General features: G+C 45.4%; 1 protein-coding gene across 1 annotated transcript; it reads right to left on the bottom strand.

Annotated features, from left to right (window-relative positions):
* Positions 1 to 50,881: 50,881 nt before the first annotated feature.
* LOC138515396 (protein rtoA-like) lies at positions 50,882 to 57,366 on the bottom strand. The gene is made up of 3 exons (XM_069630253.1): positions 57,251 to 57,366; positions 55,409 to 55,514; positions 50,882 to 51,613 (listed from the first exon to the last, which is right to left on the bottom strand). Exons 1-3 carry the CDS (start codon positions 57,364 to 57,366, stop codon positions 50,882 to 50,884), a joined length of 954 nt encoding a protein of 317 aa, XP_069486354.1.
* Between the last annotated feature and the right edge of the window lie 14,723 nt (positions 57,367 to 72,089).

Below are 72,089 nucleotides of genomic sequence, written 5' to 3'. Positions count from 1 at the left end.
TAGAGCAGTACTAGAGTTTGAGTAATTGTGGTGGGATATGTCCTAGAGCAGTACTAGAGTCTCAGTACTAGGGGGGGATATGTCCTAGAGCACTACTAGAGTCTGAGTACTAGGAGTGGGATATGTCCTGGAGCACTACTAGAGTCTGATTGCTAGGGGTGGGATATGTCTTAGAGCACTACTAGAGTCTGAGTACTAGGGGTGGGATATGTCCTAGAGCAGTACTAGAGTCTCAGAACTAGGATGGGATATGCCCGAGAGAAGTACTAGAGTCTTAGTACTAGGGGTGGGATATGTCTTAGAGCACTACTGGAGTCTTAGTACTAGGGGTGGGATATTCCCTAGAGCAGTACTAGAGTCTGAGTACTAGGGGTGGGATATGTCTTAGAGCACTACTTGTGTCTGAGTACTAGCAGACGGATATGTCATAGAGCACTATTAGAGTCGGAATACTAGGGGTGGGATATGTCCTGGAGCGCTACTAGACTCTTAGTACTAGGGTGGGATATTTCCTAGAGCAGTACTAGAGTCTGAGTTTTAGGATGGGATATGTCGTAGAGTACTACTAGGGTCTCAGTACTAGGGGTGGGATATGTCCTAGAGCACTACTAGAGTCTCAGCACTAGGGGTGGGATATGTCCTAGAGCACTACTAGAGTCTCAATACTAGGGGTGGGATATGTCCTAGAGCACTAATAGAGTCTCAGTACTAGGGGTGGGATATGTCCTAGAGCAGTACTAGAATCTGAATAGTAGGGGTGGGATATATCCTATAGCACTACTAGAGTCTCTGTACTAGGGGTGGGATATGTCCTAGAGCACTACTAGAGTCTGAATACTAGGGGTGGGATATGTCCTAGAGCACTACTAGAGTCTGAGTACTTGGGGTGGGATATGTCCTAGAGCAGTACTAGAGTCTGAATACTAGAGGTGGGATATGTCCTACAGCACTATTAGAGCCTCAGAACTAGGGGTGGGATATGTCCCAGAGCACTACTAGTGTCTGAGTACTAGAGGTGGGATATGTCCTAGAGCACTACTAGAGTCTCAGGACTAGGAGTGGGATATGTCCTAGAGAACTACTAGAGTCTGAGTACTAGGCGTGGGATATGTCCTAGAGAACTATTAGAGCCTGAGTACTAGGGGTGGGATATGTCCTAGAGAACTACTAGAGTCTCATACTAGGGGTGGGATAGGTCGTAGAGTACTACTAGAGTCTCAGTACTAGGGGTGGGATATGTCCTAGAGCAATACTAGAGTCTGAGTACTAGGGGCGGGATATGTCCTAGAGCAGTACTAGAGTCTGAATACTAGAGGTGGGATATGTCCTAGAGCAGTACTATAGTCTCAATACTAGGTGTGGGATATGTCCTAGAGCAGTAATAGAGTCTCAGGACTAGGGGTGGGATATGTCCTAGAGCAGTACTAGAGTCTGAATAGTAGGGGCGGGATATCTTCGAGAGCACTACTAGAGTCTAAGTAAAAGGGGTGGGATATGTCCTAGAGCACTACTAGAGTCTCAGTACTAGGGGTGGGATATGTCCTAGAGCAGTACTAGAGTCTGAATACTAGAGGTGGGATATGTCCTACAGCACTATTAGAGCCTCAGAACTAGGGGTGGGATATGTCCCAGAGCACTACTAGTGTCTGAGTACTAGAGGTGGGATATGTCCTAGAGCACTACTAGAGTCTCAGGACTAGGAGTGGGATATGTCCTAGAGAACTACTAGAGTCTGAGTACTAGGCGTGGGATATGTCCTAGAGCAATACTAGAGTCTCAGTACTAGGGGTGGGATATGTCCTAGAGCACTACTAGAGTCTCAATACTAGGGGTGGGATATGTCCTAGAGCACTAATATAGTCTCAGTACTAGGGGTGGGATATGTCCTAGAGCAGTACTAGAGTCTGAATAGTAGGGGCAGGATATTTCCTATAGCACTACTAGAGTCTCAGTACTAGGGGTGGGATATGTCCTAGAGCAGTACTAGAGTCTGAATAGTAGAGGTGGGATATGTCCTAGAGCACTACTAGACTCTCAGGACTAGGAGTGAGATATGTCCTAGAGAACTACTAGAGTCTGAGTACTAGGGGTGGGATATGTCCTAGAGAACTACTAGAGTCTCAGTACTAGGGGTGGGATATGTCGTATAGTACTACTAGAGTCTCAGTACTAGGGGTGGGATATGTCCTAGAGCAATACTAGAGTCTCAGTACTAGGGGTGGGATATGTCCTAGAGCACTACTAGAGTCTGAATAGTAGGGGCAGGATATTTCCTATAGCACTACTAGAGTCTCAGTACTAGTGGTGGGATATGTCCTAGAGCAGTACTAGAGTCTGAATACTAGGGGTGGGATATGTCCTAGAGCAGTACTAGAGTCTGAATACTAGAGGTGGGATATGTCCTAGAGCACTACTAGAGTCTGAGTACTAGAGTTGGGATATGTCCTAGAGCAGTACTAGAGTCTGAATACTAGATGTGGGATATGTCCTACTGCACTATTAGAGCCTCAGCACTAGGGGTGGGATAAGTCCTAGAGCACTACTAGAGTCTGAATACTAGCAGTGAGATATGTCCTACCGCACTACTAGAGTTTAGTACTAGGGGTGGGATATGTCCTAGAGCGCTACTATAGTCTCAATACTAGGTGTGGGATATGTCCTAGAGCAGTAATAGAGTCTCATTACTAGGGGTGGGATATGTCCTAGAGCAGTACTAGACTGAATAGTAGGGGCGGGATATCTTCTAGAGCACTACTAGAGTCTAAGTACTAGGGGTGAGATATGTCCTAGAGCACTACTAGTGTCTGAGTACTAGAGGTGGGATATGTCCTAGAGCACTACTAGAGTCTCAGTACTAGGGGTGGGATATGTCCTAGAGCACTACTAGAGTCTCAGTACTAGGGGTGGGATATGTTCTAGAGAAGTACTAGAGTTTGAACACTAGGGGTGGGGTATGTCCTAGAGCACTACTAGAGTATCCGTACTATGGGTGGGATATGTCCTAGAGCACTACTAGAGTCTCAGTACTAGGGGTGGAATATGTCCTAGAGCAGTACTAGAGTCTAAGTATTAGAGGTGGGATATGACCTACAGCACTACTAGTGTCTGAGTACTAGGGGTGGGATATGTCATAGAGCACTACTAGAGTCTGAATACTTGGGGTAGGATATGTCCTAAAGCGCTACTAGAGTCTTAGTACTAGGGGTGGGATATGTCTTAGAGCACTACTAGAGTCTGACACCCGAATCCCTTTGAACCATGGATTACTACACTCAATCATATGGTTAAAGTTGACTCCTTAATAGAAGATATCACTGTAGCCTATCAAGTTACCCTCCAAGATGCTGTCAACACACTAGCCCCCATCTTTAGTAAAAAATATGTTACTAGGGAACCTAACAGCTGGTTTACTCATGAGCTGCAAGACCTTAAAAGTGCCAAAACTATAGCACTTTATAGATGGAAATAATCTCAGTCGGAAGCCGACAAAGAAACCTATAATAGTCATGTTAGAGCTTATAAAAAAGCAGTGATTGCTGTAAAAAGAGCCTATCTGGATGATCACATTACTAAGGCTCAGTCCACACCTAAGGAACTTTTTAAAGTGTTTAAAGAATTGGAATCTAGAAAGAACATCACGCAGGATTCCATTGTTAAAGATGCTGGCTGGTGTAACCTAGTGCAGGAGGCCATGGATAATAAACTTAAGAACATTAATAAGGGTATTGCTGATGCCAGAGCCTCTCTATCCAACAAAGGTTTAAAGGATACTATTACCCCTGTTAGATGTTGGAAGGAAGATGAACTCTTCTCTTTTAAATCTATAACAGAAGAAGTACTAACAACTATTGTTCAAAACCTCAAACCTTCCAATTGTAAGGGAGATGTTTGTCCTTCCCTAGCTATTAAAGCGTGTGCCACCTCACTCATACCCATACTTTGTAAATTTGTCAATGCATCTTTTAGGGACTGTGAGGTTCCCACATGCATCAAGCACTCTTGGGTGACCCCCTTATTAAAAAAACCTGATCTCTCGCCCGATGACCCACTTAACTATTGCCCTATCCCTAACTCACCATTTCTTCTTAAGATTCTCGATAAAGTGGCTTATGTCCAACTATTGGCTCACTTAAGGAATGGCAACATCCTGAATAAGAGACAGTCTGGCTTTCGGGAAAAACATGGCACAGAGTCTGCTTTGTTGGATTTAAAATCTAGGCTCCTTAGACACATGGATCAAGGCGACCCCAGCATGCTGATGCTGTTGGACCTATCCGCCGCCTTCGACCTGGTAGACCATACGTTACTGGTCTCCAGGTTGAGGGAGGTGGCGGGTTTCTCGTTGTCGGTGGCGGATTGGGTCACCTCTTTATTGAAAAACCATTACTGGAGAGTGAGCAGCAACTTAGCTGATGCCAATATCAAGGAATTGACGCAAGGGGTTCCTCAGGGAGCCTGTCTCTCTCCGATTTTCTATAATCTCTTTACGGTTCCGTTTCTTGATTTCTTGGACATTAACAACATTGAGTTTACTTATTACGCCGAAGATACTCAGTGTATCATACCCATCTCTGGTGTCTTCTCCGATGACGAACTCAAAATCAACAGAATTTATCTGCTTATTCAAAGTTGGATGTGCTCCAATGGCCTGGCCCTTAACACAAGCAAGACAGAGCTTATGCTTGTGGGTACCGCCCCCCAAGATCCGTAAGCTTGAAGATCAATATTCCGAATTGGTTATTGAAGAATGTGTTATAGTGGTCAAGAAGAAAGTCAAGACTCTGGGCATTTATCTTAACTGTAATCTTAATATGAAAGCTCAGGTTGGTAGTCTGGTGGCTTCATCCTCCTGCTATATAAAATTGCTCTCACATGCTCGACCATTTCTTTCCCATACTAGTAGGGAAACCCTTGCCAGGGCATTGATTAGCTCCAGGCTAGATTATTGAAGCAGCCTGTTAATTGGTCTTTCTAATGGTGAGTTTAACAGACTGCAGGTTGTGCAGGATAATGCTGTTAGGGTTGTCATGGACAAGAAAAGGTCCGATCATATTTCCGAGGCGAGAAGGGAACTTCACTGGCTCCCTATTAGGGAACGTATCCTCTTTCGGCTCTGATCTATCTCTTTTAACTGCCTGAAACATTCAGACCCTAGTTATCTCAGTGAGGAACTACGACCTAAAGTGAGCAAACATAATCTCAGATCCAATAACCAATATCATCTTATGCTTTCGGTATATGAACGCTCGCAAACCAAAGGCTGGTGCCTTTTTCTCTGCAGCTCCCGTGGCTTGGAACAATTTGCCCTTGAAATTGAGATCAGAAAACTCCAATTGTGTATTTAGAAAAGGTTTGAAGACACATTTGTTTAAATAATCTACCTCTGGTTTACTAATTTCTTGATCTTTGTCTTACCCTTCTATTTGCTCAATCACTTCTCTCATCTGTTTGTCAGCACCCTTAAGCCTTCGGGTCAGTGGTTTCTGCGCTATATCAATGTTAAATAAATAATAAATGAGTACTAGGGGTGGGATATGTCTTAGAGCACTACTAGAGTCTCAATACTAGGGGTGGGATATGTCCTAGAGCAGTACTAGAGTCTGGTTTTAGGATGGGATATGTTGTAGCGCACTACTAGAGTATCAGTACTAGGGGTGGGATATGTCCTAGAAAACTACTATAGTCTCAGTACTAGGGGTGGGATATGTCCTAGAGCACTACTAGAGTCTCAGTTCTAGGGGTGGGATATGTCCTAGAGCACTACTAGAGTCTGAGTACTAGTGGTGGGATATGTCCTGGAGCGCTACTAGAGTCTGAGTACTTGGGGTGGGATATGTTCTAGAGCACTACTCGAGTCTGAGTATTAGGGGTAGGATATGTCCGAGAACACTACTAGAGTCTGAGTACTAGGGGTGGGATATGTCGTAGAGCGCTATAAGAGTCTGAGTACTAGGGGTGGGGTATGTCTTAGAGCACTACTAGAGTCTCAGTACTAGGGGTGGGATATGTCCTAGAGCACTACTAGAGTCTCTGCACTAGAGGTGGGATATGTCCTCGAGCACCACTAGAGTCTGAGTACTAGGGGTGGGATATTTCCTAGAACACTACTAGAGTCTGTGTACTAGGGGTGGGATATGTCCTAAAGCACTACTAGAATCTCAGTACTAGGGGGGATATGTGATACAGCACTACTAGAGTATCAGTACTAGGGGTGGGATATGTCCTAGAGCACTACTCGAGTCTGAGTATTAGGGGTAGGATATGTCCGAGAACACTACTAGAGTCTGAGTAGTAGGGGTGGGATATGTCCTAGAGCACACTGGAATCTGAGTATTAGGGGTGGGATATGTCCTAGAGCACTACTAGAATCAGAGTACTAGGGGTGGGATATATCCGAGAGCACTACTAGAGTCTGAGTACTAGTGGTGGGATATGTTCTCGAGCACTACAAGAGTCTGAGTACTTGGGGTGGGGTATGTCCTAGAGCACTACTAGAGTCTAAGCACTAGGGGTGGAAAATGTCTTGGAGCACTACTAGAGTCTGAATACTAGGGGGGGATATGTCGTAGAGCACTACTAGAGCCTCAGTACTAGGTGTGGGATATGTCCTAGAACACTACTAGAGTCTCAGTACTAGGGGTGGGATATGTCCTTGAGCACTACTAGAGTCTCAGTACCAGCGGTGGGATATGTGCTAGAGCACTACGAGAGTCTGAGTACTAGCAGTGGGATATGTCCTAGAGCAGTACTACGGTCTGAGTACTTGGGGTGGGATATGTCGTAGAGCACTACTAGGGTCTCAGTACTAGGAGTGGGATATGCCCTAGAGCACTACTAGAGTCTGAGTACTAGTGGTGGGATATGTCCTAGAGCAGTACTAGAGTTTGAGTACTTGGGGTGGGATATGTCCTAGAGCAGTACTAGAGTCTCAGTACTAGGGGGGGGGATATGTCCTAGAGCACTACTAGAGTCTGAGTACTAGGGGTGGGATATGTCCTGGAGCACTACTGGAGTCTGAGTACTAGGGGTGGGTTATGTCCTAGAGCCCTACTAGAGTCTGAATACTAGGGGTGGGATATGTCCTAGAGTACTACTAGAGTCTCAGTACTAGGGGGGATATGTCATACAGCACTACTAGAGTATCAGTACTAGGGGTGGGATATGTCCTAGAGTACTACTAGAGTCTGAGTACTTGGGGTGGGATATGTTCTAGAGCACTACTCGAGTCTGAGTATTAGGAGTAGGATATGTCCGAGAACACTACTAGAATCTGAGTACTAGGGGTGGGATATGTCCTAGAGCACACTGGAATCTGAGTACTAGGGGTGGGATATGTCCTAGAGCACTACTAGAGTCTGAGTACTAGTGGTGGGATATTTCCTGGAGCACTACTAGTGTCTGAGTACTAGTGGTGGGATATGTTCTCGAGCACTACTAGAGTCTGAGTACTTGGGGTGGGGTATGTCCTAGAGCACTACTAGAGTCTAAGCACTAGGGGTGGGATATGTCGTAGAGCACTACTAGAGCCTCAGTAATAGGTGTGGGATATGTCCTAGAGCACTACTAGAGTCTCAGTACTAGGGTGGGATATGTCCTTGAGCACTACTAGAGTCTCAATACCAGCGGTGGGACATGTGCTAGAGCACTACTAGAGTCTGAGTACTAGCGGTGGGATATGTCCTAGAGCAGTACTACAGTCTGAGTACTTGGAGTGGGATATGTCGTAGAGCACTATTAGAGTATCAGAACTAGGGGTGGGATATGTCCTAGAACACTACTAGGGTCTCAGTACTAGGAGTGGGATATGCCCTAGAGCACTACTAGAGTCTGAATACTTGGGGTGGGATATGTCCTAGAGCACTACTAGAGTCTGAGTACTAGTGGTGGGATATGTCCTAGAGCAGTACTAGAGTTTGAGTAATTGTGGTGGGATATGTCCTAGAGCAGTACTAGAGTCTCAGTACTAGGGGGGGATATGTCCTAGAGCACTACTAGAGTCTGAGTACTAGGAGTGGGATATGTCCTGGAGCACTACTAGAGTCTGATTGCTAGGGGTGGGATATGTCTTAGAGCACTACTAGAGTCTGAGTACTAGGGGTGGGATATGTCCTAGAGCAGTACTAGAGTCTCAGAACTAGGATGGGATATGCCCGAGAGAAGTACTAGAGTCTTAGTACTAGGGGTGGGATATGTCTTAGAGCACTACTGGAGTCTTAGTACTAGGGGTGGGATATTCCCTAGAGCAGTACTAGAGTCTGAGTACTAGGGGTGGGATATGTCTTAGAGCACTACTTGTGTCTGAGTACTAGCAGACGGATATGTCATAGAGCACTATTAGAGTCGGAATACTAGGGGTGGGATATGTCCTGGAGCGCTACTAGACTCTTAGTACTAGGGTGGGATATTTCCTAGAGCAGTACTAGAGTCTGAGTTTTAGGATGGGATATGTCGTAGAGTACTACTAGGGTCTCAGTACTAGGGGTGGGATATGTCCTAGAGCACTACTAGAGTCTCAGCACTAGGGGTGGGATATGTCCTAGAGCACTACTAGAGTCTCAATACTAGGGGTGGGATATGTCCTAGAGCACTAATAGAGTCTCAGTACTAGGGGTGGGATATGTCCTAGAGCAGTACTAGAATCTGAATAGTAGGGGTGGGATATATCCTATAGCACTACTAGAGTCTCTGTACTAGGGGTGGGATATGTCCTAGAGCACTACTAGAGTCTGAATACTAGGGGTGGGATATGTCCTAGAGCACTACTAGAGTCTGAGTACTTGGGGTGGGATATGTCCTAGAGCAGTACTAGAGTCTGAATACTAGAGGTGGGATATGTCCTACAGCACTATTAGAGCCTCAGAACTAGGGGTGGGATATGTCCCAGAGCACTACTAGTGTCTGAGTACTAGAGGTGGGATATGTCCTAGAGCACTACTAGAGTCTCAGGACTAGGAGTGGGATATGTCCTAGAGAACTACTAGAGTCTGAGTACTAGGCGTGGGATATGTCCTAGAGAACTATTAGAGCCTGAGTACTAGGGGTGGGATATGTCCTAGAGAACTACTAGAGTCTCATACTAGGGGTGGGATAGGTCGTAGAGTACTACTAGAGTCTCAGTACTAGGGGTGGGATATGTCCTAGAGCAATACTAGAGTCTGAGTACTAGGGGCGGGATATGTCCTAGAGCAGTACTAGAGTCTGAATACTAGAGGTGGGATATGTCCTAGAGCAGTACTATAGTCTCAATACTAGGTGTGGGATATGTCCTAGAGCAGTAATAGAGTCTCAGGACTAGGGGTGGGATATGTCCTAGAGCAGTACTAGAGTCTGAATAGTAGGGGCGGGATATCTTCGAGAGCACTACTAGAGTCTAAGTAAAAGGGGTGGGATATGTCCTAGAGCACTACTAGAGTCTCAGTACTAGGGGTGGGATATGTCCTAGAGCAGTACTAGAGTCTGAATACTAGAGGTGGGATATGTCCTACAGCACTATTAGAGCCTCAGAACTAGGGGTGGGATATGTCCCAGAGCACTACTAGTGTCTGAGTACTAGAGGTGGGATATGTCCTAGAGCACTACTAGAGTCTCAGGACTAGGAGTGGGATATGTCCTAGAGAACTACTAGAGTCTGAGTACTAGGCGTGGGATATGTCCTAGAGAACTATTAGAGCCTGAGTACTAGGGGTGGGATATGTCCTAGAGAACTACTAGAGTCTCATACTAGGGGTGGGATATGTCGTAGAGTACTACTAGAGTCTCAGTACTAGGGGCGGGATATGTCCTAGAGCAGTACTAGAGTCTGAATACTAGAGGTGGGATATGTCCTAGAGCAGTACTATAGTCTCAATACTAGGTGTGGGATATGTCCTAGAGCAGTAATAGAGTCTCAGGACTAGGGGTGGGATATGTCCTAGAGCAGTACTAGAGTCTGAATAGTAGGGGCGGGATATCTTCGAGAGCACTACTAGAGTCTAAGTAAAAGGGGTGGGATATGTCCTAGAGCACTACTAGAGTCTCAGTACTAGGGGTGGGATATGTCCTAGAGCACTACTAGTGTCTGAGTACTAGAGGTGGGATATGTCCTAGAGCACTACTAGAGTCTCAGTACTAGGGGTGGGATATGTCCTAGAGCACTACTAGAGTCTCAATACTAGGGGTGGGATATGTCCTAGAGCAGTATTAGAGTTTGAATACTAGGGGTGGGATATGTCCTAGAGCAGTACTAGAGTCTGAATAGTAGGGGTGGGATATTTCCTATAGCACTACTAGAGTCTCTGTACTAGGGGTGGGATATGTCCTAGAGCACTATTAGAGTCTGAATACTAGGGGTGGGATATGTCCTAGAGCACTACTAGTGTCTGAGTAATAAAGATGGGATATGTCCTAGAGCACTACTAGAGTCTCAGGACTAGGAGTGGGATATGTCCTAGAGAACTACTAGAGTCTCAATACTAGGGGTGGGATATGTCCTAGAGTAGTATTAGAGTTTGAATACTAGGGGTGGGATATGTCCTAGAGCAGTACTAGAGTCTGAATAGTAGGGGTGGGATATTTCCTATAGCACTACTAGAGTCTCTGTACTAGGGGTGGGATATGTCCTAGAGCACTATTAGAGTCTGAATACTAGGGGTGGGATATGTCCTAGAGCACTACTAGTGTCTGAGTAATAGAGATGGGATATGTCCTAGAGCACTACTAGAGTCTCAGGACTAGGAGTGGGATATGTCCTAGAGAACTACTAGAGTCTGAGTATTAGGGGTGGGATATGTCCTAGAGAACTACTAGAGTCTCAGTACTAGGGGTGGGATATGTCCTAGAGCAATACTAGAGTCTCAGTACTAGGGGTGGGTATGCCCTAGTGCACTACTAGAGTCTCAATACTAGGGGTGGGATATGTCCTAGAGCGCTAATAGAGTCTCAGTACTAGGGGTGGGATATGTCCTAGAGCAGTACTAGAGTCTGAATAGTAGGGGCAGGATATTTCCTATAGCACTACTAGAGTCTCAGTACTAGGGGTGGGATATGTCCTAGAGCACTACTAGAGTCTGAGTACTAGGGGTGGGATATGTCCTAGAGCAGTACTAGAGTCTGAATAGTAGGGGTGGGATATTTCCTATAGCACTACTAGAGTCTCTGTACTAGGGGTGGGATATGTCCTAGAGCACTACTAGAGTCTGAATACTAGGGGTGGGATATGTCCTAGAGCACTACTAGAGTCTCAGGACTAGGAGTGGGATATGTCCTAGAGAACTACTAGAGTCTGAGTACTAGGGGTGGAATATGTCCTAGAGAACTACCAGAGCCTGAGTACTAGGGGTAGGATATGTCGTAGAGTACTACTAGAGTCTCAGTACTAGGGGTGGGATATGTCCTAGAGCAATACTAGAGTCAATACTAGAGTCTCAGTACTAGGGGTGGGATATGCCCTAGAGCACTACTAGAGTCTCAATACTAGGGGTGGGATATGTCCTAGAGCGCTAATAGAGTCTCAGTACTAGGGGTGGGATATGCCCTAGAACACTACTAGAGTCTCAATACTAGGGGTGGGATATGTCCTAGAGCGCTAATAGAGTCTCAGTACTAGGGGTGGGATATGTCCTAGAGCACTACTAGAGTCTGAGTACTAGGGGTGGGATATGTCCTAGAGCAGTACTAGAGTCTGAATACTAGAGGTGGGATATGTCCTAGAGCAGTACTATAGTCTCAATACTAGGTGTGGGATATGTCCTAGAGCAGTAGTAGAGTCTCAGGACTAGGGGTGGGATATATCCTAGAGCAGTACTAGAGTCTGAATAGTAGGGGCGGGATATCTTCGAGAGCACTACTAGAGTCTAAGTAAAAGGGGTGGGATATGTCCTAGAGCACTACTAGAGTCTCAGTACTAGGGGTGGGATATGTCCTAGAGCACTACTAGTGTCTGAGTACTAGAGGTGGGATATGTCCTAGAGCACTACTAGAGTCTCAGTACTAGGGGTGGGATATGTCCTAGAGCACTACTAGAGTCTCAGTACTAGGGGTGGGATATGTCCTAGAGCAGTATTAGAGTTTGAATACTAGGGGTGGGATATGTCCTAGAACACTACTATGGTCTGAGTACTAGGGGTGGGATATGTCCTAGAGCAGTACTAGAGTCTGAATACTAGGGGTGGGATATGTCATAGAGCACTAATAGAGTCTCAGTACTAGGGGTGGGATATATCCTAGAGCAGTGCTAGAGTCTGAATAGTAGGGGCGGGATATTTCCTATAGCACTACTAGAGTCTCCGTACTAGGGGTGGGATATGTCCTAGAGCACTACTAGAGTCTGAATATTAGGGGTGGGATATGTCCTAGAGCACTACTAGAGTCTGAGTACTAGGGGTGGGATATGTCCTAGAGCAGTACTAGAGTCTGAATACTAGAGGTGGGATATGTCCTAGAGCACTACTAGAGTCTGAGTACTAGGGGTGGGATATGTCCTAGAGCAGTACTAGAGTCTGAATACTAGAGGTAGGATATGTCCTAGAGCAGTACTATAGTCTCAATACTAGGTGTGGGATATGTCCTAGAGCAGTAATAGAGTCTCAGTACTAGGGGTGGGATATGTCCTAGAGCAGTACTAGAGTCTGAATAGTAGGGGCAGGATATTTCCTATAGCACTACTAGAGTCTCAGTACTAGGGGTGGGATATGTCCTAGAGCACTACTAGAGTCTGAGTACTAGGGGTGGGATATGTCCTAGAGCAGTACTAGAGTCTGAATACTAGAGGTGGGATATGTCCTAGAGCAGTACTATAGTCTCAATACTAGGTGTGGGATATGTCCTAGAGCAGTAATAGAGTCTCAGGACTAGGGGTGGGATATGTCCTAGAGCACTACTAGTGTCTGAGTACTAGAGGTGGGATATGTCCTAGAGCACTACTAGAGTCTCAGTACTAGGGGTGGGATATGTCCTAGAGCACTACTAGAGTCTCAGTACTAGGGGTGGGATATATCTTAGAGCAGTATTAGAGTTTGAATACTAGGGTGGGATATGTCCTGGAACACTACTATGGTCTGAGTACTAGGGGTGGGATATGTCCTAGAGCACTAATAGAGTCTCAGTACTAGGGGTGGGATATGTCCTAGAGCAGTGCTAGAGTCTGAATAGTAGGGGCGGGATATTTCCTATAGCACTACTAGAGTCTCCGTACTAGGGGTGGGATATGTCCTAGATCACTACTAGAGTCTGAATATTAGGGGTGGGATATGTCCTAGAGCACTACTAGAGTCTGAGTACTAGGGGTGGGATATGTCCTAGAGCAGTACTAGAGTCTGAATACTAGAGGTGGGATATGTCCTACAGCACTATTAGAGCCTCAGCACTAGGGGTGGGATATGTCCTAGAGCACTACTAGTGTCTGAGTACTAGAGGTGGGATATGTCCTAGAGCACTACTAGAGTCTCAGGACTAGGAGATGAGATATGTCCTAGAGAACTACTAGAGTCTGAGTACTAGGGGTGGGATATGTCCTAGAGAACTACTAGAGTCTCAGTACTAGGGGTGGGATATGTTGTATAGTACTACTAGAGTCTCAGTACTAGGGGTGGGATATGTCCCAGAGCAATACTAGAGTCTCAGTACTAGGGGTGGGATATGTCCTAGAGCACTACTAGAGTCTCAATACTAGGGGTGGGATATGTCCTAGAGCAGTACTAGAGTCTGAATAGTAGGGGCAGGATATTTCCTATAGCACTACAAGAGTCTCAGTACTAGGGGTGGGATATGTCCTAGAGCACTACTAGAGTCTGAATACTAGGGGTGGGATATGTCCTAGAGCAGTACTAGAGTCTCAATACTAGGGGTGGGATATGTCCTAGAGCAGTACTAGAGTCCGAATACTAGAGGTGGGATATGTCCTAGAGCACTACTAGTGTCTGAGTACTAGAGTTGGGATATGTCCTAGAGCAGTACTAGAGTCCGAATACTAGATGTGGGATATTTCCTACAGCACTATTAGAGCCTCAGAACTAGGGGTGGGATAAGTCCTAGAGCACTACTAGAGTCTGAATACTAGCAGTGAGATATGTCCTACCGCACTACTAGAGTTTAGTACTAGGGGTGGGATATGTCCTAGAGCGCTACTATAGTCTCAATACTAGGTGTGGGATATGTCCTAGAGCAGTACTAGAGTCTGAATAGTAGGGGTGGGATATGTCCTAGAGCAGTACTAGAGTCTGAATAGTAGGGGCGGGATATCTTCTAGAGCACTACTAGAGTCTAAGTAAAAGGGGTGGGATATGTCCTAGAGCACTACTAGAGTCTCAGTACTAGGGGTGGGATATGTCCTAGAGCACTACTAGTGTCTGAGTATTAGAGGTGGGATATGTCCTAGAGCACTACTAGGGTCTCAGTACTAGGGGTGGGATATGTCCTAGAGCACTACTAGAGTCTCAGTACTAGGGGTGGGATATGTTCTAGAGAAGTACTAGAGTTTGAACACTAGGGGTGGGGTATGTCCTAGAGCACTACTAGAGTATCCGTACTAGGGGTGGGATATGTCCTAGAGCACTTCTAGAGTCTCAGTACTAGGGGTGGAATATGTCCTAGCGCAGCACTAGAGTCTGAATACTGGGGTGGGATATGTCCTAGAGCACTACTAGTGTCACACTTTGCCTGAAATCTCACCTGTTTGTCTTTCGATGTTTTGGACTGGGTCTTTTCCTTCTTCCGGACAGCTCAGGACTTGTAGAGACACGGTCGCGTATCCCCCGTCGCCCACCGTGCAGGCGAGTCCGACCTAGGTGAGTATGCATTCTATTCCAGGGAGGAGCAGGAATAATATGCAGAGTCCCGGAAGGAAGGAAGCCAGGAAGGAACCTGGGTAAGAACGAGGTAAGGAGCAAGTGCTACGGGTGGACGGCCTTAGGAAGGAGAGCGCTGAAAGATGGCTTAGGGTAGAGGAGGGCTATTAGAACCTGGAAAGTAAAGGAACGAGCACAGGGAAAGTACGACCACACTTGCCTAAGTTCGAAAGTTAGCGTTGAGACGCGAAGCGCCGCGGGGCGTGTCTCTTTTCAAGGAACTGGTGAACTCCTGAAAACGCTAGAGCGGTAATCATGCACTAACGTCGGCCATGTTGGGTGTACCTTGGAAGGAATGTAGCAATGTCTTATGGACCACGTAGTCCAGAAGGGGCTTAAACATCGAATCATGACAACTAGAGGCTGAGTACTAGAGGTGGGATATGTCCTAGAGAACTACTAGAGTCTCAGTACTAGGGGTGGGATATGTCATAGAGTACTACTAGAGTCTCAGTACTAGGGGTGGGATATGCCATAGAGCACTACTAGAGTCTCAGTACTAGGGGTGGGATATGTCCTAGAACACTACTAGAGTCTCAGTACAAGTCGTGGGATATGCACTAGAGCACTACTAGGGTCTCAGTACTAGGGGTGGGATATGTCCTAGAGCACTACTAGAGTCTCTGTACTAGAGGTGGGATATGTCCTAGAGCACCACTAGAGCCTGAGTACTAGGGGTGGGATATGTCATAGAGCACTACTAGAGTATCAGTACTAGGGGTGGGATATGTCCTAGAGCACTACTAGAGTCTGAGCGCTAGGGGTGGGATATATCCTAGAGCACTACTAGAATCTGAGTACTTGGGGTGGGATATGTCCTAGAGCACTACTCGAGTCTGAGTATTAGGGGTAGGATATGTCCGAGAACACTACTAGAGTCTGAGTACTAGGGGTGGGATATGTCCTAGAGCACAGTCGAATTTGAGTACTAGGGGTGGGACATGTCCTAGAGCACTACTAGAATCTGAGTACTTGGGGTGAGATATGTCCTAGGACACTACTGGAGTCTGAGTACTTGGGGTGGGGTATGTCCTGGAGCACTACTAGAGTCTGAATACTAAGGGTGGGATATGTCATAGAGCACTACTAGAGTACTAGGTGTGGGATATGCCCTAGAGCACTACTAGAGTCTCAGTACTAGGGGTAGAATATGTCCTAGAGCACTACTAGAGTCTCAGTAATAGAGGTGGGATATGTCCTAGAGCACTACTAGAGTCTAAGTACTAGGGGTGGGATATGTCCTAGAGCAGTACTAGAGTCTGAGTACCTGGGGTGGGATATGTCGTAGAGCACTACTAGAGTATCAGTACTAGGGGTGGGATATGTCCTAGAGCACTACTAGGGTATCAGTACTAGGAGTGGGATATGCCCTAGAGCACTACTAGAGTCTGAGTACTTGGGGTGGGATATGCCCTAGGGCAGTACTAGAGTCTCAGTACTAGGGGTGGGATATGTCCTGAAGCACTACTAGAGTCTGAGTACTAGTGGTGGGATATGTCCTGGAGCACTACTAGAGTCTGATTACTCGGGTGGGATATGTCCTGAGCACTACTAGAGTCTGAGTACTAGGGGTGGGATATGTCGTAGAGCACTACTAGAGTCTGAGTACTAGGGGTGGGATATGTCTTAGAGCACTACTAGAGTCTTCTAAGTACTAGGGGTGGGATATGTCCTAGAGCCCTACTAGAGTCTGAATACTAGGGGTGGGATATGTCCTAGAGAGCTACTAGAGTCTTGGTACTAGGGATGGGATATGTCCTAGAGCACTACTAGAGTCTGACTACTTGGGGTGGGATATGTCCTGGAGCAGTACTAGATTCTAAGTACTAGAGGTGGGATATGTCCTAGAGCACTACTAGTGTCTGAGTACTATGGGTGGGATATGTCATAGAGCACTACTGGAGTCTGAATACTTGGGGTAGGATATGTCCTAAAGCGCTACTAGAGTCTTAGTACTAGGGGTGGGATATGTCTTAGAGCACTACTAGAGTCTGACACCCGAATCCCTTTGAACCATGGATTACTACAGTCAATCATATGGTTAATGTTGACTCCTTAATAGAAGATATCACTGTAGCCTATCAAGTTACCCTCCAAGATGCTGTCAACACACTAGCCCCCATCTTTAGTAAAAAATGTGTTACTAGGGAACCTAACAGCTGGTTTACTCATGAGCTGCAAGACCTTAAAAGTGCCAAAACTAAAGCACTTTATAGATGGAAAAAATCTCAGTCAGAAGCCGACAAAGAAACCTATAATAGTCATGTTAGAGCTTATAAAAAAGCAGTGATTGCTGCAAAAAGAGCCTATCTGGATGATCACATTACTAAGGCTCAGTCCACACCTAAGGAACTTTTTAAAGTGTTTAAAGAATTGGAATCTTGAAAGAACATCACGCAGGATTCCATTGTTAAAGATGCTGGCTGGTGTAACCTAGTGCAGGATGCCATGGATAATAAACTTAAGAAAATTAATAAGGGTATCGCTGATGCCAGAGCCTCTCTATCCAACAAAGGTTTAAAGGATACTGTTACCCCTGTTAGATGTTGGAAGGAAGATGAACTCTTCTCTTTTAAACCTATAACAGAAGAAGTACTAACAACTATTGTTCAAAACCTCAAACCTTCCAATTGTAAGGGAGATGTTTGTCCTTCCCTAGCTATTAAAGCGTGTGCCACCTCACTCATAACCATACTTTGTAACTTTGTCAATGCATCTTTTAGGGACTGTGAGGTTCCCACATGCATCAAGCACTCTTGGGTGACCCCGTATTAAAAAAACCTGATCTCTCGCCCGATGACCCACTTAACAATTGCCCTATCCCTAACTCCCCATTTCTTCTTAAGATTCTCGATAAAGTGGCTTATGTCCAACTATTGGCTCACTTAAGGAATGGCAACATCCTGAATAAGAGACAGTCTGGCTTTCGGGAAAAACATGGCACAGAGTCTACTTTGTTGGATTTAAAATCTAGGCTCCTTAGACACATGGATCAAGGCGACCCCAGCATGCTGATGCTGTTGGACCTATCCGCCGCCTTCGACCTGGTAGACCATACGTTACTGGTCTCCAGGTTGAGGGAGGTGGCGGGTTTCTCGTCGTCGGTGGCGGATTGGGTCACCTCTTTCTTGAAAAATCGTTACTGGAGAGTGAGCAGCAACTTAGCTGATGCCAATATCAAGGAATTGACGCAAGGGGTTCCTCAGGGAGCCTGTCTCTCTCCGATTTTCTATAATCTCTTTACGGTTCCGTTTCTTGATTTCTTGGACATTAACAACATTGAGTTTACTTATTACGCCGAAGATACTCAGTGTATCATACCCATCTCTGGTGTCTTCTCCGATGACGAACTCAAAATCAACAGAATTTATCTGCTTATTCAAAGTTAGATGTGCTCCAATGGCCTGGCCCTTAACACAAGCAAGACAGAGCTTATGCTTGTGGGTACCGCCCCCAAGATCCGTAAGCTTGAAGATCACTATTCTGAATTGGTTATTGTTGAATGTGTTATAGTGGTCAAGAAGAAAGTCAAGACTCTGGGCATTTATCTTGACTGTAATCTTAATATGAAAGCACAGGTTGGTAGTCTGGTGGCTTCATCCTCCTGCTATATCAAATTGCTCTCACATGCTCGACCATTTCTTTCCCATACTAGTAGGGAAACCCTTGCCAGCGCATTGATTAGCTCCAGGCTAGATTATTGTAGCAGCCTGTTAATTGGTCTTTCTAATGGTGAGTTTAACAGACTGCAGGTTGTGCAGAATAATGCTGTTAGGGTTGTCATGGACAAGAAAAGGTCCGATCATATTTCCGAGGTGAGAAGGGAACTTCACTGGCTCCCTATTAGGGAACGTATCCTCTTTCGGCTCTTATCTATCTCTTTTAACTGCCTGAAACATTCAGGCCCTAGTTATCTCAGTGAGGAACTACGACCTAAAGTGAGCAAACATAATCTCAGATCCAACAACCAATATCATCTTATGATTTCGGTATGTAAACTATCGCAAACCAAAGGCTGGTGCCTTTTTCTCTGCAGCTCCCGTGGCTTGGAACAATTTGCCCTTGAAATTGAGATCAAAAAACTCCATTTGTGTATTTAGAAAAGGTTTGAAGACACATTTGTTTAAATAATCTACCTCTGGTTTACTAATTTCTTGATCTTTGTCTTACCCTTCTATTTGCTCAATCACTTCTCTCATCTGTTTGTCAGCACCCTTAAGCCTTCGGGTCAGTGGTTTCTGCGCTATATCAATGTTAAATAAATAATAAATGAGTACTAGGGGTGGGATATGTCTTAGAGCACTACTAGAGTCTCAATTCTAGGGGTGGGATATGTCCTAGAGCAGTACTAGAGTCTGAGTGTTAGGATGGGATATGTTGTAGCGCACTACTAGAGTATCAGTACTAGGGGTGGGATATGTCCTAGAGCACTACTATAGTCTCAGTACTAGGGGTGGGATATGTCCTAGAGCACTACTAGAGTCTCAGTTCTAGGGGTGGGATATGTCCTAGAGCACTACTAGAGTCTGAGTACTAGTGGTGGGATATGTCCTGGAGCGCTACTAGAGACTGAGTACTTTGGGTGGGATATGTTCTAGAGCACTACTCGAGTCTGAGTATTAGGGGTAGGATATGTCCGAGTACACTACTAGAGTCTGAGTACTAGGGGTGGGATATGTCTTAGAGCACTACTAGAGTCTCAGTACTAGGGGTGGGATATGTCCTAGAGCACTACTAGAGTCTCTGCACTAGAGGTGGGATATGTCCTAGAGCACCACTAGAGTCTGAGTACTAGGGGTGGGATATTTCCTAGAACACTACTAGAGTCTGAGAACTAGGGGTGGGATATGTCCTAAATCACTACTAGAATCTCAGTCCTAGGGGGGATATGTGATACAGCACTACTAGAGTATCAGTACTAGGGGTGGGATATGTCCTAGAGTACTACTAGAGTCTGAGTACTTGGGGTGGGATATGTTCTAGAGCACTACTCGAGTCTGAGTATTAGGGGTAGGATATGTCCGAGAACACTACTAGAGTCTGAGTAGTAGGGGTGGGATATGTCCTGGAACACACTGGAATCTGAGTATTAGGGGTGGGATATGTCCTAGAGCACTACTAGAATCAGAGTACTAGGGGTGGGTTATATCCTAGAGCACTACTAGTGTCTGAGTACTAGTGGTGGGATATGTTCTCGAGCACTACTAGAGTCTGAGTACTTGGGAAGGGGTATGTCCTAGAGCACTACTAGAGTCTAAGCACTAGGGGTGGGAAATGTCTTGGAGCACTACTAGAGTCTGAATACTAGGGGGGATATGTCGTAGAGCACTACTTATGCCTCAGTACTAGGTGTGGGATTTGTCCTAGAACACTACTAGAGTCTCAGTACTAGGGTTGGGATATGTCCTTGAGCACTACTAGAGTCTCAGTACCAGCGGTGGGATATGTGCTAGAGCACTACTAGAGTATGAGTACTAGTGGTGGGATATGTCCTGGAGCGCTACTAGAGACTGAGTACTTTGGGTGGGATATGTTCTAGAGCACTACTCGAGTCTGAGTATTAGGGGTAGGATATGTCCGAGTACACTACTAGAGTCTGAGTACTAGGGGTGGGATATGTCTTAGAGCACTACTAGAGTCTCAGTACTAGGGGTGGGATATGTCCTAGAGCACTACTAGAGTCTCTGCACTAGAGGTGGGATATGTCCTAGAGCACCACTAGAGTCTGAGTACTAGGGGTGGGATATTTCCTAGAACACTACTAGAGTCTGAGTACTAGGGGTGGGATATGTCCTAAATCACTACTAGAATCTCAGTCCTAGGGGGGATATGTGATACAGCACTACTAGAGTATCAGTACTAGGGGTGGGATATGTCCTAGAGTACTACTAGAGTCTGAGTACTTGGGGTGGGATATGTTCTAGAGCACTACTCGAGTCTGAGTATTAGGGGTAGGATATGTCCGAGAACACTACTAGAGTCTGAGTAGTAGGGGTGGGATATGTCCTGGAACACACTGGAATCTGAGTATTAGGGGTGGGATATGTCCTAGAGCACTACTAGAATCAGAGTACTAGGGGTGGGTTATATCCTAGAGCACTACTAGTGTCTGAGTACTAGTGGTGGGATATGTTCTCGAGCACTACTAGAGTCTGAGTACTTGGGAAGGGGTATGTCCTAGAGCACTACTAGAGTCTAAGCACTAGGGGTGGGAAATGTCTTGGAGCACTACTAGAGTCTGAATACTAGGGGGGATATGTCGTAGAGCACTACTTATGCCTCAGTACTAGGTGTGGGATTTGTCCTAGAACACTACTAGAGTCTCAGTACTAGGGTTGGGATATGTCCTTGAGCACTACTAGAGTCTCAGTACCAGCGGTGGGATATGTGCTAGAGCACTACTAGAGTATGAGTACTAGCGGTGGAATATGTCCTAGAGCAGTACTACGGTCTGAGTACTTGGGGTGGGATATGTCGTAGAGCACTATTAGAGTATCAGTACTAGGGGTGGGATATGTCCTAGAACACTACTAGAGTCTCAGTTCTAGGAGTGGGATAAACCCTAGAGCACTACTAGAGTCTGAGTACTTGGGGTGGGATATGTCCTAGAGCACTACTAGAGTCTCAGTACTAGTGGTGGGATATGTCCTAGAGCAGTACTAGAGTTTGAGTACTTGGGGTGGGATATGTCCTAGAGCAGTACTAGAGTCTCAGTACTAGGGGTGGGATATGTCCTAGAGCACTACTAGAGTCTCAGTTCTAGGAGTGGGATATGTCCTAGAGCACTACTAGAGTCTGAGTACTAGTGGTGGGATATGTCCTGGAGCGCTACTAGAGTCTGAGTACTTGGGGTGGGATATGTTCTAGAGCACTACTCGAGTCTGAGTATTAGGGGTAGGATATGTCCGAGAACACTACTAGAGTCTGAGTACTAGGGGTGGGATATGTCGTAGAGCGCTATAAGAGTCTAAGTACTAGGGGTGGGATATGTCTTAGAGCACTAGTAGAGTCTCAGTACTAGGGGTGGGATATGTCCTAGAACACTACTAGAGTCTGAGTAATAGGGGTGGGATATGTCCTAAAGCACTACTAGAATCTCAGTACTAGGGGGGATATGTGATACAGCACTACTAGAGTATCAGTACTAGGGGTGGGATATGTCCTAGAGTACTACTAGAGTCTGAGTACTTGGGGTGGGATATGTTCTAGAGCACTACTCGAGTCTGAATATTAGGGGTAGGATATGTCCGAGAACACTACTAGAGTCTGAGTAGTAGGGGTGGGATATGTCCTAGAGCACACTGGAATCTGAGTATTAGGGGTGGGATATGTCCTAGAGCACTACTAGAATCAGAGTACTAGGGGTGGGATATATCCTAGAGCACTACTAGAGTCTGAGTACTAGTGGTGGGATATTTCCTGGAGCACTACTAGTGTCTGAGTATTAGTGGTGGGATATGTTCTCGAGCACTACTAGAGTCTGAGTACTTGGGGTGGGGTATGTCCTAGAGCACTACTAGAGTCTAAGCACTAGGGGTGGGAAATGTCTTGGAGCACTACTAGAGTCTGAATACTAGGGGGGGATATGTCGTAGAGCACTACTAGAGCCTCAGTACTAGGTGTGGGATATGTCCTAGAACACTACTAGAGTCTCAGTACTAGGGTTGGGATATGTCCTTGAGCACTACTAGAGTCTCAGTACCAGCAGTGGGATATGTGGTAGAGCACTACTAGAGTATAAGTACTAGGGGTGGGATATGTCCTAGAACACTACTAGGGTCTCAGTACTAGGAGTGGGATATGCCCTAGAGCACTACTAGAGTCTGAGTACTTGGGGTGGGATATGTCCTAGAGCACTACTAGAGTCTGAGTACTAGTGGTGGGATATGTCCTAGAGCAGTACTAGAGTTTGAGTACTTGGGGTGGGATATGTCCTAGAGCAGTACTAGAGTCTCAGTACTAGGGGGGGATATGTCCTAGAGCACTACTAGAGTCTGAGTACTAGGGGTGGGATATGTCCTAGAGCACTTCTAGAGTCTCAGTACTAGGGGTGGAATATGTCCTAGCGCAGCACTAGAGTCTGAATACTAGGGGTAGGATATGTCCTAGAGCACTACTAGTGTCACACTTTGTCTGAAATCTCACCTGTTTGTCTTTCGATGTCTTGGACTGGGTCTTTTCCTTCTTCCGGACAGCTCAGGACTTGTAGAGACACGGTCGCGTATCCCCCGTCGCCCACCGGTCAGGCGAGTCCGACCGAGGTGAGTATGCATTCTATTCCAGGGAGGAGCAGGAATAATATGCAGAATCCCGGAAGGAAGGAAGCCAGGAAGGAACCAGGGTAAGAACGAGGTAAGGAGCAAGTGCTACGGGTGGACGGCCTTAGGAAGGAGAGCGCTGAAAGATGGCTTAGGGTAGAGGAGGGCTATAAGAACCTGGAAAGTAAAGGAACGAGCACAGGGAAAGTACGACCACACTTGCCGAAGTTCGAAAGTTAGCGTTGAGACGCGAAGCGCCGGGGGCGTGTCTCTTTTCAAGGAACTAGTGAACTCCTGAAAACGCTAGAGCGGTAATCACGCACTAACGTCGTCCATGTTGGGTGTACCTTGGAAGGAATGTAGCAATGTCTTATGGACCACGTAGTCCAGAAGGGGCTTAAACATCGAATCATGACAACTAGAGGCTGAGTACTAGAGATGGGATATGTCCTAGAGAACTACTAGATTCTCAGTACTAGGGGTGGGATATGTCATAGAATACTACTAGAGTCTCAGTACTAGGGGTGGGATATGTCCTAGAGCACTACTAGAGTCTCAATACTAGGGGTGGGATATGTCCTAGAGCAGTACTAGAGTCTGAGTGTTAGGATGGGATATGTTGTAGCGCACTACTAGAGTATCAGTACTAGGGGTGGGATATGTCCTAGAGCACTACTATAGTCTCAGTACTAGGGGTGGGATATGTCCTGAAGCACTACTAGAGTCTGAGTACTAGTGGTGGGATATGTCCTGGAGCACTACTAGAGTCTGATTACTCGGGTGGGATATGTCCTGAGCACTACTAGAGTCTGAGTACTAGGGGTGGGATATGTCGTAGAGCACTACTAGAGTCTGAGTGCTAGGGGTGGGATATGTCTTAGAGCACTACTAGAGTCTAAGTACTAGGGGTGGGATATGTCCTAGAGCCCTACTAGAGTCTGAATACTAGGGGTGGGATATGTCCTAGAGAGCTACTAGAGTCTTGGTACTAGGGATGGGATATGTCCTAGAGCACTACTAGAGTCTGACTACTTGGGGTGGGATATGTCCTGGAGCAGTACTAGAGTCTAAGTACTAGAGGTGGGATATGTCCTAGAGCACTACTAGTGTCTGAGTACTATGGGTGGGATATGTCATAGAGCACTACTGGAGTCTGAATACTTGGGGTAGGATATGTCCTAAAGCGCTACTAGAGTCTTAGTACTAGGGGTGGGATATGTCTTAGAGCACTACTAGAGTCTGACACCCGAATCCCTTTGAACCATGGATTACTACAGTCAATCATATGGTTAATGTTGACTCCTTAATAGAAGATATCACTGTAGCCTATCAAGTTACCCTCCAAGATGCTGTCAACACACTAGCCCCCATCTTTAGTAAAAAATGTGTTACTAGGGAACCTAACAGCTGGTTTACTCATGAGCTGCAAGACCTTAAAAGTGCCAAAACTAAAGCACTTTATAGATGGAAAAAATCTCAGTCGGAAGCCGACAAAGAAACCTATAATAGTCATGTTAGAGCTTATAAAAAAGCAGTGATTGCTGCAAAAAGAGCCTATCTGGATGATCACATTACTAAGGCTCAGTCCACACCTAAGGAACTTTTTAAAGTGTTTAAAGAATTGGAATCTTGAAAGAACATCACGCAGGATTCCATTGTTAAAGATGCTGGCTGGTGTAACCTAGTGCAGGATGCCATGGATAATAAACTTAAGAAAATTAATAAGGGTATCGCTGATGCCAGAGCCTCTCTATCCAACAAAGGTTTAAAGGATACTGTTACCCCTGTTAGATGTTGGAAGGAAGATGAACTCTTCTCTTTTAAACCTATAACAGAAGAAGTACTAACAACTATTGTTCAAAACCTCAAACCTTCCAATTGTAAGGGAGATGTTTGTCCTTCCCTAGCTATTAAAGCGTGTGCCACCTCACTCATAACCATACTTTGTAACTTTGTCAATGCATCTTTTAGGGACTGTGAGGTTCCCACATGCATCAAGCACTCTTGGGTGACCCCGTATTAAAAAAACCTGATCTCTCGCCCGATGACCCACTTAACAATTGCCCTATCCCTAACTCCCCATTTCTTCTTAAGATTCTCGATAAAGTGGCTTATGTCCAACTATTGGCTCACTTAAGGAATGGCAACATCCTTAATAAGAGACAGTCTGGCTTTCGGGAAAAACATGGCACAGAGTCTACTTTGTTGGATTTAAAATCTAGGCTCCTTAGACACATGGATCAAGGCGACCCCAGCATGCTGATGCTGTTGGACCTATCCGCCGCCTTCGACCTGGTAGACCATACGTTACTGGTCTCCAGGTTGAGGGAGGTGGCGGGTTTCTCGTCGTCGGTGGCGGATTGGGTCACCTCTTTCTTGAAAAATCGTTACTGGAGAGTGAGCAGCAACTTAGCTGATGCCAATATCAAGGAATTGACGCAAGGGGTTCCTCAGGGAGCCTGTCTCTCTCCGATTTTCTATAATCTCTTTACGGTTCAGTTTCTTGATTTCTTGGACATTAACAACATTGAGTTTACTTATTACGCCGAAGATACTCAGTGTATCATACCCATCTCTGGTGTCTTCTCCGATGACGAACTCAAAATCAACAGAATTTATCTGCTTATTCAAAGTTAGATGTGCTCCAATGGCCTGGCCCTTAACACAAGCAAGACAGAGCTTATGCTTGTGGGTACCGCCACCAAGATCCGTAAGCTTGAAGATCACTATTCCGAATTGGTTATTGAAGAATGTGTTATAGTGGTCAAGAAGAAAGTCAAGACTCTGGGCATTTATCTTGACTGTAATCTTAATATGAAAGCACAGGTTGGTAGTCTGGTGGCTTCATCCTCCTGCTATATCAAATTGCTCTCACATGCTCGACCATTTCTTTCCCATACTAGTAGGGAAACCCTTGCCAGCGCATTGATTAGCTCCAGGCTAGATTATTGTAGCAGCCTGTTAATTGGTCTTTCTAATGGTGAGTTTAACAGACTGCAGGTTGTGCAGAATAATGCTGTTAGGGTTGTCATGGACAAGAAAAGGTCCGATCATATTTCCGAGGTGAGAAGGGAACTTCACTGGCTCCCTATTAGGGAACGTATCCTCTTTCGGCTCTTATCTATCTCTTTTAACTGCCTGAAACATTCAGGCCCTAGTTATCTCAGTGAGGAACTACGACCTAAAGTGAGCAAACATAATCTCAGATCCAACAACCAATATCATCTTATGATTTCGGTATGTAAACTATCGCAAACCAAAGGCTGGTGCCTTTTTCTCTGCAGCTCCCGTGGCTTGGAACAATTTGCCCTTGAAATTGAGATAAAAAAACTCCATTTGTGTATTTAGAAAAGGTTTGAAGACACATTTGTTTAAATAATCTACCTCTGGTTTACTAATTTCTTGATCTTTGTCTTACCCTTCTATTTGCTCAATCACTTCTCTCATCTGTTTGTCAGCACCCTTAAGCCTTCGGGTCAGTGGTTTCTGCGCTATATCAATGTTAAATAAATAATAAATGAGTACTAGGGGTGGGATATGTCTTAGAGCACTACTAGAGTCTCAATACTAGGGGTGAGATATGTCCTAGAGCAGTACTAGAGTCTGAGTGTTAGGATGGGATATGTTGTAGCGCACTACTAGAGTATCAGTACTAGGGGTGGGATATGTCCTAGAGCACTACTATAGTCTCAGTACTAGGGGTGGGATATGTCCTAGAGCACTACTAGAGTCTCAGTTCTAGGGGTGGGATATGTCCTAGAGCACTACTAGAGTCTGAGTACTAGTGGTGGGATATGTCCTGGAGCGCTACTAGAGACTGAGTACTTTGGGTGGGATATGTTCTAGAGCACTACTCGAGTCTGAGTATTAGGGGTAGGATATGTCCGAGTACACTACTAGAGTCTGAGTACTAGGGGTGGGATATGTCTTAGAGCACTACTAGAGTCTCAGTACTAGGGGTGGGATATGTCCTAGAGCACTACTAGAGTCTCTGCACTAGAGGTGGGATATGTCCTAGAGCACCACTAGAGTCTGAGTACTAGGGGTGGGATATTTCCTAGAACACCACTAGAGTCTGAGTACTAGGGGTGGGATATGTCCTAAATCACTACTAGAATCTCAGTCCTAGGGGGGATATGTGATACAGCACTACTAGAGTATCAGTACTAGGGGTGGGATATGTCCTAGAGTACTACTAGAGTCTGAGTACTTGGGGTGGGATATGTTCTAGAGCACTACTCGAGTCTGAGTATTAGGGGTAGGATATGTCCGAGAACACTACTAGAGTCTGAGTAGTAGGGGTGGGATATGTCCTGGAACACACTGGAATCTGAGTATTAGGGGTGGGATATGTCCTAGAGCACTACTAGAATCAGAGTACTAGGGGTGGGTTATATCCTAGAGCACTACTAGTGTCTGAGTACTAGTGGTGGGATATGTTCTCGAGCACTACTAGAGTCTGAGTACTTGGGAAGGGGCATTTCCTAGAGCACTACTAGAGTCTAAGCACTAGGGGTGGGAAATGTCTTGGAGCACTACTAGAGTCTGAATACTAGGGGGGATATGTCGTAGAGCACTACTTATGCCTCAGTACTAGGTGTGGGATTTGTCCTAGAACACTACTAGAGTCTCAGTACTAGGGTTGGGATATGTCCTTGAGCACTACTAGAGTCTCAGTACCAGCGGTGGGATATGTGCTAGAGCACTACTAGAGTATGAGTACTAGCGGTGGGATATGTCCTAGAGCAGTACTACGGTCTGAGTACTTGGGGTGGGATATGTCGTAGAGCACTATTAGAGTATCAGTACTAGGGGTGGGATATGTCCTAGAACACTACTAGGGTCTCAGTACTAGGAGTGGGATAAACCCTAGAGCACTACTAGAGTCTGAGTACTTGGGGTGGGATATGTCCTAGAGCACTACTAGAGTCTCAGTACTAGTGGTGGGATATGTCCTAGAGCAGTACTAGAGTTTGAGTACTTGGGGTGGGATATGTCCTAGAGCAGTACTAGAGTCTCAGTACTAGGGGTGGGATATGTCCTAGAGCACTACTAGAGTCTCAGTTCTAGGAGTGGGATATGTCCTAGAGCACTACTAGAGTCTGAGTACTAGTGGTGGGATATGTCCTGGAGCGCTACTAGAGTCTGAGTACTTGGGGTGGGATATGTTCTAGAGCACTACTCGAGTCTGAGTATTAGGGGTAGGATATGTCCGAGAACACTACTAGAGTCTGAGTACTAGGGGTGGGATATGTCGTAGAGCGCTATAAGAGTCTAAGTACTAGGGGTGGGATATGTCCTAGAACACTACTAGAGTCTGAGTACTAGGGGTGGGATATGTCCTAAAGCACTACTAGAATCTCAGTACTAGGGGGGATATGTGATACAGCACTACTAGAGTATCAGTACTAGGGGTGGGATATGTCCTAGAGTACTACTAGAGTCTGAGTACTTGGGGTGGGATATGTTCTAGAGCACTACTCGAGTCTGAATATTAGGGGTAGGATATGTCCGAGAACACTACTAGAGTCTGAGTAGTAGGGGTGGGATATGTCCTAGAGCACACTGGAATCTGAGTATTAGGGGTGGGATATGTCCTAGAGCACTACTAGAATCAGAGTACTAGGGGTGGGATATATCCTAGAGCACTACTAGAGTCTGAGTACTAGTGGTGGGATATTTCCTGGAGCACTACTAGTGTCTGAGTACTAGTGGTGGGATATGTTCTCGAGCACTACTAGAGTCTGAGTACTTGGGGTGGGGTATGTCCTAGAGCACTACTAGAGTCTAAGCACTAGGGGTGGGAAATGTCTTGGAGCACTACTAGAGTCTGAATACTAGGGGGGGATATGTCGTAGAGCACTACTAGAGCCTCAGTACTAGGTGTGGGATATGTCCTAGAACACTACTAGAGTCTCAGTACTAGGGTTGGGATATGTCCTTGAGCAGTACTAGAGTCTCAGTACCAGCAGTGGGATATGTGGTAGAGCACTACTAGAGTATAAGTACTAGCGGTGGGATATGTCCTAGAGCAGTACTACGGTCTGAGTACTTGGGGTGGGATATGTCGTAGAGCACTATTAGAGTATCAGTACTAGGGGTGGGATATGTCCTAGAACACTACTAGGGTCTCAGTACTAGGAGTGGGATATGCCCTAGAGCACTACTAGAGTCTGAGTACTTGGGGTGGGATATGTCCTAGAGCACTACTAGAGTCTCAGTACTAGTGGTGGGATATGTCCTAGAGCAGTACTAGAGTTTGAGTACTTGGGGTGGGATATGTCCTAGAGCAGTACTAGAGTCTCAGTACTAGGGGTGGGATATGTCCTAGAGCACTACTAGAGTCTCAGTTCTAGGAGTGGGATATGTCCTAGAGCACTACTAGAGTCTGAGTACTAGTGGTGGGATATGTCCTGGAGCGCTACTAGAGTCTGAGTACTTGGGGTGGGATATGTTCTAGAGCACTACTCGCGTCTGAGTATTAGGGGTAGGATATGTCCGAGAACACTACTAGAGTCTGAGTACTAGGGGTGGGATATGTCGTAGAGCGCTATAAGAGTCTAAGTACTAGGGGTGGGATATGTCCTAGAACACTACTAGAGTCTGAGTACTAGGGGTGGGATATGTCCTAAAGCACTACTAGAATCTCAGTACTAGGGGGGATATGTGATACAGCACTACTAGAGTATCAGTACTACGGGTGGGATATGTCCTAGAGTACTACTAGAGTCTGAGTACTTGGGGTGGGATATGTTCTAGAGCACTACTCGAGTCTGAATATTAGGGGTAGGATATGTCCGAGAACACTACTAGAGTCTGAGTAGTAGGGGTGGGATATGTCCTAGAGCACACTGGAATCTGAGTATTAGGGGTGGGATATGTCCTAGAGCACTACTAGAATCAGAGTACTAGGGGTGGGATATATCCTAGAGCACTACTAGAGTCTGAGTACTAGTGTGGGATATTTCCTGGAGCACTACTAGTGTCTGAGTACTAGTGGTGGGATATGTTCTCGAGCACTACTAGAGTCTGAGTACTTGGGGTGGGGTATGTCCTAGAGCACTACTAGAGTCTAAGCACTAGGGGTGGGAAATGTCTTGGAGCACTACTAGAGTCTGAATACTAGGGGGGGATATGTCGTAGAGCACTACTAGAGCCTCAGTACTAGGTGTGGGATATGTCCTAGAACACTACTAGAGTCTCAGTACTAGGGTTGGGATATGTCCTTGAGCACTACTAGAGTGTCAGTACCAGCAGTGGGATATGTGGTAGAGCACTACTAGAGTATAAGTACTAGCGGTGGGATATGTCCTAGAGCAGTACTACGGTCTGAGTACTTGGGGTGGGATATGTCGTAGAGCACTATTAGAGTATCAGTACTAGGGGTGGGATATGTCCTAGAACACTACTAGGGTCTCAGTACTAGGAGTGGGATATGCCCTAGAGCACTACTAGAGTCTGAGTACTTGGGGTGGGATATGTCCTAGAGCACTACTAGAGTCTGAGTACTAGTGGTGGGATATGTCCTAGAGCAGTACTAGAGTTTGAGTACTTGGGGTGGGATATGTCCTAGAGCAGTACTAGAGTCTCAGTACTAGGGGGGGATATGTCCTAGAGCACTACTAGAGTCTCAGTACTAGGGGTGGAATATGTCCTAGAGCACTACTAGAGTCTGAGTACTTGGGGTGGGATATGTCCTAGAGCACTACTAGAGTCTGAGTACTAGTGGTGGGATATGTCCTAGAGCAGTACTAGAGTTTGAGTACTTGGGGTGGGATATGTCCTAGAGCAGTACTAGAGTCTCAGTACTAGGGGGGGATATGTCCTAGAGCACTTCTAGAGTCTCAGTACTAGGGGTGGAATATGTCCTAGCGCAGCACTAGAGTCTGAATACTAGGGGTAGGATATGTCCTAGAGCACTACTAGTGTCACACTTTGTCTGAAATCTCACCTGTTTGTCTTTCGATGTCTTGGACTGGGTCTTTTCCTTCTTCCGGACAGCTCAGGACTTGTAGAGACACGGTCGCGTATCCCCCGTCGCCCACCGTGCAGGCGAGTCCGACCGAGGTGAGTATGCATTCTATTCCAGGGAGGAGCAGGAATAATATGCAGAATCCCGGAAGGAAGGAAGCCAGGAAGGAACCAGGGTAAGAACGAGGTAAGGAGCAAGTGCTACGGGTGGACGGCCTTAGGAAGGAGAGCGCTGCAAGATGGCTTAGGGTAGAGGAGGGCTATTAGAACCTGGAAAGTAAAGGAACGAGCACAGGGAAAGTACGACCACACTTGCCGAAGTTCGAAAGTTAGCGTTGAGACGCGAAGCGCCGGGGGCGTGTCTCTTTTCAAGGAACTAGTGAACTCCTGAAAACGCTAGAGCGGTAATCACGCACTAACGTCGTCCATGTTGGGTGTACCTTGGAAGGAATGTAGCAATGTCTTATGGACCACGTAGTCCAGAAGGGGCTTAAACATCGAATCATGACAACTAGGGGCTGAGTACTAGAGATGGGATATGTCCTAGAGAACTACTAGATTCTCAGTACTAGGGGTGGGATATGTCATAGAATACTACTAGAGTCTCAGTACTAGGGGTGGGATATGTCCTAGAGCACTACTAGAGTCTCTGTACTAGAGGTGGGATATGTCCTAGAGCACCACTAGAGCCTGAGTACTAGGGGTAGGATATGTCCTAGAGCACTACTAGAGTCTGAGCACTAGGGATGGGATATGTCCTAGAGCACTACTAGAGTCTCAGTACTAGGGGTGGGAGATGTCATAGAGCAATACTAGAATATCAGTACTAGGGGTGGGATATGTCCTAGAGCACTTCTAGAGTCTGAGCGCTGGGGGTGGGATATATCCTAGAGCACTACTAGAATCTGAGTACTTGGGGTGGGATATGTCCTAGAGCACTACTCAAGTCTGAGTATTAGGGGTAGGATATGTCCGAGAACACTACTAGAGTCTGAGTACTAGGGGTGGGATATGTCCTAGAGCACAGTAGAATCTGAGTACTAGGGGTGGGACATGTCCTAGAGCACTACTAGAATCTGAGTACTTGGGGTGAGATATGTCCTAGGACACTACTGGAGTCTGAGTACTTGGGGTGTGGTATGTCCTAGAGCACTACTAGAGTCTCAGTACTAGGGGTGGGATATGTCCTGGAGCACTACTAGAGTCTGAATACTAAGGGTGGGATATGTCATAGAGCACTACTAGAGTACTAGGTGTGGGATATGCCCTAGAGCACTACTAGAGTCTCAGTACTAGGGGTAGAATATGTCCTAGAGCACTACTAAAGTCTCAGTAATAGAGGTGGGATATGTCTTAGAGCACTACTAGAGTCTAAGTACTAGGGGTGGGATATGTCCTAGAGCAGTACTAGAGTCTGAGTACCTGGGGTGGGATATGTCATAGAGCACTACTAGAGTATCAGTACTAGGGGTGGGATATGTTCTAGAGCACTACTAGGGTATCAGTACTAGGAGTGGGATATGCCCTAGAGCACTACTAGAGTCTGAGTACTTGGGGTGGGATATGTCCTGGAGCACTACTAGAGTCTGATTACTCGGGGTGGGATATGTCCTGAGCACTACTAGAGTCTGAGTACTAGGGGTGGGGTATGTCGTAGAACACTACTAGAGTCTGAGTACTAGGGGTGGGATATGTCTTAGAGCACTACTAGAGTCTGAGTACTAGGGGTGGGATATGTCCTAGAGCCCTACTAGAGTCTGAATACTAGGGGTGGGATATGTCCTAGAGAGCTACTAGAGTCTTGGTACTAGGGGTGGGATATGTCCTAGAGCACTACTAGAGTCTGACTACTTGGGGTGGGACATGTCCTAGAGCAGTACTAGAGTCTAAGTACTAGAGGTGGGATATGTCCTAGAGCACTACTAGTGTCTGAGATCTAGGGGTGGGATATGTCCTAGAGCACTTCTAGAGTCTCAGTACTAGGGGTGGAATATGTCCTAGCGCAGCACTAGAGTCTGAATACTAGGGGTAGGATATGTCCTAGAGCACTACTAGTGTCACACTTTGTCTGAAATCTCACCTGTTTGTCTTTCGATGTCTTGGACTGGGTCTTTTCCTTCTTCCGGACAGCTCAGGACTTGTAGAGACACGGTCGCGTATCCCCCGTCGCCCACCGTGCAGGCGAGTCCGACCGAGGTGAGTATGCATTCTATTCCAGGGAGGAGCAGGAATAATATGCAGAATCCCGGAAGGAAGGAAGCCAGGAAGGAACCAGGGTAAGAACGAGGTAAGGAGCAAGTGCTACGGGTGGACGGCCTTAGGAAGGAGAGCGCTGCAAGATGGCTTAGGGTAGAGGAGGGCTATTAGAACCTGGAAAGTAAAGGAACGAGCACAGGGAAAGTACGACCACACTTGCCGAAGTTCGAAAGTTAGCGTTGAGACGCGAAGCGCCGGGGGCGTGTCTCTTTTCAAGGAACTAGTGAACTCCTGAAAACGCTAGAGCGGTAATCACGCACTAACGTCGTCCATGTTGGGTGTACCTTGGAAGGAATGTAGCAATGTCTTATGGACCACGTAGTCCAGAAGGGGCTTAAACATCGAATCATGACAACTAGGGGCTGAGTACTAGAGATGGGATATGTCCTAGAGAACTACTAGATTCTCAGTACTAGGGGTGGGATATGTCATAGAATACTACTAGAGTCTCAGTACTAGGGGTGGGATATGTCCTAGAGCACTACTAGAGTCTCTGTACTAGAGGTGGGATATGTCCTAGAGCACCACTAGAGCCCGAGTACTAGGGGTAGGATATGTCCTAGAGCACTACTATAGTCTGAGCACTAGGGATGGGATATGTCCTAGAGCACTACTAGAGTCTCAGTACTAGGGGTGGGAGATGTCATAGAGCAATACTAGAGTATCAGTACTAGGGGTGGGATATGTCCTAGAGCACTACTAGAGTCTGAGCGCTGGGGGTGGGATATATCCTAGAGCACTACTAGAATCTGAGTACTTGGGGTGGGATATGTCCTAGAGCACTACTCAAGTCTGAGTATTAGGGGTAGGATATGTCCGAGAACACTACTAGAGTCTGAGTACTAGGGGTGGGATATGTCCTAGAGCACAGTAGAATCTGAGTACTAGGGGTGGGACATGTCCTAGAGCACTACTAGAATCTGAGTACTTGGGGTGAGATATGTCCTAGGACACTACTGGAGTCTGAGTACTTGGGGTGTGGTATGTCCTAGAGCACTACTAGAGTCTCAGTACTAGGGGTGGGATATGTCCTGGAGCACTACTAGAGTCTGAATACTAAGGGTGGGATATGTCATAGAGCACTACTAGAGTACTAGGTGTGGGATATGCCCTAGAGCACTACTAGAGTCTCAGTACTAGGGGTAGAATATGTCCTAGAGCACTACTAAAGTCTCAGTAATAGAGGTGGGATATGTCTTAGAGCACTACTAGAGTCTAAGTACTAGGGGTGGGATATGTCCTAGAGCAGTACTAGAGTCTGAGTACCTGGGGTGGGATATGTCATAGAGCACTACTAGAGTATCAGTACTAGGGGTGGGATATGTTCTAGAGCACTACTAGGGTATCAGTACTAGGAGTGGGATATGCCCTAGAGCACTACTAGAGTCTGAGTACTTGGGGTGGGATATGTCCTGAGCACTACTAGAGTCTGAGTACTAGGGGTGGGGTATGTCGTAGAACACTACTAGAGTCTGAGTACTAGGGGTGGGATATGTCTTAGAGCACTACTAGAGTCTGAGTACTAGGGGTGGGATATGTCTTAGAGCACTACTAGAGTCTGAGTACTAGGGGTGGGATATGTCCTAGAGCCCTACTAGAGTCTGAATACTAGGGGTGGGATATGTCCTAGAGAGCTACTAGAGTCTTGGTACTAGGGGTGGGATATGTCCTAGGGCACTACTAGAGTCTGACTACTTGGGGTGGGACATGTCCTAGAGCAGTACTAGAGTCTAAGTACTAGAGGTGGGATATGTCCTAGAGCACTACTAGTGTCTGAGATCTAGGGGTGGGATATGTCATAGAGCACTACTAGAGTCTGAATACTTGTGGTAGGATATGTCCTAAAGCGCTACTAGAGTCTTAGTACTAGGGGTGGGATATGTCTTTGAGCACTACTAGAGTCTGACACCCGAATCCCTTTGAACCATGGATTACTACACTCAATCATATGGTTAAAGTTGACTCCTTAATAGAAGATATCACTGTAGCCTATCAAGTTACCCTCCAAGATGCTGTCAATACACTAGCCCCATCTTTAGTAAAAAATGTGTTACTAGGGAACCTAACAGCTGGTTTACTCATGAGCTGCAAGACCTTAAAAGTGCCAAAACTATAGCACTTTATAGATGGAAAAAATCTCAGTCGGAAGCCGACAAAGAAACCTATAATAGTCATTTTAGAGCTTATAAAAAAGCAGTGATTGCTGCAAAAAGAGCCTATCTGGATGATCACATCACTAAGGCTCAGTCCACACCTAAGGAACTTTTTAAAGTGTTTAAAGAATTGGAATCTAGAAAGAACATCACGCAGGATTCCATTGTTAAAGATGCTGGCTGGTGTAACCTAGTGCAGGAGGCCATGGATAATAAACTTAAGAAAATTAATAAGGGTATCGCTGATGCCAGAGCCTCTCTATCCAACAAAGGTTTAAAGGATACTATTACCCCTGTTAGATGTTGGAAGGAAGATGAACTCTTCTCTTTTAAACCTATAACAGAAGAAGTACTAACAACTATTGTTCAAAACCTCAAACCTTCCAATTGTAAGGGAGATGTTTGTCCTTCCCTAGCTATTAAAGCGTGTGCCACCTCACTCATACCCATACTTTGTAAATTTGTCAATGCATCTTTTAGGGACTGTGAGGTTCCCACATGCATCAAGCACTCTTGGGTGACCCCCTTATTAAAAAAACCTGATCTCTCGCCCGATGACCCACTTAACTATTGCCCTATCCCTAACTCCCCATTTCTTCTTAAGATTCTCGATAAAGTGGCTTATGTCCAACTATTGGCTCACTTAAGGAATGACAACATCCTGAATAAGAGACAGTCTGGCTTTCGGGAAAAACATGGCACTGAGTCTGCTTTGTTGGATTTAAAATCTAGGCTCCTTGGACACATGGATCAAGGCGACCCCAGCATGCTGATGCTGTTGGACCTATCCGCCGCCTTCGACCTGGTAGACCATACGTTACTGGTCTCCAGGTTGAGGGAGGTGGCGGGTTTCTCGTCGTCGGTGGCGGATTGGGTCACCTCTTTCTTGAAAAACCGTTACTGGAGAGTGAGCAGCAACTTAGCTGATGCCAATATCAAGGAATTGACGCAAGGGGTTCCTCAGGGAGCCTGTCTCTCTCCAATTTTCTATAATCTCTTTACGGTTCGGTTTCTTGATTTCTTGGACATTAACAACATTGAGTTTACCAATTACGCCGAAGATACTCAGTGTATCATACCCATCTCTGGTGTCTTCTCCGATGACGAACTCAAAATCAACAGAATTTATCTGCTTATTCAAAGTTGGATGTGCTCCAATGGCCTGGCCCTTAACACAAGCAAGACAGAGCTTATGCTTGTGGGTACCGCCCCCAAGATCCGTAAGCTTGAAGATCAATATTCCAAATTGGTTATTGAAGAATGTGTTATAGTGGTCAAGAAGAAAGTCAAGACTCTGGGCATTTATCTTGACTGTAATCTTAATATGAAAGCTCAGGTTGGTAGTCTGGTGGCTTCATCCTCCTGCTATATCAAATTGCTCTCACATGCTCGACCATTTCTTTCCCATACTAGTAGGGAAACCCTTGCCAGGGCATTGATTAGCTCCAGGCTAGATTATTGTAGCAGCCTGTTAATTGGTCTTTCTAATGGTGAGTTTAACAGACTGCAGGTTGTGCAGAATAATGCTGTTAGGGTTGTCATGGACAAGAAAAGGTCCGATCATATTTCCAAGGCGAGAAGGGAACTTCACTGGCTCCCTATTAGGGAACGTATCCTCTTTCGGCTCTGATCTATCTCTTTTAACTGCCTGTAACATTCAGACCCTAGTTATCTCAGTGAGGAACTACAACCTAAAGTGAGCAAACATAATCTCAGATCCAACAACCAATATCATCTTATGCTTTCGGTATGTAAACTATCGCAAACCAAAGGCTGGTGCCTTTTTCTCTGCAGCTCCCGTGGCTTGGAACAATTTGCCCTTGAAATTGAGATCAGAAAACTCCATTTGTGTATTTAGAAAAGGTTTGAAGACACATTTCTTTAAATAATCTACCTCTGGTTTATTAATTTCTTGATCTTTGTCTCACCCTTCTATTTGCTCAATCACTACTCTCATCTGTGTGTCAGCACCCTTAAGCCTTTGGGTCAGTGGTTTCTGCGCTATATCAATGTTAAATAAATAATAAATGAGTACTAGGGGTGGGATATGTCTTAGAGCACTACTAGAGTCTCAGTACTAGGGGTGGGATATGTCCTAGAGCAGTACTAGAGTCTGAGTTTTAGGATGGGATATGTCGTAGCGCACTACTAGAGTATCAGTACTAGGGGTGGGATATGTCCTAGAGCACTACTATAGTCTCAGTACTAGGGGTGGGATATGTCCTAGAGCACTACTAGAGTCTCAGTTCTAGGGGTGGGATATGTCCTAGAGCACTACTAGAGTCTGAGTACTAGTGGTGGGATATGTCCTGGAGCGCTACTAGAGTCTGAGTACTTGGGGTGGGATATCTTCTAGAGCACTACTCGAGTCTGAGTATTAGGGGTAGGATATGTCCGAGAACACTACTAGAGTCTGTGTGCTAGGGGTGGGATATGTCGTAGAGCGCTATAAGAGTCTGAGTACTAGGGGTGGGATATGTCTTAGAGCACTACTAGAGTCTCAGTACTAGGGGTGGGATATGTCCTAGAGCACTACTAGAGTCTCTGCACTAGAGGTGGGATATGTCCTAGAGCACCACTAGAGTCTGAGTACTAGGGGTCAGATATTTCCTAGAACACTACTAGAGTCTGAGTACTAGGGGTGGGATATGTCCTAGAGCACTACTAGAGTCTCAGTACTAGGGGGGGATATGTCATACAGCACTACTAGAGTATCAGTACTAGGGGTAGGATATGTCCGAGAACACTACTAGAGTCTGAGTAGTAGGGGTGGGATATGTCCTAGAGCACACTGGAATCTGAGTATTAGGGGTGGGATATGTCCTAGAGCACTACTAGAATCGGAGTACTAGGGGTGGGATTTATCCTAGAGCACTACTAGAGTCTGAGTACTAGTGGTGGGATATTTCCTGGAGCACTACTAGTGTCTGAGTACTAGTGGTGGGATATGTTCTCGAGCACTACTAGAGTCTGAGTACTTGGGGTGGGGTATGTCCTAGAGCACTACTAGAGTCTAAGCACTAGGGGTGGGAAATGTCTTGGAGCACTACTAGAGTCTGAATACTAGGGGGGATATGTCGTAGATCACTACTAGAGCCTCAGTACTAGGTGTGGGATAAGTCCTAGAACACTACTAGAGTCTCAGTACTAGGGGTGGGATATGTCCTTGAGCACTACTAGAGTCTCAGTACCAGCAGTGGGATATGTGCTAGAGCACTACTAGAGTCTGAGTACTAGCGGTGAGATATGTCCTAGAGCAGTACTACGGTCTGAGTACTTGGGATGGGATATGTCGTAGAGCACTATTAGAGTATCAGTACTAGGGGTGGGATATGTCCTAGAACACTACTAGGGTCTCAGTACTAGGAGTGGGATATGCCCTAGAGCACTACTAGAGTCTGAGTACTAGTGGTGGGATATGTCCTAGAGCAGTACTAGAGTTTGAGTACTTGAGGTGGGATATGTCCTATAGCAGTATTAGAGTCTCAGTACTAGGGGGGGATATGTCCTAGAGCACTACTAGAGCCTGAGTACTAGGGTTGGGATATGTCCTGGAGCACTACTAGAGTCTGATTGCTAGGGGTGGGATATGTCTTAGAGCACTACTGGAGTCTGAGTACTAGGGGTGGGTTATGTCCTAGAGCCCTACTAGAGTCTGAATACTAGGGGTGGGATATGTCCTAGAGAGCTACTAGAGTCTTAGTACTAGGGTTGGGATATTTCCTAGAACACTACTAGAGTCTGAGTACTAGGGGTGGGCTATGTCCTAGAGCACTACTAGAGTCTCAGTACTAGGGGGGTATATGTCATACAGCACTACTAGAGTATCACTACTAGGGGTAGGATATGTCCGAGAACACTACTAGAGTCTGAGTAGTAGGGGTGGGATATGTCCTAGAGCACACTGGAATCGGAGTACTAGGGGTGGGATATATCCTAGAGCACTACTAGAGTCTGAGTACTAGTGGTGGGATATTTCCTGGAGCACTACTAGTGTCTGAGTACTAGTGGTGGGATATGTCCTAGAGCAGTACTAGAGTTTGAGTACTTGAGGTGGGATATGTCCTATAGCAGTACTAGAGTCTCAGTACTAGGGGTGGGTTATGCCCTAGAGCCCTACTAGAGTCTGAATACTAGGGGTGGGATATGTCCTAGAGAGCTACTAGAGTCTTAGTACTAGGGTTGGGATATTTCCTAGAACACTACTAGAGTCTGAGTACTAGGGGTGGGATATGTCCTAGAGCACTACTAGAGTCTCAGTACTAGGGGGGATATGTCATACAGCACTACTAGAGTATCAGTACTAGGGGTGGGATATGTCCTAGAGTACTACTAGAGTCTGAGTACTTGGGGTGGGATATGTTCTAGAGCACTACTCGAGTCTGAGTATTAGGGGGAGAATATGTCCGAGAACACTACTAGCGTTTGAGTACAAGGGGTGGGATATGTCCTAGAGCACACTGGAATCTGAGTATTTTGGGTGGGATATGTCCTAGAGCACTACTAGAGTCTGAGTACTAGTGGTGGGATATTTCCTGGAGCACTACTAGTGTCTGAGTACTAGTGGTGGGATATGTTCTCAAGCACTACTAGAGTCTGAGTTCTTGGGGTGGGGTATGTCCTTGAGCACTACTAGAGTCTAAGCACTAGGGGTGGGAAATGTCTTGGAGCACTACTAGAGTCTGAATACTAGGGGTGGGATATGTCGTAGAGTACTACTAGAGCCTCAGTACTAGGTGTGGGATATGTCCTAGAGCACTACTAGAGTCTCAGTACTAGGGGTGGGATATGTCCTTGAGCACTACTAGAGTCTCAGTACCAGCGGTGGGATATGTGCTAGAGCACTACTAGAGTCTGAGTACTAGCGGTGGGATATGTCCTAGAGCAGTACTACAGTCTGAGTACTTGGAGTGGGATATGTCGTAGAGCACTACTAGAGTCTCAGTACTAGGGGGGGATATGTCCTAGAACACTACTAGGGTCTCAGTACTAGGAGTGGGATATGCCCTAGAGCACTACTAGAGTCTGAGTACTTGGGGTGGGATATGTCCTAGAGCACTACTAGAGTCTCAGTACTAGGGGGGGATATGTCCTAGGGCACTACTAGAGTCTGAGTACTAGGGGTGGGATATGTCCTGGAGCGCTACTAGAGTCTGAGTACTAGGGGTGGATATGTCCTAGAGCACTACTAGAGTCTGAGTACTAGGGGTGGGATATGTCCTGGAGCGCTACTAGAGTCTGAGTACTAGGGGTGGGATATGTCCTGGAGCACTACTAGAGTCTGATTGCTAGGGGTGGGATATGTCTTAGAGCACTACTAGAGTCTGAGTACTAGGGGCGGGATATGTCCCAGAGCAGTACTAGAGTCTCAGTACTAGGATGGGATATGTCCGAGAGCAGTACTAGAGTCTGAGTACTAGTGGTGGATATGTCCTGGAGCACTACTAGAGTCTGAGTACTAGGGGTGGGATATGTTGTAGAGAACTACTATAGTCTGAGTACTAGGGGTGGGATATGTCCTAGAGCACTACTAGAGTCTTAGTACTAGGGGTGGGATATGTCTTAGAGCACTACTGGAGTCTGAGTACTAGGGGTGGGTTATGTCCTAGAGAGCTACTAGAGTCTTAGTACTAGGGGTGGGATATTCCCTAGAGCAGTACTAGAGTCTGAGTACTAGGGGTGGGATATGTCTTAGAGCACTACTAGTGTCTGAGTACTAGGGGACGGATATGTCATAGAGCACTATTAGAGTCGGAATACTAGGGGTGGGATATGTCCTAGAGCGCTACTAGACTCTTAGTACTAGGGTGGGATACGTCCTAGAGCAGTACTAGAGTCTGAGTTTTAGGATGGGATATGTCGTAGTGCACTACTAGAGTATCAGTACTAGGGGTGGGATATGTCCTATAGCACTACTATAGTCTCAGTACTAGGGGTGGGATATGTCCTAGAGCACTACTAGAGTCTAAGTACTAGTGGTGGGATAGGTCCTGGAGCGCTACTAGAGTCTGAGTACTTGGGGTTGGATATGTTCTAGAGCACTACTCAAGTCTGAGTATTAGGGGTGGGATATTTCCTAGAACACTACTAGAGTGTGAGTACTAGGGGTGGGATATGTCCTAGAGCACTACTAGAGTCTCAGTAGTAGGGGGGATATGTCAAACAGCACTACTAGGGTATCAGTACTAGGGGTGGGATATGTCCCAGGGCACTACTAGAGTTTGAGTACTAGGAGTGGGATATGTCCTAGAGCACTACTAGAGTCTTAGTACTAGGGGTGGGATATGTATTAGAGCACTATTAGAGTTGGAATACTAGGGGTGGGATATGTCCTGGAGTGCTACTAGACTCTTAGTACTAGGGTGGGATATGTCTTAGAGCACTACTAGTGTCTGAGTTCTAGGGGTGGGATATGTCCTAGAGCAGTACTAGAGTCTGAGTACTAGGGGTGGGATATGTCCTAGAGCACTACTAGTGTCTGAGTACTAGGGGTGGGATATGTCATAGAGCACTACTAGACTCTTAGTAATAGGGGTTGGATATGTTTAAGAGCACTACTAGGGTCTCAGTACTTGGGAAGGGATATGTCGTAGAGCACTACTAGAGTATCAGTACTAGGGGTGGGATATGTCCTAGAGCCTAGAGCACTACTAGAGTCTCAGTACTATGGGTGGGATATGTCCTAGAACACTACTAGAGTATCAGTAGTAGGGGTGGAATATGCCCTAGAGCATTACTAGAGTCTGAATACTAGGGATGGGATATGTCCTAGAGTACTACTAGAGTCTGCGTACTCGGGGTGGGATATGTCCTAGAGCACTACTAAAGTCTCAGTACTAGGGGAGGGATATGTCCTAGAGCACTACTAGAGTCTTAGTACTAGGGGTGGGATATGTCCTAGAGCACTACTAGTGTCTGAGTACTAGGGGTGGGATATATCTTAGAGCACTACTAGAGTCTGAGTACTAGGAATGGGATATGTCATGGAGCACAACTAGAGTCTCAGTACTAGGGGTGGGATATGTCCTAGAGCAGTACTAGAGTCTGAGTACTTTGGATGGGATATGTCCTGGAGCACTAATAGAGTCTGAGTACTAGGGTTGTGATATGTCCTAGAGCACTACTAGAGGTCCAGTTCGGCTGTCAGCAGAAGCCTTGCAAATAAGAGGAGACATTCCTCACCTTTTATTTCCAAGCCTTGTATGGGAAAGAGAACCCCTGGAGACAAGGTTTGCCACACATCAGAAATCTCCCATTTGGATGACAGAATGTGTTTTTATTGGGTGAACTGGACCCCCAGTCTCACCAAAGAATCAGCTCATTTCATACAAGGTTTGCAAACATATCAGAGACTGCAATTCTGTAACTGTTTAAGCTGAAACATTTTATAAAAAAATAAATGTGGCCTCGAGACAATAATTGCTTAAACCCAGGATAAGACCTAAACCAAACATGGGGACTTTAGCACACCAAAGTGAGCACATTTCGGCAAATATTATGAAACCGGAGTCCCTCTTTTGCCTGCACATGTTTCCACTTTCCTTTTCTTCACTTCCCTCTGGTGATTGCCCAAATCAGTGCCTTGAGTTTAACATTGGGATCATGCAGCTAATAAGGGGGTCCTAGGACTCCTGGCAAGAAGTATCATTATTGTTCAGCCATCCATGGATTCTGACGGCTTTGTGGATCTCTGCATTCCTCCTACTGCGCCGGCTTTGACTGACAAGCTGGATCCTGCCCTAATGCTTACTGTCCCATATTGGACTGGTCGCTTCTCCTCTTCCCACTTTCCTGGGATACTGCACCTTCAGGTCATTTGGCGGGTGAGGAAAGTGACAACAATCTTGACTCAAAGTTCTCCCTGCAGATGTGTGTTTCACTGAATTTCAAGGGTTTTGTTATGCTATATTTTCAACGTTGGGTCAGGGCCATGGCGAAAGGTTGCGGCAACTCTCCACTCTGCAACAATCAGGATCAAAGACCATGTCTCATATCCCCCTCATTAGTAAATACGCTGATCCCACTGGCCAGTGCAAAACAAGGAAGTGATGGCTGGAAGGTTTAGAATTAATCGTAAACCTCTGGCAATTGCTCTGAGCAACCCTTTGTTCTTCACCTGCCAAACAATTACAGAAGGGGAAAGGCCGTATGCAAATCAGGTTTGGTACCACACCCAAAGGGGCAGTCCAGCCCCAACTGCTTGGTCACATCCCTTCTGCAGGAGACCACAACCATCCCCAAACATGTTTCATCCTCGTTGGACGTCATTAGTGAGGAGTAGCTTGGGTCTCTAGGCCGAGCAGGCACGGGACCCACACCTGGATATCCCACTCGGGGTGACAAAGCAAAACAAAGACTGCAGACTGGAAAGTTTAGAATTAATCTTAAACCTATCTGCAATTGCTCTGGCCAACCCTCCAGACGGCCGACCATATGTTGTGGTTGAGGTAGGGCTCAATGGTTAGCAGACATTCCAGCTGTGGAGCCTCACAAGTAAATCCAGGAAGCCTTTATAGTATGTATATACAATTGTTCAGATCTAGTTACTTGTAGGTATACTACCAGTATGCAGACATCCAGAGAAACCATGAGACACCCACCGGCCATCCTCTCACATCCAGCTCAGGGCCCCAACAGACATTCATGGAACACTCACACACAGCACTCACTCAGCATTCTCCTGAGCTGTGTATCATAACACTCACCAACATTCTACAAGCATACATAAATGATGAGCAGAACAGGCCACGAATAGACTACATTACAGCCTCTCCCTCCATGCACAAAGTCAAGCACCACAAAGAGCAACATGCACGCCTCAGACACTCCACAACACAGTCTCAGATGCAAAGTCACAGTCCTGCTCCAACACAACCAAACACCTTCCATCAGGTGCTCCCACACCCAGACAAAGGACCTGCCACACCATGGCACACACCATCCACGGAGGAAAACACGCAGGGAACTAGGCAACACAACCAGGGGTAGGGAAGACATGACAGGGGAGGGAACCACGGTTTGCCCACCAGCCGGTCCAGGGTACGTCACTAATCGTAGATGCAGCATTTTTGTGTTCACACCAAGACACACGGAGGGTGATACAACCCATATCCTAGAGCAGCAACACAGAAGGGATACGTACCCGCCAACTTCCACCCTCACGCACAAAGACTCACACTACACAATCACTTCCACCCATCACCCTGTAGGCATAACCCATCCAGATTGCAAACCACAAAATGAACACTATACACAACGCTGCACCAGAACCACACCGTGCAACAATCATTCCAGATTCAAACAACATATCAATTACATACCTCATCATGCACACAACAGAATACAACAGGCATGACAAAATAAACTTTTGGTGTGCTCCTGACACCACATTAATGAAGCTAAAATGTATTTGAAAACAAGTGCCGTTGTTCTTGGTATAGGCACTGAACCATACATTGCCCTAATGGCAAAAAACATGCACGTTCAATGATTTTTTTAAACAGAGAAAGGTTTTCCCTGGTGCACCATTCCATACCACTGCATATTAGAACCAGGGCAAACCTCGCCCTGTTGCAAAAGTGCTTTGCAAGTGCATGCTTTTTGTATTAGGAAAAATGTACATACCATAAAAATGGCACTTGCCTCTGTGCCAATGTTTGCGACTATGGCCCCAACATTTCTTGCAGCGGGGAAAACTTTGCCCAAATGCTAATGTGCAAATTTGCACTTGCACCGGAGTAATGTTTCTGTAACCTGGCCCCTCTCTTGGAAAGATTTGCCCCCTAGTGAATTTGATTGCAACGCCTTGCACTTGTGTAGGTTTCTGGGTGTGCAAGCACCTTACCGTGGTGTGAGTAGCTGGGCTTTTAGGATGTTGTTCTCTGGCAATCAGTTGGGTGAGAGACCCAGAATACGGGACGTTCTTATGGCACTCCCTCAAGCTGCTGTCCCTTGACCATTGTTCTGTTCACTTGGTATGTGCATTATTGTACCGTGCTCCAAAGCTTCCTAGCCACACACACTCCAAAACATACAAATACATGTATGCTTGCAATCAAGCTCCTAGTATTTGAAGACTTTGTAAACACTCATGATCGGAATATCTCTTTTATTACGACACATAGCCCTCAAAGAAATTAGTCCCTCAATCATCTCATCCATGTAGAGGATGCCATTATCCGGACCAAAATGTTCCCTAGAGCTGAAGCTGGAAGGTCCATCCATCCTGGAAGCATCCTCACCCTCCCAGTTAAACCCATTCCCTGTGTAGAATTACTCTGGGCATGCAGACGTTATACTCAACAGAGTCTATTCCCTACAGACGATAGCGGCTGCTCGCATTAAGGCCTCAAAGAAACCTAAACATGTATTATTAAGGACAAGAAATCGTACATCAACATGCCATTATAGAACTTCCTTTGGACAACATTCCTTTAGGATTACAGGCATCCTCTGAAAACATTGGCCAATTCTAGGGCAGGATCCTAGTTCCATTCAGTGAGTGGAGACAAACCACACATTTGTTATAAACCCAACAGAAATGGAGCAGATATTAACTGGCCACAAGAGTCTCTCTGAGGCTGGCAGAAAACCAAATATCATTTTCCATCCTGTGCTCTTCATGTAACATGTAATATGGTCCCAAATATTTTTTTTGTTTTTTATTTGAGTCATTCAAGTGGAAGCCTTCCGTAAGCGACCATATTAACTGTAATAGGACGTTTTGCTGTAAATGGTTTGGATTGCCCTTTTCCACAATTATATATTGGTAGCATCATTTCAAAAAGTAGTATCAAACGTGGGTACCCAAATTACCAAGTTAACACCACTTTGTGGGGTTCAATGTCATTTTGCTGACAGTAATTACTATGAAACATCACATCGATTTCTTTTCCTTTTTAATTTGGGGGGTACCCTATAAAACCCCTTTTCCCTACACTAGTACCCCTATCCCAAACCCCACCCCACCAAGTTTAACCCCTTATCCTACAGCCCCCTATAGAATTCAACATGTTTTTGAAGTCATTATTTCAAAGTAAATTACTTTGAAGTAATTACTGTCGGAAAAATCACAGGATACCCTTCACAGACGGTCATAAGAAGAACCATAGTCTTCTTAGCTGAGTAGGTCAAAGTAAGACGAAATGGATCCATTTACAAATAATAGGGAATTCATCTGGAGACAATTAGAGGTGAGACTGATTGTAAGATTTAGCATTTAAAATACCATCCAATCTCAACGGTAATGACGGACATAATGGTAGTCTGCATTAAATCATTGGGTGATACTGTTGGTTAAACAAAATGTCCCCGAGGGTTGAATTAATTATCAGAACTTTTGAATGATACCCTCATATAGGAACGATATTCGACCGATATTGCATCAGAGTTTCTGATTTCAAAATCAGTAGTAGTAAGGCGGTACAATACCGGTACCAGTACCGGTAAACCCTTACCGCCTACCGTGTAATGAGGCCCATAGTGTCTATGTTGTATTATCAAGCAATTTGACCACATTTGGTTACCCATGGTAACTCATGTTTCTAATTGTCTTTAAGTTGTACATGTGCCTATTCAATAATGGTTACAATATGCTAGAAGTGTTTGTGCTTTAGGATGTAAATACATCTGGTGATGTTTTTAAGCACTTCAATGCATGAAATCTCTTTTAGTGCTATGAGTCTGTTTAATTTTTAAACAACATGTTTGATGGGATTTGTATTGCTGAAAGCAGATTGATCATTCTGTATTTTTAAAAGTTATCATTTTTTCCAATATTTTTTAAAACTTCAATAAACAACATAGGTGACAAAACCTCTGTTTCTTCCATGAGGCTGTGCTTATACTTGTAAAGAAATGAAGTTATTAGCATTTAACCATCTCTGTGTGCTCTTACTTTCGCCATGTAGACCTCAAGCATTAACTACATTTCATAGCAAATTTATTTTGGGCAGTCAGTGGGTAGGGTTCCCTCTCTGCATTATACAATCGGAACATATACAGATTGGAAGTACTTTTATTTTGGGCTATCACTAGTAGGCCGAAACTATTGCATTAGAGTACAGATAGGAAGATAGAATATGAGGAGGGACACAAAGCTTCTAGGCGTTATTTGGTTATTTGCCCATCCATTTACTGCTCATCACCATTTTAATCCCTATGGCTATTCCCACCCAGTTCATGCCCCCCACCCAAAATAAAACCTCATGGTATCTCTTTGACCTTGCATTAATCAAGCCTTACCAACAAATTTCGCACCCGAAGGGCCTGCCAGTGTTTTTTCAAAGCAGAGTTAATGACTTAATTGCAGCTGTAAATGCGCTAAATGTGTAATAAAACATCCTAGCCAGGTCTGCCTTAAATGACTTGATTTATAAGCACTATGTGTGGCCTTCACTGAGGTCCTGTTAAAAACAAGCATTGGCAAAGCCAACAGCTTTGCCGTGTGTCTAAGTAGTAGGCATCTGCCAGGCACTGCTATTTGATGCCCTGGTACTCCCACCATTTAGTATCGGCTAACAACAATGGGTAGTTAATAACACTACGGCAGTGCCTGGCAAGCGCCTTTCCCATGCCTACACAAAAGCCCAAACTGTTGGCATTGCCAATGCTTGCTTCATGTGGGATTGCCCACCGCTCCTGATATGATGAGGAACATTGCTCCGTTTGGTGATATATATCGCATATTAATGTTTTGCCATGTGAGTCACCTTGCAGTTACTTCTTGGTATGTTTTGATTTGAAATCATACAGAAATTGACAGAAAATCAACATTAGGATCCCCACAGCCAGTCTTCTAATGGAGGAGTAGTGAGAATCGGTAATATGTGATTTTGTCGAGTATTTTTTGCCAAAGTAGATTTCATCTAATTCTTTTTTTTGAATGGGTTATTTTGCAGATAATAAAGGCAGGGGCACCCCCACAGCACCCTCCATTAACCCTCCTACATTAATTATTAACCTAAACCCACCCCCCACATATATGTTCGACAAAATCCTTTGGAAAAAGCTCAATGAAATCTACATTGACGAAAAATGGTTGAGCAAGAACTCCCATTACTGTGAGGATCCAGGACAATGCTGTGTGATCCTGGGCATTTTATGGCTTTTATACATCTGAGTTGGGCAATCTACGCTGACGACATTGTGTTAGTGGACCTTACACAAATTGGCCTACAAAGGCTCCTGGTTCGATTTCAAGCGTACTGTGATGATAATGATCTCACAATAAATGAAAAAAAAACAAAGATTCTAACAATTGGCAAGGTACTAACCAAGAAAGATCGTTCATTTAAGTGGTCTATTGGTCACGAGAATATAGGAATTGTTACCTCGATTCGATATTTAGGAATTCTCTTTAACAACTCAATAAGAGAAATAGATTGGTTGATCGATCTAAAAAATCGGATGGACGGCTTTTGTCTACAGGGAGCTTGCATACACATGGAGTATGGCAAATTTACATCAATACCTGTGTTGACATTCTATAAACAGAAAGTCGTCCCAGCAATTACCTTCAGCACTGAAGCAGGTTGGAACCTAAGTTTGCTTTGCTGGGACAACCTTGAGGGGAAGTTTTGGAGATGTGTCCTCAAGCTCCCGTCATATGTCTCAATACAAACTATTAGACACGAACTTGGTCTTGATTCCTTATATGCTACGGTGCTATGGAGATCCATTTCAACCATTAGGAAAATACATCTGAATGATCCGGCGCCTGCCTATAGAATCTTGTCAACAACCATGCAACGACGGCATGAAGGTCTGCTCGAAAGTTGGGTCAACAAAATTAAAACAATTGTCGAAGCAGCTGACATCAAGTGGGAATTGGTGATGGCTACACCACAAGTAGCAACAAAAAAAAACGACGCAGGTGGAGTTGGATACAGAACGCAGCAAACCGAGCTGAGATGAAGACTTCATTGGACTTAGGGTTAGCCGCAAACAGCTTAGATAATCTACCTAAATATCTAAAGCAATTTCCATCCAGATACCAGCGTATCAAATTCTTGAGATTACGCTTAAATGCCTACCACATCAAAGATGTGCTTTGGACCAGAGATGACATTAACACAACAGATAATCTCTGTACATTCTGCCTGATCACCGAAGAGACTCTGAAACATCTAATAACTGAATGTGAGGAGCTAGTAAATGAGAGATCTTTGTTTTTAGGTAAATATGCTCCTCTCAACGGCAATTCTGTGGAATGGTGGTTTAAGATACTATCAAGCATTAATGTCCAGTTAACGTGTGCAGTGATTAATTTTTTAGATAAAACTTTTCCTAATGATGAAATGTTGTGAAAAGTCGCCGAAACTGGAAGGAATTGTGGCTGGTTTGACTTCTACCATGGTTGCTGTTTTCGTTTTTTCATGGATCTCATTGCTGCGTTCTGTTTTGCGTTCTGTTTTGTGTTCTGTTTTGTAAAAAAGATTGTAATAAAAAGTTTAATTAAACTAAAGAAATTACAAAAAAAATAATAAATGGTCATGATGCAAGAACTTGGCATTTGACTGCAATACTTGGTTAAATAACTGAGTCCATGGGCATTTGCTGATGAGATCTAGAAACAGCATAAGGATCTGCTGCCCTGACATCAACCCCCCGATAATGGCGTGAGTATCTGCATGCTTCCCGACAAACCCTGGCAATGGAGTGAGTACCTAGGCATATGATATGAGTACCTTTGCATTTGGTGGTAACACCTGGTCAATGATGTAAAGGGTTGGTCATTTAATGGCAATGGTTTGAGAACCCGAGCATTTGACGCCTTGAAACTGGCACCAATGCCTGTGCCGTGGATGGTAATACCGGGTGCAATTACTAAAAGGTACAGTAATTGTCAGTAACATTTGTAATACCACCCGACAATAGATGTACTATATGCCGCAATACAAGTTCCTTTGTCTCAGTGAGCCGGCTCAGACACATGTATTCATTTTACACCTCACAATAGGCCTAGACTGCTGAGTTATACAGCATTGAATGAACTTCATACACGTTTCATGCTATGTTCATATTATCTCTACCCACCTGCCCTCTACTACTACCTTTCTATTTGCATTATCCACTATGGAGCAGCATTTGAATATCTGAATAGCCTATAGGACCCTCATATCTTTGCACTGTGAGACCACTATTTGTGTTGTGGGCAGGACCGGTAATTCAACCAGAACAAAGGAAAAGGACAGATAAAAACCATACACATGGTCAGTAGTGTCCACTGGGAAATACAACCTGGGTTGTGAGACTCTGACCCTGATTTCCAGCTGATGGATTTATTTAGCAGTCATTTACTCAGACCTCAGATTCACCAATAATATGGGGCATGACATGCACCAGAATGAGCTTGAAAATAGTGTGTCAGGGTATGAAGGTTCAGGCATTTCAAAACCGTTGTAAGAAGACTCCCTACTAACTATCCATGCCCCTCTGCTGCCTCCTTGACCCACCTTGCCACTCTGGTAAGAACGCTCTTGACCTTGACCAGCCTTCCCACTTGGGCAAGAACTCTCTTGACCTTGACCAGCCTTCCACTCTGGGAAGAACGCTCTTGACCTTGACCAGCCTTCCGACTCTGGTAAGAACGCTCTTGACCAGCCTTCCCACTCTGGTAAGAACGCTCTTGACCATCGTTCCCACTCTGGGAAGAACTCTCTTGACCTTGACCAGCCTTCCCACTCTGGGAGGAAATTTCTTGACCTTGACCAGCCTTCCCACTCTGGGAAGAACTCTCTTGACCTTGACCAGCCTTCCCACTCTGGTAAGAACGCTTTTGACCTTGTCCAGCCTTCCCACTCTGGGAAGACCTCTCTTGACTTTGACCAGCCTTCCCACTCTGGGAGGAAATCTCTTGACCTTGACCAGCCTTCCCACTCTGGGTAGAACTCTCTTGACCTTGACCAGCCTTCCCACTCTGGGAGGAAATTTCTTGACCTTGACCAGCCTTCCCACTCTGGGAAGAACTCTCTTGACCTTGACCAGCCTTCCCACTCTGGTAAGAACGCTTTTGACCTTTTCCAGCCTTCCCACTCTGGGAAGACCTCTCTTGACCTTGACCAGCCTTCCCACTCTGGGAGGAAATCTCTTGACCTTGACCAGCCTTCCCACTCTGGGTAGAACTCTCTTGACCTTGACCAGCTTTCCCACTCTGGTAAGAACGTCTCTTGAGCTTGACCAGCCTTCCCACTCTGGGAAGAACTCTCTTGACCTTGACCAGCCTTCCCACGCTGGGAGGAAATCTCTTGACCTTGACCAGCCTCCCCACTCTGGGAAGAACTCTCTTGACCTTGACCAGACTTCCCACTCTGGGAAGAACTCTTTTGACCTTGACCAGCCTCCCCACTCTGGGAAGAACTCCCTTGACCTTGACCAGCCTCCCCACTCTGGTTAGAACTCTCTTGACCTTGTCTATCACTCTACTTCATTCTCCTCCCCTGACCTCTCCATTGATAGCTCTACCTCGGATCCCTGCTTTGTTCACTTTAACATCTTGTACCTACCACCCTTAATGCACCCTCTCCATTCTTCAGTGACTATGAAGAGCAGGACTCGCCTGCCCCTTATCTTGATGATGTGAGGACCCCTCTGCTGTCTCCCTGCCCTATTCACGCCTCTTCCATTGACCATGTGTTTCCCAACTTGCTCTGTGCACTTAAGACACCCTTTAACCAATACTATCTTGCATACACACTCACACCGTCCTGCCCCGTTCTCAGCCTTGGATCTCTGCTGAGATCCAGACCCTCTAAAACAAATATGCATCATGACCTAGGACACTGGCCCAAATCATCAACCAGCAAACTACTCCTAATCTAAAATAAATCCCTTGTTGTCCTCTCCTCTGCACTGAACACAGCCAATTGTTCTACTTCACGTAGCTAGTCTCCTCGATCCACAATCACCCCTGCATACTTATCTCTACTCTCCAAGCTTTACTCTGACCTTCAAAGTCAAAATCAATCTCCTCCGTTCTCTGTAAAGGACTTCGATCACCATGTTTCCTTCAAAATCTGGACCATTCATGACAATATCACAGCCGTCCTCTCTCTCCTTCCCACTCCCTCCTTCTGTCCACCACATCCCCCTACCTCATCTACTCTCCACTTAACTACTTCTCCTCTACTTCTCCTACTGAATTAGCACCCATCCTTCACAGCACCTGTACATCTTGCACTCCTATCTATCTATCTATCTATCTATCTATCTATCTATCTATCTATCTATCTATCTATCTATCTATCTATCTATCTATCTATGGGTCTATCTATCTATCTATCGGTCTATCTATCTATCTATGGGTCTATCTATCTATCTATCTATCTATCTATCTATCTATCTATCTATCTATCTATCTATCTATCAATCTATCTATCTATCAATCTATCTATGGGTCTATCTATCTATGGGTCTATCTATCTATCTATCTATCTATGGGTCTATCTATCTATTTATCTATCTATCTATCTATCTATCTATCTATCTATCTATCTATCTATGGGTCTATCTATCTATCTATCTATCTATCTATCTATCTATCTATGGGTCTATCTATCTATCTATCTATCTATCTATCTATCTATCTATGGGTCTATCTATCTATCTATCTATCTATCTATCTATCTATCTATCTATCTATCTATCTATCTATGGGTCTATCTATCTATCTATCTATCTATCTATCTATGGGTCTATCTATCTATCTGTCTATCTATCTATCTATCTATGGGTCTATCTATTTATCTATCTATGGGTCTATCTATCTATCTATCTATCTATCTATCTATCTATCTATGGGTCTATCTATCTATCTATCTATCTATCTATCTATCTATGGGTCTATCTATCTATCTATGGGTCTATCTATGGGTCTATCTATCTATCTATCTATGGGTCTATCTATCTATCTATCTATCTATCTATCTATCTATCTATGGGTCTATCTATCTATCTATGGGTCTATCTATCTATCTATCTATCTATCTATCTATCTATCTATCTATCTATCTATCTATGGGTCTATCTATCTATCTATGGGTCTATCTATCTATCTATCTATCTATCTATCTATCTATCTATGGGTCTATCTATCTATCTATCTATCTATCTATCTATCTATCTATCTATCTATCTATCTACATATTTATCTATGGGTCTATCTATCTATCTATCTATCTATCTATCTATCTATCTATCTATCTATCTATCTATCTATGGGTCTATCTATCTATCTATCTATCAATCTATCTATGGGTCTATCTATCTATGGGTCTATCTATCTATGGGTCTATCTATCTATGGGTCTATCGATCTATCTATCTATCTATCTATCTATCTATCTATGGATCTATCTATCTATCTATCTATCTATCTATCTATCTATGGGTCTATCTATCTATCTATGGGTCTATCGATCTATCTATCTATCTATCTATCTATCTATCTATCTATCTATCTATCTATCTATCTATCTATCTATGGGTCTGTCTATCTATCTATCTATCTATGGGTCTATCTATCTATCTATGGGTCTATATATCTATCTATGGGTCTATCTATCTATCTTGTAGATGAGCAGCTGCATGCCTCTGCAGGAAGCCCCGCCCCCTACCTCCTATTTGTTGAAAGTCTGAGACTGTGCCATGTTTGACACCAGCAGTTGTGCCAATACCGCAGCATACATTCGAAAGAAGGTACCCTATGTGACGACCCTATCGAATGTATCCCTGAAGGGACGATAATCTGAGGGAGGGACTCCCTGAAGGAATATGAAAAAGAGCAAAGAAAGAAGTCTGTGATGTCATAAGAGAATATGAACGGCGTCTCAGGATATTGGCTGAAGAGGACATAGGATCCTACAGAAACTAATGACAAAGTAAAGAATCAAGCAAACTTTTTAATATGAAAAAGAAGATTACACATACAAGTACTGAAGAGAATCAGCCGTTCAATAATTGTACAGGCGCTGAGATTCAAGGTAGACTACGTCATCATAGAAGCCGGCTATATGTAGTGAATAGAATGCAGGTGGAGGCACCATTGTAAAGGAGCTGGACATCGGTATCATGAATTTTAGTAAGCCAGGACCCATGAAGAAGGAAGGGAGAATTGTGTTGCTGCAAGAATAAGTTGAATCGTGGAACTGCATGGTGAGGCTGTTTGGCCTGGAGTCAAGATTGAGGCAGCCAAGGTCAGTTATCTATTCTGGAAAGGAGGGAACATGCGAAGGATGAATCATCTCTTGCTAAGGTGCAAAAAAAGGAACACCAAAAGTGCCACCAAGTTGTATTCATTTAGAGCATTTAATACCTGCAAAATGGACCAAATCGTGGTCTCCTGTCACGTGAGCCAAGGATGAAAATAGAGTCGAACTTGGAGTCCCAGAACACGATAGTGAATTCCTGCACTCCCATGTATTCCCAGAGACAAGGATACTTTGCAAGGCCAAATTCAAAGACAATATTGATGGCAGAAGGCTTCGGTGATGAGAGATGCTAGGGTAATTGGGTGGGGAAGTAGAGTCAGGCCCTTCTCCTTGCACCTGGTTCTTGGCTTACGTGCTGCTAAATTAATTGAATGTTCCAGACATGGCACAAGCGTGCCAACCAATTGTAGTGGTCCATATAACGATGGCCCTTATAGTTTGAAGACTAATTAGAAACTGTGTACTTAATCATTTTGAAGATGACATATTTTAGAGGTAGGCATATATTGGCAGCCCATCGCAATCCTATTTCATACATAATGTGTACTTAGATTTTCCTCTTAAGCCTATCCCGATCCCCAGTAGGTGTTTTATTGTTTGCCACATAGAATGACGTCACCTCTGATGTGTTTTTAGTATAAAGTCTATGTTGTGTGAACTAGTCATTGAGAGAAATTGAGCGTACGTCCGTTGATGTTCGTTGTAACTCCCTGTTTTAGATAATTGTTAATAAAACAGTACTTTGCATTCTTCCCGAGTTGGTTCGCTTATTCTGTGAACCCATCCATTGCATGCCCGTTCCTCACAGGCCATAAACTCAGTCTCTTTCACCAGAGGCATCATGGTGCTAAAAAGATGTGAAAAAGCAATTAGAAGAATCAAGCAAAAAGATGTGTCTTAAGTTTTGCTTTTAAAAGGATCAAATCCAGGAAAGTACGAAGGGAAATGCGGAAGAGAATTCCAGAGCCTCGGGCCAACAAAAGAGAAGGCACGGCCACCAACGTACTCCAAATGGTAATGAGGAACTAACAAAAGTGTTGACTTAGCAGATCGCAGGGCGTGCAAAAGGCAGTGCAGAATAACCTTCTCTTGAGTAGAAAAACAACCAAATGCGCACAATTAATCATATGAGGCACTTTCAACTGAAATAGGTCTGAACCCGGTAACCAATGCAGTTGACAGCAAGCTGGGGAAACGGGTTGGCCATACGAAATACCCATGGCTAGACTGACTGTTGCATTCTACAGGACTTGTAATCGATTTAAATAATTAGAGGGTTGGGCAAGCAAAGTGGCATTACAATAGTCAAGGCTGCAGCTCATAGCGCCAGTAATGACTAGGGTATGAAATCTAGGTGGGATAAAATGATTCACTTTTTTCTAGCCTGAGCTATAAATTGAACTAATCTGGGCATCAGGTAAAAACAAAACTGATATCTGGATGCCAAGGTTCTTAACCGTCTGAACAGGAACTGGAACAGCATCCAGAGACGGTGGCCAAAAATCCAGAGTTCAAAGAGAAGATCAAGGTGGGCCACCCAGCAACATCTCAGTCTTGTCCCCATTAAGTCTAAGCCAATTTAGGTTCATCCACTCAGCAAAGGTCTCAAGGCAAGACATGAGGAGGGCGGCAGTTCCCTCCCACTCCAGGACGAGCCTAAGAAGCAGCTGGGTATCGCCTGCATGAGAATAGAAACAGAAACCATGGAAGTGGATGAGATTAGCCAGTGGATGAACATATGTATTAAAAGCAATGATGACAATTCCATTCCTTGAGGATCTCCACAAGTGATGGAAACAGGGGCTGATTTAAAAGGGAAAAGTGAAACCGATTGCAGTCGTGAAGATAGCAAAGCGTAAAACCAGTCTACTAATGTGCTGGCGATACCGGCCTGCCACATCCTGGCCAGGAGGCTGGCATGGTCAATAGTGGTAAGGTCATTGATCACTGACACAACTACTGATTCCGTGCCCTTTAAAGGAAAACATTCCTAGTTGGAAAGGGTCAAGAATACTTGAAGCTTCATGGAAAGTCCTTAGCTGGGGACTCAAAAGTTTGAAGACTTAGTCGCAATCACCTGCCCTTATCTCTCTGCAATCTGTTACCTCTCTATCACTGTCTCTCCGCTAGGGTGTTCCCTGCTTCGTTCAAACCTGCCCCGGCCCTCACCTTTAGAAGAAACCCTCTGCTGGCCCAAAGGTTCCAGCGAGCTATTTCCCACTTTCCTGCCTTCCCCATTCTTCATAAATCCTGGAGCCGATGACTTTCAACCAAATCACCTAGTAAACTGATGGTATGGGCCATGGAGAATCACTGCAATCGGGATTGCTTAGTAAATGCTCCACGGAGACTGTATTCATGACTGTCTCCAACTTTCTCTTTTATTCTCACTAGTCCACATTCTCTTCTATATTCATCCTTTTGAACTCCTCTGCCGCTTTGAACACTGTTAATCACTCTTCTCTCCTCCTCAGACTCCGGGGCCTTGGGTTTCAGAGAGCTGGTTTCACCTGGATTGCCTTCAACCTGCTCCTTCTACTAAAAACTGGAAACCTCTGCCAGCACGTCTCCCTGTTGGCGTACTCTAAGAAGCTCTCCTCTTCACCCGCTATACAGCTGGTGAAGGTAGACCCATCTCGCCCTTTGGCATTCACTACCACCTCTTTGCTGAAAACACTTGCATCTTTTTCTCTTTTCATTCTTTCACCCAGAGGAGTGAGGGAAACCTGGCTGAGTGAGAGAAATAAGGCCAAACTGTGAGGGAATGGATTACCAACTGTCTCAGTGCAATCCGTCACTGGATGGCTCTACACCGTCTCATATTAAACTCTCACGCAAATTTCAGGGGTAAACGAGGCATGTGAGGCCATTAGCTGTCAAACAGGAAAGGCCTGGCAAACGCCTCCACAAAGCCTCCACAAAGCCCAAGCTTTTTGCAATGTCTTGCGTTGCCCATACATAGGGTGTGCAGACTTCTTCGTTTTGCTGGGACCGCCCTGTTTTAAAACCCGTCCTGGATTTAGGAAATGGACAGTGACCACTACAGAGATACAACAATTTAAGATGACACTTACTGATAATAAAGAGTTTAACATTTCCCTAGCTTCCCATTATCACCTTTGACAGATCTCTGCCGCCCAAGGGCTAGAACCCTTAACTACGTGGTACACAGATGGCATTTACTGATTGTAACCTAACTGGTTTAGAAAATCACATGGCAAAGCCACCAATAACAATCAAAGAAAAAGCTCATACGTTTGTAGCATGCTTCCTATCGCAACAGAAACTTTAGTTTATATATTGAAGCAGTGCAGGAAAATGTATTTATTTTAACGTGCAAGCTCATAGAGGCGGGGCAGGCGGTGAGGGGGTTTTGAATTGGCTGGGGGTGTTAGTCCTACTTTTATGTTTCTGGCCTGTCCGTTTTTTTTTGTTTGCAAAATCTGCTCAACCTTTCCATACAGCCAACTTCAGCTTGTACAACCTTGTTTTGTCCAGATTCTGCTACAGTGTCTCCTTTCATCCTTACGGAAAGGACGTATCATAGCTACGCCCGCCCTCCTAGATGGCCACATCCAGAGACAGGAGGATGATTAAATTAGGCTTGCATGCAGCTGTAACCATCCCAGTTCATTCCAAGCTGGGATGACAGCTCTCTCGCATTACAAAGGGAAATTCATTTCTCATCTGCAGAAATGATTTCATGTTTTGGAGGCGTGGGCTGAGCCTGGAAATCTGTGGCGGGGTTCACACGGCAGAGTAAGACATCTGAGCTGCTCTGCCAAATACCTAGGTCCTCCAGCGGGATTCCAGCCAGCACAGCTGTGATATCAAACGCAGCGCTATTAAGGTACGTGCCGCAGTTATGGAATAAGCATTTCATACTTGATCTATAAATGTATATATATGGACTATCCTACATTCACATTTCAGTTGAAAGGTTTTTTGTTCCAAGCATTTTTAACCCCATCATAACTTTCTTGGTGTATTCAATACACGCCCCAATGCTCCAACCAGAAGCCTGACAGGGCTAAGCTGCACTGATGATCCCTAGTAAGGGTGAAACCAGATATGTGGTTGTCCTGACAGCCTTGAAAACCCTCTGTCTTGGGTTGATTAAGCAAGTACAACATATAAAGACAAGGCGCAGATTTGGGCTAATTTGCATACCCACAATGCCTTTCTGATGTGGCTCAGAACTGGAGGTGAACTTCCAGCAATGGCTTCTAGGTGGCGCTGTGGACTGGGTGACTTGGCTCAAATTGACTATCCTACACGTATATATATTGCGGCTAGAGCGTCTCGTGCACCACATTGAGACGATGAAGAAGTCTGTAAGGTCTTCCGTAATGTTCAAAATAACATAGCATAGGGAATACCAAACACATTTGGTTGTGTTCAACTTTCATCTAATTGCCCAATAGTTGGAAACAATCTAGTAGATAATCATTGAGGAGGCTGATCGTACGTGTAGGAAACAGCACGTTAGCCAGAGTAGTGGCAAGGGCCGTTACCATGGGCAACAACGCCTATATCATCAGGCATGGCCCATCGCCTTTAGCCTCATATGGTAGCACTTGCATCCTGAAGTTGCTAATTTGCTAAAAGCATGCTGTCCCCTTTGTTATTCTCAGACTCTCCAGATATGACCATGGAAGTCCTACCTCTCTTTTCATTACAATGAACAGAAAAGAAGGACTTCCATGCCCTCTGCGAGTGGAAGGAACATGGCATTTCTGGCACGCTGTTCTAGGTGACAATGGCCTGCTGCCTAAGTTAATGTTATCAATGGTGGGAGGTCAATACCACAGAATGAGGTCTAGCAAACATGACATTATCACTTCAAGCATCTTGGAACGACATCCGTAGATGTGTTTCTTTTGGTGAGCAAGAAAGGGTCATGGAAAAACACAAATAACACAGAAGTGCAAAACGATGTTTGTCCTGCAAATGTCCTTCCTCTATGTCTATGGTACTGTAGAGGAGGTCTCAGATAAGACCTGCACCCCTGCCCCCCATTGCGAGTTGCCAGTAAGGTACCCGCCCAGGTATGTGACGTACGAGGAGCAGCTGCACCAACAAAGGGCTGCAGTGGGCCTCTGCCCTGTGTACATTAGAAGATCAATACCTGTTGAAATCCCATAACCAGGCAACACGGGACAGCACGGTACCCAATCAGACAACCATACCTGCCATTGGTACGAAACAACGATTATTTACAGACTGTCCACGAGAAGACCTTGAAGGCCTTAATGGAAGGCCAATGGAAATAGACTAAGAGCCTAGGCAGCTCCGAGAACAACCATAAGTGGCTACTGAAAGCTATGCATACCAGTAACAACAACTGCGAGGAGAATTGTAATGGACGAAGGCGAGAGACACTGTGAAAACATATGAGAATGGTGCCATGAGACAAGATGGAAGCAACTGACTTGTGTAAATAAGCTTGAAACACAAGATGCTAAGTGATCGATACTGCCTGCAACGCTTAAGTAGAAGAATAGAGCGGCATGCGCCAACTATATATGTCTACCTCAATACAGCACAATGTACACGTCCGACTCCATTTTGTTTGAGCAGAAGGATGCCCAGGCAGCCCAGACGCATCTGGCTGAGTTTCACATCTAGGTCCAAGCTGAGGAAAAGAGTGGGATCGAAACTTAACAAAGGATGGCTCATGCCGGGGAAATCGAGGTCAACCAGAGAAGGGGAGGTGAGCATGAGCTCACAAGGCTCCAACTTCAGAGCATGCCAGCCGCCCGTGAAGGTCAAGATACGAGAGGCCCATGCAGGTGGCCAAGCGCACACAGAATCAAATGCACGAAAAGACTGAGAACGGAAGCAGATTCATGGTGGACCAACACGTGACCAGGCAGGCAGGAAGATGTACCACCGCCTGATGTCATCCAGAACTAGAGGGTGCCATAACTTTTCCTGATAAGAGACTGCAGATCCGAGGCCATACCCAGCCAACTAATTGACACATAGCCCTAAACCACTGATTGATGGAAGGGAGGCAGGGTGAATCTTTGGACACCAGGCACCTGGGTGTCTTTTCTGCATGCTGCTAATTAAAGTGGAGATTTATGTTTAGGGGTGTCACTCGCCCAATCACAAGGGACCATGTAATCTAGGGTCCTAAAGAGACTGTAACCAATAGGACGTCGTACTTTTAGTGACGTCAATCACGTGTGTTGTAGAGGGATAGGCGTAGACGCCCACCCGATAAGAGTTATCCAATCCGTATGCCTTATTTTCATATACAGATATAACACTTATACTTAAGTTATCTTACCCAACCAATTATATTGCATGATGATTTTTTATAGAAGTGCACGTCAATGATGATGAAGTTTGCCCATAAAAGAGGCTGTAGTACTGAAGTTCAGGGAAGTCGGGGAGAGACAGGTGTTCGTGATGTTGCTGATATCCATAAACTGATGTATGTATCATTAAACGGACTTCCCTTTGCCAATTTACTGAGTCCTTAGTATTGATTTGTGCTGGAGTATGTAAGTCCTGCACCCTGTCCTCACACGGTGCAGCTATCTTGTATTACAAGTTTTCGAGGGTGAGTGCTGACCAATGGGCCCGTCAGTAATTACCTCTCCTCGTCAACACTTGGTAGCGTGAGGATGGTTTCGGCCATCGATTATTGATAATCGAGTAATATAGTTATAAGACACCCTTAGATCGACGGTGCGAAGTAACTCTGGGCCTCCAGTTACATCGCAAGTCCTTTCGCTATTCCGGCTGAGTAGGTAGAGAAGCTTCCTGTGGACAGTGATAGTATATTTACTCCCAAAAAATCTGCAGTGGGTCTGAAGGAACCCGCGTTTTCCAAGCATAACCATTTTCATTCCCACGGGAAGCGGATCGGACGGAAAACATAAAGCGGGAAGAGGAAGGGGCGTTGATCCCAGAGATCCAGAGAGGAAAAGAGACGATTGGTGAGTGAAACAACGAAACTCGTTACCTTGGCAAATGACTTATAGGCCTTAGAGCAAGTTGGGGAAAGGTAACGGAGGGTGGTGGAGAAAGATAAATTAGTTAGAGGTAGAGAAGACGGTATATATATATATATAGTGGATTAATGACTCTAATATAAAAGGAAGACATATATAATAGAATACCAGGGGGGCACCTGAGCCAAAATGTAATTGAATTCCAGGGGGGCACCTGAGCCAAAACGTAATAGAATACCAGGGGGGGCACCTGAGCCAAAACGTAATAGAATACCAGGGGGGCACCTGGGAAAGGTAAAAATGTAAAAGGAATACCGGGGGGCACCTGAGACTAAAAACGGTAAGGGATACTGGGAGGGCACCCGAGAGAAAAACTGTAAAATTAGCCTTGTTCCTGTGCTTTAAAGAGTGGTCAGAAGGAACTTGAACCCAGAGCCCACAGAGAGGAGGACGCTAGGCTATGGTGACGTTTAAAGACGTCATAAAGGGTTAGTTCAAATCCCATGACGGGGTAATAATTAGAAGGCAGGTATACGTTGCCCAGCTGGTGTCTGTCTAGTCTGTCAAGCGTCTGTCATAAGTGTCTTGCTATATGTGAATGCGCAATAAATGTATTGATGCGAAAAATGTGTTGATGCTTCAGTGAAATGCATTTTGTTTTTTTGCGATTCTGTAACTGAGAGGGAATCGCCAGTGAATTGATGGTTTCTGTTGAGTAAATTGATGGTATAAACTTTGGCGGGAAAAAGTGGACTGGAGCTTGAGGTTGTGGTGCTCGCTCATATTGGTGGAGAGATTTAAGTTATTGTGTAAACATTGTGGGTATTGAAGTGAGAAGATGGAGGCGGTCACCCCACTTATGCATCTATGTAAGCAACTGCCTAAGCACGCAGTGAAGTTGAAGAAATATAGCCAATAATGGGTTAAGGGTACTGCCAATAAAATGTTTATGCCTTGGCCCCAGAACGGGTCGTTATATAAGGCTGTTTTGCAGCACATGACAACCTTCCTACATGCCACATATACGTGCAATAAGCTTGAGAAACGCCTTGCCGTGCTCGAGTTATGGAAGATGTTTGAACAAACAAAAGAAGAAGACCCACCTGCAGACTGGATATTAAACGTATGTACGGGGGGGTGAGGCGCCTACTGCGCCACCGGCCCCGCCGGAACCCCTCATTGAGGGAAGCATGTCAGAGGGTCTTTACCCGTTACGAGAGCTCAAAGCAGCCACGGGGTATAGCAACCCCGCGTATGAGTCACCTGCATGCAGTAGCGACGAAACTAAAGAGGAGGAGCGGGAAATCGTTCCAGCCTCCGCCGTCCCAAGGGACAAGGAGAGGCACGGAGATGGACGAAAGGATCAGGCACAAACTAGTGCACCTCTCGATAAGGAGGGAGAGTGAAAGAAGCGGAAAGAAAGTGATGAGATGACATTCGCAAAGGACGAATGGATGGGAGGACAGATATTGTTAAAGTTAGATGGAAAGGGGAGTGATGATGCATGGCCACGAGGAAGGCCTGACGAAAAGCAGAAAAGGGAGAAGGATAGGGAGACAAGGGATGAAAGAAATGAAAGAAGGACAGGCTGAGGCGAGAACAACTTTATCGCGAAGAGCAAGGAATACCGATCAGTCGCACCCAGTATGCAGCCTACGAAAAATACAGACTGAATATGTTGAAGTTAGAGGAAGAACGTAGGGTGCATGAAAGGAAGGAAGAGATTAGAAAGGCAAAAGAACGTAGAGATGAAAGGATGCGGGAAGTAGATAAGATTAGAGAGGACGCAAGGAAATGCAAGGAAGCAGACGAGGAAATAGAAGGTAAGCATAGACAAAGGGCGCAAGATTTAGAATATTTGCAGCGGGAAGTGAAGAAACCCAATACTGTTGAAGACTGGGAGGACATAGAAGAGTTCTTTCCAGCAAGTGATGCAGTACAGGGTACAAGCGGGGAAATTATTGATGATGACTTCGACACCAGAAGCATCGGGGAAGAGATTGATATAATATATGATGAAATGGGACTGGAACGAATCTCCCAAGAGGGAAGGGAAGATGAGCGCTTAGAGAGCACTCAGTTATATGACACTGAGGATGTCACCCAAAATAGTGGGAGTAGGGGACGTTCCCTAGATAGACTAGAAGATAGGCAGAACGAAGATGATGCAAGAAGTTGTGCAAACTGGGAGTATTCAGAGTCTGACTCCGATGGGGACGTGGAAGAAGCGATGTATGGTGAAGGGAGACGGCACGAAAGGCAGCTCCCAGGGAACCAAGGGGTACAATGTTCAGATGCTAGAGGGTCCACAAGTAGGACAACGAAGTCTGCTGGACAGTCCAGCCGACACAAAGAGACACCCCACGGTCAGAGGGGGGCATCAGCCCCTGTCTATGCGGACAGGCTAAGAGCATTACCAGGCAGGTGGCAAGGTGGAAATACCACCCTGGAAAAAGACCAGAAAGATAGAGAGGATTGCGCATTGCAATTCCCACTGCTAGAGAAAGGGGGAGTAACACTGCAATATATTCCATGGCCACACATGGACCGGGTACATTTAAAAAATAAGCTTCCAATGTTGACATCGGGAGCCGGGATGTGGATACATGAGCTAGAAAAAATGACGGGGGGAGTCACCCTAGCCATAGGGGACATCAAGGGTCTCCTAATTGCTATACTCGGAGAAAGAGCAGACGATGTGTGGAAAGGGGCAGGCTACCCTAGGGTAAAAATAACTAACACCTCTCACGACGGAGCGCCATTTAATAATTGTAGAGCCGCAGTGTGGAAAGCGCTGCGTATGCTATATCCAGACACATCCGATATGGGAGCTATAATGACTCAAAAAATGAAGGAGTCAGAGGATCCGTTGCTTTATATCCAGAATGTTCAAGACACCTGGGTGCTCGAAACGCATGAGTCTTGGACGAAATCTATCCCTGTATTCTATCATATACTGTGCCAAGGGTTACCAGAACCGGAGCAAAAACAACTCAAAAAATTGGTAGGAATAGAAGCTAAACCGTGGGCCGAAATCCAGTTGACAATTGCCCATTATTGTAGGCTGTTGCAAGAAAAGAATCGAAAGAAAGAGGCAACGCGTAAGGGAGAAGAGGCAAAGCTGGTGCAAAGAAAGCTCTCGAAGTATGAGCTCGAGGGAGCCATGCTAACAAGCCCAGCCGATTTGAGTGCACAATGTGCCACTAACCCGCCGCAAAACAATCAGGGTAACCCTGGATAATATCCGAGAGGAAGGGGATTTGGAGGAAGAGGATGGCAGAGTAATCAGGGAGGCTTTAGAGGTAACCCAGGAGGTTTTCAAAATGGTCAAGGTGGTATCCAGAGTGCACCAGTGGGCAGTCCAGCTATGACAGATGGACAGATGGCCCGACCACAGCCAGTGTGTTGGCTGTGTGGAGTGACAGGACATGTGGCACGCATATGCAGAAGCCAAGGCATGTGGCAAAATAGTCAAGGAGCGGGAGCAGGTATGACAAATCAGCCAGCCGCCCAGCAACAAGGCAATGCACAGGGCCACCTGGTACAGCAGCAGGCGGCGAATGCGCAGCAAGGTGCACAGCAAGGGTTTCAACCCTCGAACTTGGGGAACTTGCAACAGCAGCAACCCCAGCAGGCACAGCCGCCAGTACCACGAGGTATGAACAATGGGGGGGTTCCGCAAACTTATAGTGGGCCGAACCTATACATAAAATAGGACAGCTCACGGGAAACTCGGATGTGCTCTATCCTATCAGTGACACCAGACCCTATTAGGGAACCGAGGGTAAATGTCAAAATTGGGGGAAAAGAGTATTCCTTCTTCCTTCTTATGCGCTCGTGCATAAGAGAAGGCAAGTTTTCCTTGTCCGGCGAGGCAATAGACACGCAGAGTTTCACTGGAGCTCATAGTAGAGTTCCCTTTACAGACACTCTCCCGGTCTCAGTGGGAGAGCATGAATTGAATGTGCCTTTACTGTACTCCCGTCAGTCCCCAGTAAACATCATGGGTCGAGATGTAATGACAAAGCTGAATATGTCAATCTCATTTACTGAGGATGGCATAGTGTGCTCCATGCCAGGAATGCATTATTCCAACGTATGCAAAATGATCAGAGCATACTCAGGACGTGCAGCTATGAGAGCTTTACCGGTGGAGCCAGAGGTCTTCAAATATGGCGTGCTAGTGCTTATGGCGGGATTGACAGGCCTCGTGGGCAAAACTATGAAGACCCCTGATGAGTTTCTTTTTAGACCAAGGATACCCATGCATGAAGAAGAAGGACAAATATTTCCTTTGGTAATACAGTTTGCCGCAGTAAAGGGGAAGGTGGTTTAGTAGAAGGATACGATGACGAAGGAAGGCAATGGTGCGCTGTTATCGCCATTAAAGAAGGGTATCGAGTGACTGACGTCACAGATGATGATCTGTTCAAAGAGCACCCCAACTTAGAGGAGACACGGGTGGAAGTAAGTCTCATGTTCTGGGTCAAAATGATCAAACGAGAAGTGCCACAGCGAATTATGCAAGCGATGGTACAGGTGCCAGTCACAGTATGGACAAAAGGACCTTATGACGTAGGACTCCTGAAGGGGGCAGGAGAAGTAAAGATTAAACTCAAGCCTGGAGCGATCCTACCAAGAGCGTGGCAATACCCCATGTCCAGAGAAGCGGATGAGGGGATTGCGAAGACAATCTCTACCTTGATGGAGCAAGGCATTCTGGTAACGTCAGAATAACCTTGTAACACTGTGATCCATCCTGTCAAAAAATCGAAGGGAGGGTCTTGGCGTTTAATCCAGGATTTACGAGTATTGAACGACATAGTCGAATCCGAGTTCCCTCTAGTCCCTAATCCATCCACCATTTTGTGCAGCATACCCACGGAGGCAAAATATTTCACGGTAATCGATTTGAAGAATGCATTTTTCTCGATTCCATTGCACCATGACTCACAAGACCTGACGTCATTTACTTTCAGACAAATGCACCTGAAAAGTACAAGGCTGTCACAGGGCTATTGTGAATCTCCGTCCATTTTTAACAGAGTCCTGCAAACGGACCTAAGCAACATTGCGGTAGACAGTGTTGTATTGCAGTATGTAGATGACATTCTGATCTGCAGCACCACTGAAGAGCAATGCCAACACGACTCTGTTCAGCTATTGACCATATTGGCTGAGAAAGGATACAAGGTGGACAAGGACAAGTTGCAATACTGCCAACAAGAGGTGTTATACATAGGGCAACTAATCACACATGAAGGGAAAAAGGTAACACCAGAAAGGGCTGAAGCTATCATGGACACGGCTAAGCCGCTCACGGTAAAACGAATGCAGAGCTTCTTAGGCCTATGCAATTATGTCAGAGCATGGGTCTTCGATTACAGCTTGTACACCAAGCCCTTGTTCCAGGCCTTAAAGAAAGCCCAGGCAACAGAAGGAAAGATTAAATGGACTGAAGAAATGGAAAAGGAGTTTGTAGAGCTAAAGGGGGCAATTTGTAAGGCCCCAGTTCTCGGGATCTCCAATTATGCAGAGGAATTCTATCTCTTCTCTCATACCGATGGCAATTTTATGACGGCAGTTCTCACTCAGCAAACATCGCTGGGGTGCAAGCCCCTAGCGTACTACAGAGGGAGCTTGGACCCAGTCATGAGGGGCCACTTGCCATGCGAGCAAAATTTAGCAGCCGCCGCGTTTGCCATCGAGAAAGCATCATCCATTGTGTTTAGATGCTCCATGATATTATATGTTGCGCACTCATTATTTGCCATATTGGAGAAGCCAAAAGGCACCTTGACTTCACAGAGAGCATCTGCATATGAGGTGATTATCTCAAATCCATCGATCAAAATAGTGCGATGCAAAACTGTGAACCCTGCTATGTTTATTGCTGAGCCAGTCACAGAGGGAGAACCTGTGCATGACTGCGCCAATTATGAAGAGTTTTATGATTTGATCCCCAGGGTAAGAGAGAATGCTCTGCCAGGCGGAGAAGTCGTCTTCATTGACGGGTCATCAAGAATTGACCAAGAAGATGGGCAAAGGTATACAGGCATGGGTGTGATCAAACAAATGGCAAATGGAGAGTTCCAAGTACTTGTCAGTGCACGAATACTATCACACTATTCGGCACAGGCTGCAGAACTAGTGGCATTGATACTCGCCATTGAGAATCACGCAGACCAGGAAGTAACAGTGTACAGTGACTCCGCCTATGTGACATCCACGGTGCATGCAGGCCTGGCACGATGGAAAACAAGGGACTACCTCCGAGCGAACGGCACTCCAGTGCAATAGGCTGCCTTGTTGGACAGGCTGATAGAAGCACTACAGCTCCCAATGTGCATAGCGGTCGTCAAGTGTGCCGCTCACATCAAGGGAACAGATTTTGTGTCACGTGGAAACCATGAAGCAGACACGGAAGCCAATCGCATGGCATCCAAGGGTGAGAAAATCATGGACATGGAGGTGGCACGTACCCATGAATGAATGATGATAGCCCGAGCCACTCCAGAAGCCTATAGCAATATGGGGCAGACACAGTTAATGGAACTCCAGGGGGCGGCACCTCAGGATGAGAAGAATTTATGGAAGCAACAAGGGTGATCTTTAAACCCCTATGATGGGTTATGGAGGCAGGACAGCACTGGTAAACCAGTAATGCCCGTCACCCTTCTAAAGGTAGCGTTAGAACAGCTCCACTAGCCTTTCCATATGTCAAAAGAAAATCTTGCGGCAACGCTCTCAGAAGACTGGTTCACGCCGAATCTAGCAGAGCATGTTGCATTCTTTATGGTCAATTGCATAATTTGCCAGCAATTCACCTCTGGGCACACATTGAAGGTGATGAGAGGAATCATTCACAGACCTGAAGGGCCTTTCCAGCACCTGCATATCGACTATGTCGATATGATTCAGGTTTGTAATGGGTACAGGTATTTAATTGTCGTGGTATGTCCATTCTCTAGATGGATAGAAGCAAGGCCCTGTACACACCCTGACGCTGCCTGTGTTGCAAAATTCATGGCGAGGGAGGTTTTCCCGAGGTGGGGGGTGTGTGAGGTTATGAGGTCAGACAACGGGCCCCATTTTGTAAACTCAGTATTTGTGCAGATTAGCTTGTTGCTTGGTATAAAGCACAAGTTCTCATCGGCGTATCACCCAGAAGCAAATGGCATATGTGAACGGCTCAATGGCCTGTTGAAAGAAAGGATAGCTAAGATGAAGTTCACATTAACGAAGGGATGGCTGCATTGCCTGCCATTTGCATTATATGCGCTTCGGAATCAGCCATGCTCATGCTGCACAAAAATATCACTGGTAGAAGAATGAGAACCCCTCTTGCCCCTCAGATAGGGCTAGATGTGATGCACAGCGTGCTAGAGAGGTTCAGGGAGAAGAAATGAAGAATTAGCTTGACTGCCTTACCTCTAGTACATCTGTCATTTCAGGTCAGCTGCAGCGACGGCATAAAGGGAACAGCACATCGCAAACCAAAACAGACAGTGCTGAGACAGGCACAGCACACAGTCTTTGTGTGCCACTCATTTTCCCTGGTGACAGTGTTTTGGAGAGGAACTTTACGAGGAAGAAATGGGACGAACCACAATTTAATGGCCCTTTCATCGTGGAGGACTGCACCCCGTCCGCTGTCAAGCTCCAAGGAAGCCTGGATTTTCCTAAATGACGTCAACCCTTTATAGGAGAAGGTGTTCCTGCTGCATCCACCGTTGAAATCTACAGACAATGAGGAAGGACCACAGCACGTGAAGACAAGGTCTATGGTGAGGAAGAAGGACGCACAAGCAGAAAAGACAAACTGAAGAACTCGCTGTGAAAATTGTGGCTATACATTGAACTTTTTCTCTAAGCACTGAACGAGATGCAACATTTTTAAACAAACCCAATGTGCAGCTGAACTCGCAGAACAAAGGAAAAGATCACATACTCTGAACCTGCAGTGACGCTGGTAACAAAAACACGTAGAGCCACAGAGTAGTGAACAAAGAACTCTAAGACCCTGATAAGCAGTAAAGGAAGGACACTCTTATAAGCTGAAACTGTTATCCTGAAGGACCCCAGCATAAAGACTTTGTTCACAAATTTATGGCACACCCCAGCAGGAGCCTTAAGTGGGATGTATTCACCTATTTCCATTTAGTGACATTGACTTATCCATCACTCATAGGGAGAGAAACAAGTGTCACAGAATTCATCCAAGATCCAGAAAATAAGAAGGTAATCAGGCAACTATTGACTGTCATCCCAGAGGTCTTCGCCGAGTTGCCCGAGCACAGTGACCCAAAGACCAAATGCTCCCGCCTCAAGCAGTTATTGATGAAGTGACCTACACGTTGTTCATTCAAATAATCGAGAAATGCCCAGGACTCATCGGGAGAACAACTGACACACGTTCTTTCATCAGAGACCCAAGAAACCTAGCTCAGTTGAACCAACTGTGGACTAAGCTAAATCACCTTGTGGTAGTCCACACAACAGGAAGGTGCAGAGACTGTGCGAATCAAAAGAAAAACTCATGACAAGGACCCTGCCAAACAGGACAAATGTCCCTATCCCATGCAGACACGCAGCTCGTCCACAACGTCCTAATTAGACTCGTTGCAGACTATCCAGAAATGGTGGGAAGACCTGCTGATGTCAACGTTGCAACCTTCCTCAGAAATCCAGCCAATTCCTTACACATGAAGACTCTTCTCCACGGCATAATGCTCCAGGTGGAGCTATCTAACTTCCAACAAGAATACCTCAGGAGGTTCCAGTGAACCTTTCCGCCGAGGGACAGATCGGGGAGATAATCAAAGAACCTGTTCACGACAGCAAAAAACCTTGTGATTGAGACTGCAAAACGAATAAATGTCCCTGTCCCCTGAGGACAGCCTACTAGCCCACAATGTCCTCTTTGGCTTAGTAAATGACTTACTGGCAATGGTAGGGAGACCTGCCGAGGTTGACGCCCTCACCTTCCTCAGAGACCCTGCCAACTTGAGAAAGATAGAAACACTCTTCTATAGCATACAGCTACAAATTGAACTGTCCAGCTTTCAGAGGGAGTTTCTGAGAGAATTCCAGGGAAATTAGTCGGCGAGGGACAGATCGAGAAGGCAAGGACTGATCACACTGTAAAAAGACCAGTGACCTAAGAAACAGAGAATCCAAGCATATGTCATTGTCACCTGAAGACAGCAGAATTGCCTTCACAATCTTCTTTCACCTCATCGAGAACTTTCCAGAACTAGTGGGTAGACCCATCACTGTCGATGTGCCCACTTTTCTTAATGATCCAGCAAAGAATGCCCAACGAAACAGACTCCTGAGAGCTATTGCATCACAGCTGAGAAGCAACCATGGACATCCGCTGCTGAGAAGGGCTTTTGAAGGGAGAGGTCCAAGATAAAACTGTTTTCATCATCACCCCAAGGGGCAGAGCACGGAAATAAAGACACAGTTCTCCATGCTTTTAACGGAGGGCAGATCGAGGAAAGCAGAAACAAGGATACCAATATCGTGATTTTATTTTTCTGGTTTTCCTATTTTTCATCATCCTCCCGCAGCGGAGTAAATGGGGGGGAGAGAGACTTTGCAGCAACTCGACCTCGAAGAACCAAACGAAAGGAGCAGAGCAAAGAACTTCACTGCCGTGTTTACTTTTTTCAACCTTTTTCTTATTTTTACCTACCTTCTCATATGTTCACTTTTATTTTCATTTTTGTTTTTATTTTTTCAATGGTTTATCTATGCGTGATGTGCAGCGAAGCCACCCTTTTATGGTGCCACACTGAACAGATCCCTGTATGTCCTCAGAGCCTAATTGACTTTGAAGAATGCCTGGGGACAACGGTTATCATAGAAATACAAAACGAATGTGATATGCTGGAAGCGATAGTCTAACCCTTTTTCCATAATCTAGCAAAGGATCTGTACTCCATAACTATAGACTTCCATCATCACTCACAAGAGGGGGGACGTTAAACTGCACCCACCACTTTAGTGTTTGCTGAACTTTTTAAGTAACGAAATCAAGATATGAAAAGAAATAAACTATTGACTATGGACATATTCGAGATGGGGGCCCAAAACAGTAATTTAGTTGTGCCACCAGTGGATGGGCACCACCACTTTCCTGGAAGGAGGTGCTGCAAACTGTTCTTCTAGGCAATCATATGTATATGTATAGTGATTATTGTAGTATTTTTGTGGTTAACGATCAGAACTGCATTTTTTATTGGTGCACGAAGCATCCCAATGTCTGTGCATCCACCAGGTAATGAAAGCGCCCAGACCCTATATAGTGATCCCTGTTCCAAGGAAACCTGATGATAAAGCAAACAATTTACAGTTGAATGTAATCAGCAGTAATACGTACACACTTGAAGTAATGAATGGTGAGAAAAGCTGGAGACAGGGTCAGCACGGAATGAATGATAACATAGCAC

Source organism: Ambystoma mexicanum, chromosome 6q, assembly GCF_040938575.1.
Source record: "Ambystoma mexicanum isolate Mex_15411 chromosome 6q, UKY_AmexF1_1, whole genome shotgun sequence".
Taxonomy (NCBI): domain Eukaryota; kingdom Metazoa; phylum Chordata; class Amphibia; order Caudata; family Ambystomatidae; genus Ambystoma; species Ambystoma mexicanum.
This window is presented reverse-complemented; position numbering and strand designations above follow the sequence as displayed.

Bases quoted from the DNA above. Each gene is read 5' to 3' on its own strand.
- LOC138515396 (XM_069630253.1), bottom strand. From the start codon at position 57,366: ATGAAAAGAGAAAAAGATGCAAGTGTTTTCAGCAAAGAGGTGGTAGTG. The intron at 55,515-57,250 runs GTACGCCAACAG...ACATCTTTTTAG, and splicing joins GAAGAGGAGAGCTTCTTAGA to CACCATGATGCCTCTGGTGA. The intron at 51,614-55,408 runs GTACTGTTTTAT...CGTTCTTACCAG, and splicing joins CAACTCGGGAAGAATGCAAA to AGTGGGAAAGCTGGTCAAGG.